Here is a 72,089-nt window from a genome sequence, read left to right on the forward strand (position 1 = left end):
GGTGAGACTTCTGGAAAATGTCACTGTAAATATTTGATGGCAGTAAAAAGTGTTTGTATTTTTAATTTTGTTCAAGATTTTAGAATCGTGGAGAACATCCATTGGAGGATTTACCCAACTGAAGCTGCATTCTAAAAGTACTTTCCTGAGAGTAAGCCTTACTGCAAAAAAAAAAAAAAAAGGAACTTACTTCCAAGTAGATCTGCTTAGGATTGCTCCTGGAGATGCTGCATTTACAGGAAAATCCAGTATGGTGTTTTGGTAATAAAAGGTTTTGGTGTACATATACATATAGATATACTTTCCATACAAGCAGCTGTTTTAATTATTAATGCGTAAAAAATTTCATACTTGGTAGATTTTATATCAAATCATAGTTTATATTCAAGCCTAACAATACAATACAATTTGATATCATGTCAACTGTTATTGAACAAACATTGGATATCCTTCAGAAACAAGCTCTCATGGTATTAAAAAAGTTTAATTTTGCCTTTGAACTTTTAAAAAGTACTGGAGCTGCCTCTTTCTTGTAAGCCATTACTTCTTTTCTACAGAAAAGAAAGCAGAATATTGGGTTACTTTGAAAAAGGAGAATTCTTCATGAGTTTCTCTGAAAGAGATTCTATATACCTGATAATAAATATTCAGGGGCAAGACTAAACGAACAAAAACATGAATCCAAATAAGTAACTCTAAATATTTACCTCACAATCCACAAAAGTTAAATATATTTTTTGATTTTTTGAGAAAGTTAAAATCACATTGAACACACTCTCTCTCTCTCTCTCTCTCTCTCTCTCTGAAATCAAAAGAAAGTCAAAGAGCTTAATTGTAGCTGGATCACTCCCTTAAAGATTAATTTTGTTCTGTATGTAGACAATGGGAAACAGACGACAAAATTAAGATTTATGACATGCTCAGAAATGTTTTATAGCGCAATAAATACTTGCATTGTTTAGCTTAAATTTCATGCTATTTAGTTACATAAAGAAAATCCTGAAAAATTAAGTGAATGATAACAAATTTTCAGTTTTGAACTTTGCTATAAAATTTGTAGTTCTAAAATTTCTGCAATTATTTTGGGGACTGTCTTGGAATAATTTAAATGAATGAATGAATGAATGAATGAATGAATGAAACCTTCCCAATCTGAATGCTTAATTGCATAAAAAAAGGAAAAGGGTCTTTGAATCAGAATTTGCCATTAAATCCATCACAATATTTGTTGACAATTGTTTTTGCTTTACAGTCATGGCAAAATGTCTTCATCAGAACTATTTATTTTTTGTAGTAATCATGGTATTAATCATATGGCTGTAGAATTGTTTCCTAATTCCATTGTTTAACTTAAAAATCTGATGCTACATTGGCCACATATTATGATATTCAGAAGGGACTTGTTATTTTCAGACAGGTAAAATCTGTCATTCTTCTATCTATATTTGGCTTGTAGACTTAGGGAAGTATAATGGCAGTTATTAGCTTAGCAGCTCAAAGAAAATCCAGTAGTAAAATGCATTTATTTCTTAATTAATGGTGGAGATTATTCACATATTAATTTCAGTTTTGTTTAATTTCACAAACTTGATGCTAGTATTTTTGCTCCATCCACCCTTAAAATTACTTTGACGACTCTAATTGTTAAAAAGCTATTATTTGATTCTTATTTATGTATGGAGTGATTATTAGCCAGTAGAACATCTGTCATTTCTTACTACATTTTGGAATATACAGTTGCATCTCAATTTAAAAAAAATATATCTTCAAGTGAAGCACAGCTGAGTGAATTTTGGTAAGGCTTTTGAGCAAAGCAACATTGCCAATTACATAAACTTTTATTAACAAGACGGTCTTGATTGATTGTGATTTGTGATGCATGCCATATAATTTATTGGGTTGCACTTCAAAAGTGCTCTATGAATCAGTGTTTAAGATTCTGATGCCTTGTACAATGCTTTTCCCAGTATGCAACAGTGAGAGATGCATTAGCATTTATTAGTGCTTGCATATTGTCCCCAATATTTTATCTAGGCTCTTTTGGAAAAATTAGAATTACTGTTAATTCCAATTTCTTGGTTTTTTAAAAAGACTGGCATCAAATTCATCTTCGAGAAATTACTGCTCAGTTACTAGGCATGCGTAGGATCTCACACTCTCATGATCAAATGACGAAATGAAAGAATGGAACACCATAGCTATTAATGCCAGGAGCATTGATTTCCAGGGGAAGTATTGTACTTTTGCTACATTGCTACTAAATATTTTAATTATTTATTTTTAAACTTATACCCCTCCTCTAACCTGGGTCATGGGGCTCGGGGAAGCTTACAACATTAATAAAACAATCTATTAATACAGATAACAACAAACTTACAAAGATAATTAAATTACAATCTATAAAACAGAACCCTAGCTTAGGTATCAGAATAAAAACATTTGGTACCTAACAACCACTTAGGTACCCAACAACCAATTAGGTACCCAATTAGATTTCTTAACTGCCCATCCCTACTTGCACGGGGCTCAGGGCAGTTTACAACAATTAATTCAATACATTATAAATTGTGTGAAACAGGATGCTGGACTAGATGGAGCCAAAAATGGCTGCCTAGCTGTCTGAGAGTAATGAGGCCATGAATAAGGGCATCATAACATGAGGAAGTGGCTCTGGTAATAAAAAGAAAATCTCAAGGTTTTCACTCACAAGCTGTTCACTGGGCTCCACAATATCTGAACAGAAACTTAAACAGGTTAGGGGACAATGAATGAAGCCTTTCTTTTCAACTTACATAAGGACTTAAGAACATAAGAGGAGCCAATGTTGGATCAGGCCAATGGCCCATCCAGTCCAATACTGTCACACGGTGGCCAAAAAACCCAGGTGCCATCAGGAGACCCACCAGTGGGACACTAGAAGCCCTCCCACTGTTGCCCCCCCCCAGCACAAAGAATACAGAGCATCACTTGCCCCAGACTAAGAGTTCCTATGTATACCTTGTGGGTAATAGCCACTGATGGACCTCTGCTCCATATTTTTATCCAATTTCCTCTTGAAGCCATCCATGCTTGTAGCCGCCACCACCTCCTGTGGCAGTGAGTTCCATCACTCTTTGGGTGAAGAACTACTTCCTTTTACCTGTTCTAAACCAACTGCTCAGCAATTTTATTGATTGCCCATGACTAGTTAATTGCTATTAATGGAAAGTCCAAGGGTTTTGGTAGACTTCCTGAGACAAAAGCCTAGCAAGCATTTGAGTTTGTTCATCTGATGCTTTGGAATGGGCTAGTTATGTCTACTCTACCACACCCCACTTTTTTCTGGTGCACAAGAAGATGCTTGGAAGACTCCAATAGCCTTCTTAATTTCTGGTATCTTGGTGGACTATTCTTTGCATATCTTGCCCTTTATTTAACTTTGTCAACTACCCTTTCCCCTTTTGCTCCTTATGTAGTAACAGTGTGTTGTCTCTCCTACATTCCCTACCTGAATGCAAGCAAGGGTTTCCCCTCATGGTTTACTGGGACTGGGGAGCTTTGAGTGAACAAGAGAATTCCTCCAATGAAGTGAATACAAATAAGATCTGTGTGCATGTGGAGCTCTGGATGGGTATGGATGTTCTCCAGTCCCAAGTCCAACACAGTAACTGCTGCATCATCCCGCTGGGCTGAGATGCTTGCTTTCCACAGGTAGAGAGTTTTGGGCATGGAGGGGGGGGGAAGTTTGATTATTATGTTATTAGCTTGATCCCATCTATCCAAAACATCTTGTGATTCCCTCACCTGCATTTTAAGTGTTACATTCACAGACCACCTCAGCCACATGCTTTTCCAGAGCGTACAGGTCAGCGCTTATTTCCAAATAACATGTTTAGGATTAGGCTGCCAGTGTAAGGAGAACTGAGCCACTGACCAGGCTTATTTATAGGAGTCATTATGACCTCAGTGCTAGCTATTTATGTCAGACACTTGGCATTTCATCTGTGCAGTGCAAAAGTAGTTGTGCAGGAGGGGGGGGGGATGACCTCCATCCTGTTTATGAGCCAGAAGAAGAGAGACAGACTTTGATCATAACACTTTTGTTTCTTTTAAATTTTCAAGTTTCTATCATGTGTCAGTGTTAGCAAAATAATACAGGCTTTCAGCAGCCTTCATAAGCCAAATACAGCAAGGTTTGGGATCTACCTCTTGCACTGGACATTCTGCTCGTAAAATCTGTTTCTTTATATGGGGTGATTCTGTTAACCATGATGCCACCGGAGTGAAATCTGGTAATCATGTTTAGGGTGCAATTATAAATTGAAAAACTAAATGTCAGTTAAACCTAAATATCAGCTGAACCTGATCTTTTTATGCAGGAGGATGCAAATGCAAAATACAATAAATGTTAGCATATGTCTTGAACTAAAAGGGGGACTTACCGAATGTTTCTTCATGTGGAACCTTTAAAAGGCAATTATTTATTTATCTAATCACCTTTCTTCTGCTGCCACCAACGTGGTTTACGGCTCAAAAGAACTGCCCGTAATATAATTCAATACAAAGGGGGAAAGAATAATTAATACTTATCTTATGGCATTGTGTGTGGAATAGCCAGGAGATCCTAAGATTGTCTGGCAGGCAGCAGTTCTAGCTCTTTAGCATTATGCACCACTAGTTGGCAAGCTAAAGATGAGAGACATTTCAGAGGTGGTTTGCCATTGCCTGCCACTTTGTCACGACCCTGATATTCCTTGGAGGTCACTGTTCCAAATACTAGCCAGGGCTGACCCTGCTTAGCTTCTAAGATAGCCTGGGCTATCCAGGGCAGGGCAGGGGAAAAGAGACAGAAGGGAAAGAGGAAAAGAACTGTTTCATGAAGACCTCATGGAATGGCCATTGCAAAGATAGCTCTGGGTGGGGAGAAGTCAGTGATGGTTGGTACCAGGCAGGCTGATGGAAGGGGAACACATGAACACATGAAGCTGCCTTCAGACCACTGTCTATCAAGGTAAGTGTTGTGTATTCTGATTGGCAGTGGCTCTCCATGGTCTCAGGTAAAGGCCTTTCATGTCACCTACTATCTGATGCTAGTGACTGATACAGGGCCTTCTAAGTACAAAGCAGATACTCTACCAGTAAGCCACATTCCTTCAACATGTCCCCTCACTGTCTGACCTCTCCCTCTGATGTATAAAGTACTGTTATATATACATAAAAGCATGTTATCTGAAGACTCTAAGTGCCCAACAGCATTTCTGAAATGTTTGCAGATTAAAAGTGTGAGGTAAAGTTAGGTAAACCCCAGTGCCATTGAACTCTGTAGCAATTGGGGATATGCACCAAAGTTTCTTCGCTGTGTGGTCCAACGTGTATTTATTGAAAAGAAAGTCCAATGGGACTTACTTCCTAGTAAGTGTGTTTAGGACTGCAGTTTTTAAATATTTGTAGAGGCAGCAATGATGACTCAGTGTGGCAATGTCCGTCTTGTTAATAAAAGTTTATGTAATTGGCAATTCAGTTTAATGTGCTTAGAACTGAAGCTTCAGAGAATACATTAACTACATTGTATGATAGCAAACTTTGTGTTCTTCCACCCCCATCAAAACAGTAGAGATGGAATCAATCTATTTCCATTACAACTATTGGTTTGTTTTTAATAAATGCAAACAATGCAATATATTTTACATTGAAATTGAGATTATAGAAAATGTTGACTGTTATCCATCTACATTATACGAGCATTAATGATGATTTTTTTTGTACTGAACCCAATTTATTCATATGGAATGTAGGCTCTGCAGAATTAGCAATCTAAAGCTTTTTCAAGAGGGTTTTTGTCAGTATTATTATTAAAGATAATGCTCTAAAGTTTGCTAAACAATTCCTGACAGTCACTTAGATAAAATTATATGTGCTAACGTGTGGAAATATAAAGTGTATTTTCTGAATTTCATTTGAAATATGAGAATAATATCTATTAGTGTGACATATAACCTAGATATTCTGACAAGCAACTATAAATTTATCATTTTACTGATTGACAGCACATTCTCAAGGCTGACCCTGAACACCCTATAACTTGAAAGATATTTTCACTAAAATCAATGAGACTCACTTCCAGCTAAGTCCCAACAGTATGCAATTTTCCTTTATAGTATCTACTTCTATCATATATTCACCATCATTCTCTGCATTGATCCCAAGAATGCAGTGTCCAACTGAGCTGACCCAATCTGAGTGCAAGTGGCATCCTTTCAGGTTCTTCCAGATACAGCTGTTTCTCTGTCCTGATGGTTAAAAGTGGAGAAACAAAGGGAAGCAGGGACAGACTGCAGAAGATTCAGAAAAACATTCTGCTGGACAGCTGAAGAAGAGCATAATCCATAAAACCAGTTTATGGTGTCCCACTTTGCTTTTTCAGATATTATCAGAGAAGAAAACTCTCTGCAAGGAAAACCAGAATTCTCCCATCACTGGTAGTCATTTGCAAAATACTGACTTTTTTTTTTTTTTTTGCGCCGGCTCTAAAAAGTAAGAATGTATTTGACAAAGTGAACTGAGTGTTAAACAAGAACAGTTTTCCCATGGTGAAGTCATGCTGAGAACTGGCTTATATTCCTTCTGGTGCCCTCGTTTCTGCAATCTCCAGCATCGTTTGAAGTCCCCATGCACAAAATCATTTACATTTGTTGGGTGGATACACCAGTAATTTCCTTTGCCGTCTTCACATCTCTCCACTTTGATAAAACAATCATTTAGAGAAAGATTATGCCTGATGCTGTTCTTCCAACCTTGATGTTTCCTCTTATAAAAGGAAATGCTTCTTCAATATATTTGTATATATCTGCTAACTTTAGCTTCTTGATCGGGGAAGAAATAATTGCTTTTGTGACCAAAGCTCTCTAAGATAGTGGTGGCTTTTCCAGAGCATCAGACATGCTTTTTGATAGACAGCTGTCAGTGTATCAGAGTTGGTTGGAATGGAGGAAATTCCATCGGACAGTTCTAACTTTTCCTCATTTGCTTCAAAGCTGTTTGAATTTCTTCAGTGTTCTTAGGGATGCCTGTCATTATACCAGAATGAAGCTTCAGGTTTACTGCCAGAACTCCACAGTATTTTATGATAGGCCTCTTGGAGAAAGTATTAGTTCAGTACAGGTTAATACAGGTGAAGTCAATGAAGTGAATGCATCCTGGGTAAGTCTGCTGCTGTAACTGGTTCTGATCTGTGTTTTATTCTCAAAACCAACTGCCTATATTTACAAGAAAGGAAGGTAGAAATCCTTGCTGAATGGGAAAAAATGAAAATCAATAGAGCAAGTAAAGTTTGAAGATAAGCAGACTATGGCATTAGGCTTTCACTTCACTATAATCTTAGGAGACAACCATCAGTGTTCCCCATTGAAAACTAATGACTAATGAACAAAAGATTATAGTAAGATAGCATTGTGAAAAAGACTACACTCTTCACTGATATGAAGAACAAATAGAAATCAAGGCTTTGGTTTCTATGTTCTACTAGTGAAATATGTTTGTTTGATAAAACACGTTTGTTTGATGAAAAGTACAGAACCAAAGGAAATCTGTTGCAGGTTCCAGTGCAATTATCTCTAGCATATTATAATGAAGCAAAACAGATACTTTCATCATGACAGTATTTCTCTAGCAAAGCTGAAGCCATTAGCATCAATCCTTGCTACATGATAGTCATTATCTTGACCTAAGTGAAACTTTTGTAAAAGAACAGCTGCCACAGAATTTCACTTGAAGTGAAATGCCAAATGAATCTGTGGTTTTCTGCTCAGGCAAAACACTCCAGGAATATCCAAGCAAGGTGAAAGTTTTTTTTTATATAAGATGGTCAACTTTTCTCAGATTCTGTGCAGTTGTATAGACAATCAACATGACTTAAGACTGGATGTTAGCCACTTCACAGTAGGGATGTACGTAGGGTAGCTGACTGGCCCGGAGAAAATGTCTTGTCCCTTTTTATAGAGGAATGTTATTTACCAGGTGATGTTATTTACCTCCAGGCCATTAAAAACATCAACTATACATTTGCACAGATTAAGTAAGTAAAGTGTGTTGTCAAGTTCCAACCTACTCATGGCAACCCCATGAAGTTCTACCTTAAGCATTTTTTGAAGGCAAGAGATGAGCAGAGGTGGTTTGTCTCTGCATAGCATCCCCAGTCTTCCTCAATGGTTTCCTATCCAAGCACTTAGTTTCCAAGCCCTGACGAGATCTGGCTAGTCTGGGCTATAAGAGCTACTACTCCATGCATTAAGCCTCCATTAAAAGGACAGGACATGCTTGGATGTGCAGTCAGAAGTGTAATAATCCAGTTCCAAATATGCCATGGGGAGTGTGGCATCCACTTATTTGGGAAGACTGGTTTTCCCTTTAAATGTGCTCTTTCTTTCTTAAACTGGGTAGATTCGGCTGCCACCAGGAATTTAAGGATTTCCAAACCTTCTCTCTGTTTCTCTTTCTGGTAAAGTAACCCAGGTCTAGGCTTTTTAGGGATCTATGTTGTCCTGAGGAAGGATTGAATTCAATTCTGGGATAACTTAAACAAAAGATGATTTATTGAACTAAGAACAAAATATGAGGTTGGTTATTCTGTAACTGTTTAGGATAAAGGGACTTGTAAATATGTTGTTCAAGTGTATTACACACACAGCATTTTTCTCCTTTACTTTTGTTTGTTTGACACTCAGTTCCAACATTAACAGGATTTCCTTTAGAGTCAGCCACTCAGGCTAAGGACATATATACTGCCCTCTTTTAGATCTCACACAGAACTATAATAACCCCACTGACTGAACACACTAACTGAACAATTCCAACTGACTTTCATAACTTACTTTCATAACTGACTAACTGACACTCACACAGATCCACTTTAAAAACTCCTCCCACACTCTCTCATCCTCCAATCACAGCACACTTCTCTCTCTCAATCACTCTACTCTGCATTCACTGCACTGCAACCAAACATTTAAAGAGACACACACAGTCTTAAAACAAGGAATCATTACAGGGAGCCTTTTGAACTGCCAGTAATTCTGGGGTTTGCTTCTGTATTCTCATGTATCATGAGTGGGAGGTGGGCAAAAGATCTAACACACTACACATCTTGTACCTTTGCCCCATGGCATTTTGCTCCCAAAAAACTGGGGAGTGATGAGTATAAAACAATCTGTAGTTGCTTCTGTAGTAACAAAGGAAAGAACAAATGGCTTCCCATGTTTTTGAAACCACATTGTCTTGATTGAAGATGTAGAACTCAAAATGCTTGAAGACAATTCATTGACTTGGTTGTATATGATTGAATCCTGTTTTAAAAGTAGGAACAACATGTGAAGTATTATTTTATTGTACAGCCAAAGGAATAAAGCTGATGTTTATCCTGTATCTTTGTTAGCTTCTCACTGTGCAGAAGATCCCATGTTCAATCCTTGGTATCTCCAGTTAAAAGGCCAGATAGCAGGTGACATGACAGACTTTTAGCCGAGACACTAAAGAGCCACCACCAGGTAGAGTTGGCAACATTAACCTTGATAAACCAATGGTCTGAGTCACTGTAAGGCAGCTTCATCGGTATGAGTGTGGTATATGTTTAAAGCTTCTCTGAGACCGTCTTTTTTTCTTTTAAATGTTCTATGTTCTAAGCCTCTAACAGATGATTTACTTTGATGCTTATTAGGAGATGTCTCTTTGGGGGATTATTGTAATTATATTGAAGGATAAAATTGTATAAGCTTCAGGTAGGTTATGTCTCTTTGGGAAGTTCTTACTAAAATCCCCCCCTCTCATTATTTTCAGATAAGGAATATTATGAAGACTCTTCTTCATAGAAATATAGGAAATATGACTGTGAAAGAAAGCACAAAAAACAACAAATATTTTTCTTAAATAAATGTGATTATTTCTTAATTATTCATCTAATACAAAACCTATTCCAAATAATCACAATAAAGAAGAAAAGTAAGTCATCCAACTGTTTCCAAAAGTAAATCCAATTACTCACAAGTAGACAGCAAGTAAACAATTGACATTTCCTAATTAATAGCCAAGTGTAAGTGACTGATGCATCTTAGTATTTTCCCGTATTTCCATGATGTTTTGTGCTTTCATGCCAATAAAGGTTTTGTGTGTGTGTGTGTGTGTGTGTGTGTGACATTTTCTAATTCTGCAATACTCAAACAGATCTGCTCTCAGACCAGAGTATGAGATCCAAAGTCCAAAGTATGAATTCCAAGACAAGGTTTCCAGATTTAATTTCACTTATTTTGAATAAACAAGTCTCTTTTTCAGAATTTTCAAGAATTTTAAAGCAGTTAGGAGCAATAGGGTATAACCTCAAGGTGGAGTATCTGTAAAATATATTAAAAACTATTACTAGAGTCAGTACCTTATTGTTAAGGAGCTGCGGTGGCTCAAGTGGTTAAGACGCTGAACTGCAGGCTGTGGAAGGTCAGTAGTTCAGCAGTTCAAGACCCGAGTGTGCCGCATGACGGAGTGAGCTCCCATTTCTGGCCCCAGCTCCTGCCAACCTAGCAGTTCGAAAGCAAGAAATTGCAAGTAGATAAATAGGTACCACTTCGGTGGGAAGGTAACAGCGTTCCATGCGCCTCGGCATCTGGTCATGCTGGCCACATGACCACGGAAACGTCTTCGGATGGTGCTGGCTCTTCGGCTTTGAAACGGAGATGAGCACCGCAACCCTAGAGTCGGACTCGACTTGCTTTTGAGCAAGGGAACCTTTACCTTTACTTTACCTTATTGTTAACATTCCAACATACAAAAATAGCTAGAAAAGTATATTCCAGTACAAGCTATAAAACACTCACCAACTCCATTCATGGAAAGACACACAGTAATGCACAATTTTAAAGCACCAATTCAATTTCTTACAGAGACCAATGGTTCAAAAGATTTCTAAGGGTGGTAAAACTGTAACTGAGTCAATGGAATATATTGGTTACATTATACAGGTTAAGTCCTAATTTATTTTGGCTGTTAGGAAAGTAAATGCAGCAGTTTAAAGAGACCCATAGCCAATCATGGTAACATAAGGTTCTGAAATATTATTCCAATAAAATATGCAATAGCATGACACATAATACTTTGCACTGGAATATACCTTTCTAGCTATTTCTATCTAAAGTACCAACTCTAGTAGTAGTTTTTAATAATATTTTACCGATACTCCATCTTGGGGTTATACTTTATTGCTCCTAATTGCTTTAAACTTCTTGAAAACTCTGAAGAAGAGATTTGTTTATTTGAAACGTGTGAAATTAAATCCAGAAACCAACTCTTTTTTTTTTGCACTTTCTTTCACAGTCGTATTTCCTATATTTCCGTGCATGCTTGCTGACTGTGGTTCCTCTAGTTGCTGACTCTTCTTCATAAACATACCCCAAACAGAATTTGAAAGGTTGAAATGTTGAGAAGTTTAGCAGAGAAATTATATTTTTGGTTGTTAAAGTTATATCTAAAAATGGAAGAGGGATACTAGAACTATTATTCTATAAAAATAATTGGCCTGAATGTGGAATAGTGTTGTTAAGGTCTTGACCAGTTTTCATTGAGGGAAAACGTTCAAAAATGATATTTCAATGGCACCAAACCTAATGCTGGGCTCACAGGCTGTTGAGAGGGCAGTCCCTCAAAGCTATGGACAATACATGAGCATTGTGAAGCCATCTCCAGGGCAATCTGTGCATGGAAACGTTTAAGTCTACTGCATACTGAAAGCTATCTGGTCACACTGGCACACATTCCATTTTCTGCCATAGAAACGGGTGGAGAAAGGGTATTGTAGGTGCTCACCTGAACATGACTTGTGCAGTGCTTGGAGCAGCTTGATATCTTGTAGCATACATTTATATAGGATTGATTATAACTAACAGGCTGCAGAACAGGACAGATATGCTGCAGTTGGGGCGTATCTTTGTTTTATCTACTCATGATCCTCTATGAAAATCCTGCATCTCCCCCCCCCCCCCAAAGTCATTCCTCTTGGTCCAAGACATTTTCATCTTTTTTGCACAAGCCATTGGTGTTCAACTGAGAATTGTAAAGTTATATTATTTAATATGGTTAAACCATGGATATTGGCTCTCTGTTCTCAATACAAAGACATATCTTTATCAAGAGTGGGTCAAATTGCCACATGAACTCATGATTCTGCATTGTACTATCAAACCACTAGCCTTTCAATGTCAGGACTGCATACTGTGATTGGCAGAAGCTCATCAGGATCTCAGGTAAAGGTATTTCAAATCACCAGGATTGGAAGTTGAAATTGGGACCATCTGCATGCAAAGATTTTCTACCACTAAGCCATGGTCCCCCCCCCACAGCCTATTTTATGTTTATTGTATTATGACACAGCTACATAGAAATCTCATGCAATATATAAATCACTAACAAGATAGCATCCCTATGTAAGAATCCATGGTTCTACATTTGTAATGTGTTTTCTATTTACCAAATGCAGGCTTGTTATATTATGAATGTTTACAGTTTCTTCCTGTAATGATTACCAAGGTTCAGAGTTTTACATTACTGGAATGCTGAAAGTAGAAATTACCTCCAAACTGGAAGTTTTCACAGTACTGCTATCAGATTGGAGGCCTTTGGAGAACATATTTAACAAGCCATTGCTCCTATTAATAGACCAGAGTCCTTTTTGCCATGTCAACTGTAATATTAATCCTTGTTTCAAGTCACAGGGTCTCAAATATCAGCTGCCACTACTCAGTCGGGTCTCTTTCAGTTTATATCAGAGAACCCAATGGAGTCTTTTGAAGAACTTGGTCATATTAGTAAGGAGAACTTATTAGAAGTTCCAACTTTAAGTGATTCTCTCTCAGAAGATGAAGATGTTAAAAGTACACTTGAGGCTCGTTTCTCACCTAGCCCCCGAAGACGGAATTCAGATTCTTCTGAAGAAATGGAATCAGAAGCTCCATCTACTATTGCAAGAAAAGTTTCATTTGCTGATGCCTTTGGTTTTGACCTTGTATCTGTTAAGGAGTTTGATACCTGGGAAGTCCCAACGACATTACCAAATAATGACTTAGAAGATGAAGTTGTGCCTGTGGAGGAATTCTATTTAACTCCACTGTTTACACTACCCACCACACAAGAAGAGCTTTTGCAAAAAGTGATTGCACAGAAAGTATGGCTAGAGTCCATAGAGTTTCTACCAGGGATAACATGTATGAAGGGCATTATTCGTGTTCTAAATGTCTCCTTTGAAAAGCTGGTCTACGTTAGGATGTCTTTGGACAACTGGCTGACTTATTATGACATATTAGCAGAATATGTGCCTAATTCTTGTGATGGTGAGACTGACCAGTTCTTGTTCAAGATTTCATTGGTTCCTCCATATCAAAGGGATGGCGCTAAAGTTGAATTTTGTATACGTTATGAGACATCTGCAGGAATATTTTGGGCAAACTACAACCACCACAATTACATTTTGATCTGTCATAAAAAGGAAATGGCACTGGCGGAGAATACCAAACTTCAGGAAGATGCAGATAAACAAATCAAAGGATGCTTAAAGTCAACAATGAACAGGTGAGGCTACATCTTTTCTTTGCTTAATTATTTAATTATTTTAAGGTCTTTTCATTCAGTCCTTTAAAAGAGAAGCTTACTACTTTGTCAGGGAAGCAGATATTTTAAAATAACTTTCAATACCTATTGCAGTTCTTTTGTTTCCCCCTACCATGCTCTCACCTGCACTGTTGCCATTAATAGGACTTGCCAGTTTGTACAACTGGTTTAAATAAAATGTACACATTATAATTACAGTGTGTTCTCACAGAAGTTCTCTTGGAAGAAACTTAATTAGTCAGGTGTAGAATATTACCAAGCTGAATGTTGTCAAAATGGCATGACAGCCAATCAGGTGAATCAGATAATTAAGGACTATTTAAAAAGTGGGACGTGTTTGATCTCAGTCAGATGAGATATTGTTCCATTATAGGAGTTTGCTATAATCTTACATTGGTGTTGTTATGGAGTTCAAATAAGATTTATTGATAGATCAAAAACATTATGCAATTTTCAAAATGTCACAGAAGTGTAAAAATATTTGTCACAATAAAGCCCTGTGTAGCAATTCATTTGGCTGAATATTACTCTGAAAGCCAAACTAGATGCAGTGCTGGAAAATCCACAAACAATTCTTCCCAAAATTGCCCTGGGCCTTGAGAAGGCAGGTGTTGCCTATTGACAGTGGTCTGACCTCCCTTAACCATGCTGCTAGTAGCCCTGGATGGCAAACGAGTCAAACAGGGAGAAGGAACTAGTATTCAGTCCTTTAATAATAATGGAATGCGGATAGTTTTGATTGGTGAAAGCATATGGTCAGGAAGAGTTAAGTTCCCTCTAATGGTTCCATTCTGAATCTCTGCACAATGATTTCCATTTTTTTCAAATATTGGGAGAATCTATGAACAGGTCCTCCATGATCTCATCTCATTTGTTCCTGAGCTAGGAGTGAGAAGTATTACTTGTTAGAATGGCCTGCCAGTAAGTTGTATTTCCATAGACACCTGTTTTTGCCACTTGGAAAGCAAGTAATATTTCCTTCTGCCTCTGGAGTTGGCTTTGCGCTTGCTGTTAAGGATCCTTGCAACGGAGAAACTCTGTAAATAAATGCACAAAATCACTGTGTTTCATTATTTTATTCATTATTGTGTTTTATTATTGTAAAATTATTAGTACAGGCCGATGCAACTTTTGGCTGTATTGAGAGGCAAAACTGAAGATATTGTCTATGTATTTTAAGGTTTTGTACTTGGAGATTGTGTTTGTGAGACTGTGTATATGTCACTGGAGACTGTATATGAATGCATTAATGCTATTCTATTGGGGGGAGGCTGCTTCCCCCCCCCTTTTTTGTACTTTTGTCTCTAAAGCTATCCTTTGGATTCAGAGTCACATGGTTATGTTTCACACCCACCAACTGCCAGGTTTAGGATGCCTCTGAATCAGTACCATGTTATGAAAGATAAAGCAGATCCATGGCTAGGCTGCTTAATATGAAGTACCCATTTTTAGAAAAAAATCTTTCTTAAAAATGTAGACTATTTTTCTGGAAAAATATGAAAATATGTTTCCAAAAGTGCCTTTCTGAGTGTGCTGTGGTTTGGCAAGGTTGCTAAAGTTATCCTGATCGAACTGTTTTGCAAGCATACTATCATCAGTTTTACCAGCATAAGCTGTGACCCACCACCCTGACTCCACAAAGTACAATGGCCCATCTGGGCTTGATATGTTTTGACTTCAGAACTATGAGGTTGTCATACAGGTTTTGCAGGTCTAGAATGAGCAAAATGTGAAGTGTGAGGCTGTTGGTTGAACAGTTCTGCTACTGGGGTGGGTGGTGGTGGTTGGCAGATGGAACAAACAACTTTCCCACCTCCCACCCACCCAGGGTATTTTTCTGACCTGCACATTACAAAGTTCTTATGTGCCCTGCATGTCCACCTTGGTCCTGTTCACCAGATGTGCTCTTGGAATCCCCTGGTTGGAACTTAATTCCAAGGCATATACAGGAACAATTCAGATCCATCAGTACACATACATGCAACAACTCCTGGGGCTGTTTCAGGATGGGAAAAGAGCACATTCCATGACCCTGATCTGAATTGTGGTCCCACACATTGGTTACTTAGCAAAAAATAAATTAAAAAAATTAAAAAGCTGGGAACTCCATTCATGATATATTAACAGAGCCTTCATATACAGAGGTAGCAGACCTCTGAATACCAGTGTTGTGAGGCAGCAGCAGGAGAGGGCCTTGGCCTCTATGTCCTGTTTGTTGGCCCTCCAGTGCAACTGTTTGGCCACTGTATGAAACAATATGCTGGTCTAGATGGACCACTGGTCTGACCCAGCAGGCTCTAGTTATGTTTTTATGTTCTTAGTATTTTGCATAAAACCCAGAAGATAAGAAATGTACTATCAAGAACTTAGAGGTGACTTGTAACCTGTTCAGAAGAACAACTCCTCTGGAAACACTGGAAATCCTATAGTAAAAACTACTTTTTGCTTAAAAATGCCTTGGGTCAGCCTAACGTTTTCTGCATGTTGTAATAATGCTGACCTCTCTTCATTCTTTTAATTGAATGTCTTTTAATGTCCTGGGAGCATCTAAAATCTCTGGCTTACTAGAATTATTCATCAAAAGAGTCTGAACCGTGAAGGCTTGCAGCATTCTATACCAGCTGAAGCAGATTACTTTGAAGACATGAAGTTACCTTATACTGAGTCAGACTATTGGTCTAGCAAGGTTGTTGTTGTCTGCTCTGATTGGCAGCGGCTCTCCAAGGTTTTGGGCAGAGGTCTTCCATGTCACCTACAACCTGATTCTTAGTAGAAATGCCAGGGACTGAATCTCGGAACTTCTGCATGCAAAACAGATGGTCTACCACTGAGCCATGTTAGAACCAGAAATGTGTCTTTAACTGCATGTAAAATGGGGATGCTCTCTACATTCAGCTTGAAATTTGTCAGGAAGGATCCCTCAGTGGGAGGAGTACAACATATGAGGATTCAGTCCAAATTTAGGGATTACAGCTTTCCCAGTGAAGCCAATCAAAATAAACAAGCCATGAAATAAAGCATTCGAACAGGTATAATTATAATGAATAAAATGATTATTGAACATAATGCACTAATTGGAATAGTATTTTTGTTGGCAGTCCTAATAAAAGGCTTTGAACTGTCTTGCACCAGCAAAGTATCATTCAGAAACCTTTGATGCTATTAATTCATTAGCAAGAATAGATGTGGCAAAAGGCGATTAACTGACAATGTTGACATTCTGAAGTTTCCAAAATTATGTTCAGCAGTCAGATATTTTGTTCGAGACTGACCAGTCTCTCTGTGACATCACTGTAGTCAAATCAATACTAGGCAGAGGAGCTCTAGTCTATACTACCCAATCCAACCTAATCGCTCCATTCAGGATATTATAATATTAGAGGTTCATTTTCCCTTGTTGCTCCTGTCTATCTCCTCCATTTAAAGACACTTAATCTTCTGTTGCTTCTTGAGAACAAGACTTTGATTGTCAAACCATTGGGTGGGTTCTTTTATTTTTTAAATTGATAAACCAATATTTCCTTGCATAACTGAGAATCACTCAGCTATGCAGATACCACTACCTTGACTATGGATTGCCCCATTTTGCTCCTCAAATGATTAGCTTGGGACCGTCAAGTTCACTTTTGCAAATGCTGATGATGTGACTGTGAGCTCATGATGTGCCATCCCATGTTGAAGCCCCACAATGCCGTGTCTGTGCTGACAGCATCTAGAAATGACATCAGCTGAAGATGCTAGTGAATTGTGGTTATTTGTCAGATTTTGGCCCAAGTATGCATACTGAGTGTGATGGTGTGCCATAGGAGAAAGTATGATTTTTTTAACTGGACAAAAATCAGAAAAAAAGATTCTTTTTTTAGCAGACTTCTCATGGAATAAGAGGCAATTCATGATGCTGATAAAGCACAGAGCTGCCTCTCTGCTCTCTGGGGATGTTTATTGTTTTTACTGATACATTATTGTTTTCCAGCGATTAATGTCTCTAGATAAAAGGCAATCATAGACAAAAAACAGATGTACTTTGCATAGCTCAAGTTTGCTGAGGCAGGCCCTGAATGACAGGAGCACACTTCAGTCAGCCTATGGATTTGGCTAAAGCCTTTCGCTATTCTTAGGAAGTGATGATGTGGATGGTGGTCTTTACCAGGAGAGCAGCTGTTCCTTGCTACTGTGAGTGTGGGCCTTGCGTTTGCATGGTGACAACACTTCTGGTGTAGTCAGATCATCTCTACTATTCTTTGTGCAAGACCAGTGGTGACACCGCTGCTGCTAAAAGTCTGCTGCTTTTGTGATTCCCAGTGTTCCATGGCAGCTGGGAAATCTTGAAGGCTTGCATACTTTTACCAACACAAAAGGTTTTACAAAATATTTTCCTTTCTTTCTATGCAATGATCAAAGCAATATATACGACCCAGTAAGCAAAGGTGGTAGTAAATGGTGACATGACACAAAATATACATATCCAAAAGGGTACGAGGCAGGGTTGCCCTTTGTCACCATTGCTGTTTATATTTATTTTGGAAACATTAGCGGATTTAGTTAGGGAAAACAATCAGATAAAAGGTTTAAAAGTTAAAGACGAAGTCTTTAAATTGTAAGCTTTTGCAGATCTAGTTTTTATAGTAGAAAATCCTCCTGAATCACTTCCCCATTTATTGGAATGTATTGAGAAATATAGAAAAGTATCTGGCCTTAAAATTAATTACAACAAAATAAATATAGTGACAAAGAATTGTACAGTAAAACAAACAGAGCAGATTCAAAATTTATCTCTTATGAATATTGTTAAAGAAGTAAAATACCTTGGAGTGACAATATCTAAAAGAAATAATACATTAATAGAAGATAATTATACTACTTCAAGATATATAAAAAAGATTTATCAAAATGGGGAATGCTGAAGCTATCTTTTATGAGATATTGCTCAAAATATACCAGTCTTTAGGAATGTTAAATTCTTTAAAGATCTAGATGTAATTTGTAGACAATTTGTATGGTCTAACAAAACAGCACAGATTAAGTGGAAAGTGTTGCAGGATAAAAAGGGGGGGGGCTTTGGACTCCCAAATTGGAAATTATACTACTCTACATTAATCTTCACGGTGGGCAGAAGGTGATCACCCAGAGGGAGGGACCTCTCCATATAAGCTCAGGGGAGGGCTTCTAGTGTCCTGGCCCCACTGCTGGACCTCCTGATGGTACCTGGTATTTTTGGCCACCGTGTGACAGAGTGTTGGACTAGATGGGCCATTGGCCTGATCCAACATTGGCTTCTCTTATGTTCTTATGTTCTTTTTATATGTGAAAGTTATATTAATCGTGTTTTTGAATATTTTGCATGAAAAGGAACAAAAACATTACTATATTAACATTGGCAAATAAAATTGAACTTTGGCTTATTTAATCAGGAATACATAGACTGAAGTCCTAAAAACACTTTAATGGGAGTAAGCCATGATGAATAAAATGGAACTTACTTCTGAGTAGACCTGTTCAGGTTTGCTCCTCTTGGTGAATAAATTTAGATCTTACAAATGATAACTGCCACTGTGTGCCACTTATATTCCATAAATATATTCAAAACAAAGAGGCCCACAGACCACTGAAAACCTCTTCAGGCCCTCTATTGACATTGTTTACAATTTAAGCAAACCATGTTATTTAATTTCAAGTCATTTGTGTAAAACTTGAGGGCTAGGGTGCTGTTCTTTCTTTTTTTTTAAATAAAACCAGAGCTTGTGAAGATTATGGTAAAGACACCTATTACCATACTTGAAAGTCAGATCCCACAATTCACAGCATGATTTCTTATTTCTACCACCTCTGTCTGTGACTATAACAGCTAATTGGTGCATACCTAGAGCAGCAGCAAAGAAAATCAAGAAACTAATGATACTCAGTGCTGTGTGAAAGACTATGCCAAACCACTTCTGACATGGGCATAAAAATAGTTAGTGCCCACATTCCCCTTTGAAATGTCAGACACATTGTCTGGATTTGGCCTTTAAGTAATAGCTGTCTTGTGGAGTAGTTCTTGACAATGCAAAATTCATTGTGCCACAGTTTTTTCTTTATTTGTATTAGAGTAGCTCAGAAATCTATCATTACTGTGCACAGCAACAGGCCTAATATTATGTCTAATGGAAAGGCCTCTGCATCTTTTCCATATATACATCTATGAGCATCACTGCTCCACAGCACACACAAGACTACTCATGCTCCAAAGGATAGAGCTGGAAGAAAGAGCTTCTTGAACCATGCAGAGAACTGTTTGGAAAGGGATGTATTGCAGTTTGTCTTTTGATAAGAAATAATCTAACATGCAGTAATTTCTGCATTGGTATCAGAAACTATACGCTAGGAGACCGAACCTCGTTGAACCAGTATGCACTTTTGGAACTTTGAGAAAAGGTAGTGGGATCCACAGTAAATGACTGCCATTAGGTGGGACCAAATGGCTCTTATAAGGGCTGAGGCCAATTGCAAAATTTTGGGTTTTTTTTTTTTTAAAATGTTGGACAGTTGTTCCAAATGGGTGCTTTCTTCTGGGATCTTCTGAAATGCCTCTTACTCCAATGAGGTTTTCACAAAGGGTGTACAAACTGGTATTTCTGGCCACTGTGTGACACAGAGTGTTGGACGGGATGGGCCTTTGGCCTGATCCAACATTGGCGTCTCTTATGTTCTTATGTTCTTAAATGGACTCTATTCCATTTCTTTTTTATTTTGTTTATGCATTTTCTTCCCACCCATTCTCATTGCTTGTGTTTTCAATGCATTTGTGGTTTTTTTACACCCACAATGCCCTTTCATTTCATTTTTACATCACTTTTATGCTACTCATATGCTATATACACACCATTTATGTGTAATTTATGCAAAATAATGTTTAAAAATATTCTTGGCATGAGGGGACAAAACATGGCATGGAAGCAAATGTTCAGTTTGCATGAGGGAGAAGTGAAATTGAAATGGAGATTCTGGAGCTGAAGGAGCAGTGATGAGCAATAACCTAACATCCCTAGTTTTCACAGGATCACACTCTTTTACAGCATCTGGTTACCCAATGGAAGAACAGAATGGTTGGGTAGGATCACCAGATGTTCTCTATATACTGCCTAGCCCTGCTATATTAATCCAGAAGTCCTGTTTTGATGTTGTAACTCCCTTGCATCAGTAGAACCCATGATTCTTTATTTTTGTGACATTTTCTATTCTTTGCTCCAAGTCTTTCCACTAAAATATACACATTTTCTGTGTTATTCTTTCATCAATAAATAACCATGATACCTTAATCACATATGTATAAATGGTCCATTCTATGTATGAATACCATATAAACTGTGTATTAAAAAGTGGAATATTTGTCAATAATATAAAGGAATTCATGAAGCCAACAGTGAAAAGCAGAAAATGGAAACCAATAACAAAAATGTAAATAAATATAAAAAGAAGCTCATCCTAGTACCGATATCGTTATGCTTCATAGCACCCTGGTCCCTTAAACCCCCAAGAAGTTGTATCAGCCTGATTTGTCAATCAAATAATAAACACCTAATAAAGTGGCAATCCTATATACTTTTCATAATTAACATTCAGATATGGTGCAGCCAGCTTCAGAACTAATTTCTTGATTGGTGGGGCCCATGTTAGCAAGTGCTCTTAAGTGAGGACCTCTAAGATTTGATTGGTTAAGACCACCAAATCACACCTCCCAAAGTTTGAACCAATAGATAATTTTTTGGAGGGAGGAGTCCCAAAGAGCATTAGGAGTCACGACCAGGTGAGCTCTGGGTGGTGTGGGTGCTATTTAAATCCACCCGATTTGAAATCCCTGCCTCCTCCCTCCTCCCTTCTCAGGCTGGTCAAATAGGCCTAGTCTCCAGGAAGAGGCGGGCCCAGGATTTGCACTGTTATGGCCACTTGGCTGCCAGCTGATCACGTAGCCAGGCTCATCCTGGCCTGTGGTGTGATTTAACATAAAACAGCTTCATATTTTCATATACACTGTGGGATTTTTAGGACACTTCCCATTGTATTAGTTTCAGGACAGGAAAGAGTTGTGCAGAGCATTTTCAAGGTTTAAGTGGGGCATGTGGATAAACCATAATAGAACATGTAGATGCTGCTAAGGATTCATCCATGGATGTGACTAGTGTGACTGGAATTTACAAATGAGGGTGTACATTAAGACATAGGCATACTTACATATCTACATACATACATGTATGCATGTATGTATAATATGAGAAAGGGATACCATCATAGATCCATTATAACACCAGAACATGCCAGCACAGAAGATAAAGACCTGTGGTACAGGAATGTCCATTAGTATGGAACACATGGGCTTCAGCCCAGAAAATGGGGGTAGACATTCTTATGATCAATTGGCTCTCTCAGTATTATTAATCACCATATTGTATAATTCATTTATGGTCTCCAAACTTATTCATCTCTTTTCCATACAGTCTAGTTTTTCATTGTATGCAAGTTACTTCCTCTCTACAAAAATCCTAGTCTGGGGCGAGCTGCAGTCACACACAATAAATAATCCACTTTCAATCCACTTTCAATGTACTTTCCAACTGGATTTCCTGTTCTGCACTGTCATTTTTGTCACTTGCTTGTCCCTATTGCTTCAGGGTCCCCCACCCCAATGTGTTTTGCTCTCTCTAGTAGTCCCAGGAGGAGCAAAACACTTGTAGGAAAGGGAGGGAACCCAAAGCAATAGGGACAAACAAGTGACAAAAATGACAGTGTGGAAATCCAGTGGGAAAGTGCACTGAAAATGGATTGAAAGATGCGGGGGGAAATTGGGGGGAGATGTGGGTTAAAATGCGGCCGAGCAGCAAATAGTGGGAAATTGAGCAGTACAAGTGGGGGGAAACAGTGCAACAACTGCTTTTGCGGAATCAGTTTTATTGTGCGTGACTGCAGCCCTGGTTATCATATTTTGACTCTCTCTCTCGCTGGCTGTGTGTACTCTTAGTTGAGGAAACCAGCCATTGATCGTATGGGGGTCATACGTGAGGCTAAAAGCATGTTACAATTTGATTTTTATGCAGTGCAGCTTGAGGAACATGCCAATGGATGGATTGATTTGTGTATGTATCTGTAAATGCAATGCTGGGGAAAGAAATGCCTTTGAGAGTTATTCTCTCTTACCAGGGACTCTCAGGGAATGTAGTAAGGCTTTCTAATAGAAAAGTCTTTGCTAAAATGTCATTTTGTTTTAACATCTATTACTGCGTTTTAAATGTTTAACTGTATTTATTGTATTGTTACATGATGTTACCGACCCTGAGCCCACTCATGGGATGGGCAGGCTATAAATACAAATAATAAATAGTGAACAAGCCTCACTTCCCAGGACTCTTTGGGAGAAACCATAACAGTTAACCTGTAGGCTTGTAATGTATATTTCTTTTTATTTTTCTCTGAGGAAGCTCTGCCCACTTCCCTTTAATAAGTCTCAAGGCTCATTCCCAAATTACAGGTTGCAGCCTGCCACTTATTTTGTCATGCAAATGGGTTTTCTAATGTGAACAGCATAACATTCAGATTTTTTTTTTAACCCCTGAAGGGGATTTTTTATTGCATTTTCTAAAGACTACAAACTACAAAGAAAAAATGGGAAGGGGAAACAACTACAACTAAGGATACAGGAAAGAAAACCACTAATAACTAAAACCCCAAGTATAGGAGATCCTTACATTAGCTTGTATAAGCGTTATTCTTAACATGCTTAGATTACACTGAACATGGTCATTTATGCTAATATATTTAGCTTTTAGCCCATCATTTAACTATTTTAAGAAAATTCCAAGAGCAACATTAAAGTAAATGTTTTAAATGTTTTAAATGTTTCAGAGTCCTTCAGCCTTTATTTAGCTTTGTTCTTTCTTTTCCTCAGTTGATAGTCTCGCTTGGGGGCTGCCGCCCCCTTATCTGAAGCAGAGTCCTCATCTGAAACCACAGAGCCCATATCTTCACTGGATTTACTGTGTTCTTCTTCCGCACCGACCTATCCTGGCTCTTCCAATTGCAATCTCAGGGACTCATGTTTTTCTTTTTTGTCCTTAATTTTAAAGGTGAGACATTTGGGAATCAACCATCTGTAGGCAATGCTTTTCGTTTGCAGAAACAATATTAGGTCTTTATACTCCTTCCTCTTCTTCCTGATTTCAAATGGGATATCTTTTAAAATTCTGATGTTATTCCCTCCCATTTTCAGGGGTTCTCCTGTAGTTGTTTTGATTATTAAGTCCCTGACATGTCTCTTCGAGAATCTAACCACAATCTCTCCAGGCAGATTATTTTTCTTGATATAGTTGGAATAGGATCTATAGATCACATCCATTTCGCTTATCAAGTATTCCGCTTTTAAATCTGTAACTGGAGCTAATGCTTAAATCAAAAGTTCTTTTAGATTCTCTCCTTTTGTCTCAGGGACCCCTTGGAATCAGAGGACTAGGTTAGCTCTCTCCATTTGCAGCTGCAAAATTTGAAATTCACCTGAAGTTTGTTTCTTTTCCAGCATTTGCACCTTTTTCTTGATTTTTTGGGTCTTTGCGTCCACTTCCTTCACTTTCTCCACTGTTTGCTCCGTTATTTTTGTGATTTCCACTAGTTGGAGCTGCTGAGCTGAAAGTTAGCTGCTGGTTAACGTTGGTCATTTGGTCCAGCAGAGGGCGCATGGTTTCTGCTAGCAGTTTGGATAGCTCTGAGGAGTCCTCCATCCGGGGACTCGAGCCTCCCATTAGTTTCATTTTTGCTAGCTTGTCTTTCTCCATTTTCTTCCCCGCCATGTTTGAGGGTTATTTACTTTTAGTAAAAGTTGCTAAAGTCTCTGAAATTCGCCCAAGTTGTTATGTACACTCTGGTAAGTCTCTTAAAACATATTTCCATATTTTTACTTCTGCTCCCCCCTTGGCAAATAATTGTTTTGTTTATGCATGTGGGAGGAACCCCTCCCCCACTCGCTCATCTTGCCATTCCCAGGGGGGCCTTTTTTTAGTTTTTCGGCATCTCTTTTTTACTTGACTCACTGTTCATTGTTGGTCCGGGGATCTTGCTCACTCATGGTTAAATCATCCGATCTCCAATGCTTGTCCCGGCCGCCGGCTCTGGATCCGTATGGTCGCAACAGTGGCAGGACCATCGGGGCAGAGGAGTGCCTCAATTCCGCAGCATCTTGCTGCGGAAGAGGCTACCCCTCAAAAGCCCCGTGGCGAGGAGCCTTTCACACTGGCTCCATGGGGAGGCAATGGACAATCGAGCCCCCTCCTCACTGCAGGTGCTCAGATCGTCTCCCCAGAGGTCCGGGAGAGACGTCTGCTAGTGTGTGGCCATTAACTGGATGCAAACATTGAGATTTTTTAAAGTCATGTTTTGGAGTTCCCCGTATAATACAAGCCAGTGGTTTAGTGGTAGAGCTCCCAGGTTCAGTCCCCACTTCTCCAGTTAAATAGTTGAGGTAGCAGATCAACCTCTGCCTGAGATCCTGGTCAGCCACTTCCATTCCAAATAGACTATACCGATACCTTGATATACCAATAGTCTAATTCAGTATAAGGCAATTTCATGTGCTCAAATTGCTACATTCTGTCCTGATGGTATCTGGCTTATACCTGAGATAAGAACATAAGATGAGTCCTTCTACATCAGACCAGTGGTCCATCTAGTCCAGCATCCTATTTCACTTAGGAGTCAACCACTTGCTCTGGGGGGCCCAGCAAACAGGGCACAGAAGCCAAGTCCTCCCTGTGATGTAGCCTTTCAGCACTGTTATTAAGAGGTTTATTGCCTCTGAATGAGGAGGCTCAGCATGCTCACAGGAGTATGCTGCTTATGTGAGTTGAATGCATTGTGAGAATTAATGTTCATTTACTGTTGCTGTCTTTCATATCCCAGGTAGAGGTAAAGGGTTTACAAATCTGTAAGATACACTATGGCCGAGTTCAGACTGGCAATTTTGGCCTGGCAGGCAAATGTTTCAGTAGCTGTTCAGTAGCGGATTAAAGGGGCGGGTTCACACAGGCACATCTGTCAGGCGTCCCCCAGCCATACTCAAGCTGTCTTGTGCCGCTTCCCTCGCGAGTTTAAAAGATACCAGGTGAAAGTGGTAGCAAACCGTGTGCAGAGCAGGTTGATTCCAGTTCCGAGTGTGAACACAAGTGCTGCTAAGGTGGGAACAACCCACAGTAATTGATAATAGGCACTGGCTGTTTCCGTGGGCAGGCACCATCAGGGCCTGTGTGCTCATGCCCTATTTGCTGCTGCGCCCATGTGCCCATGCGCATGGGTGCATGCAGCCCAGCGTGGAAACAGCTGCTAAAAGCCTGCCAGGGCAGCCCAACAGTGTGAACACTCCGTTGCGCTTCCTCCACGGTATCCTCCCGCTTCATTTGCTGCGGTGTGAATGGGAATACCGAAACCAAGCCGTTCCGGGTCTGTTCTGTTTTTTCTTTGCCACGACTCCCTAGCACTTCAAATTGCCAGTCTGAACAAGGCCTATAATAGTGAAGAGGGGAGAATAATGGATGTAGGTTGCCATTTAATCCAATGAATTTTGTCTTAGAGTTTGACTTTGTACAACTGGTTTCAAATTTTAACTCAGGTTACAGACTGTCTCAATGGCAGAATGCCAGTTGAACAATTTGCATGCATGTTCCCCCTAGCATTACCAATAAGACTAAGATTTATATGGCTATGGTAAAATGCCCTACATGACCAATTTCTAACATTACAGGAATGAGAAACTGTGGACTGTTATGGCACAATGCTCAAAAGAATCTATCACATTCTGCCATGCTAAATTATCTATTTGGACTTCATCTCAAATAGAGTAGACTTCATACAATCTAAAGACATAATCCAGTGGGAAGCTTTCTTGCCCCGTTAAAATTAAAAGGAGCTGTGCAAGAGCATAGTAGCAATGCCCTTTCATAGACATGGTTCTTATTCTATTCAGTGGGCAGTATTTAAGCTCACTGTTTTTTGCCCTGTCATTAATTAGTGGACAGGATGAAGGACCAATCTGCCTGATCCTTCAGAAAGCAATTGACAGGATTACTACTGGTACAGCTGAGTGTTATGCTTGGAAGACCTCACTGAGAAACTGGTCAGCATCCTGTGCTGGCACTGCAAACCTGGAAAAGCTGATATCTGCAAACACTGTTGATTGTCCACAATTTTGAGATTCCACCTATATGAAGATAATTGGTGGAGTGGGCATGGACATGTTGAATGAATATATAGCCTGAGTTCTAATAGTCCTTTTTGATATTTCAGCCACGACTATAATGTCAATAAGCATCCAAAGCTATAACTCTCTTTGGCCGAGTTCAGACTGGCAGTTTGCCCCAATATATGCGCATTTCAGAAATGTTCCACAACCGGATTAAAGGGGCCATTCACACAGGCACATCTGTCAGGTGTTCCCCAGCTGTATTCAACCCGTCTTGTAACGCTTCGCTCCCGAGTTTAAAAGGTACCTGGTGAAAGTGGCAGCAAACCCTGGAAAGCACGATTATCCCATGTCCATCCCGCACCAACAAAGTGTGAACGCCAAAAGCCGCATTTTTCTTATGCGCATGAGCGCTCATGTGCATATCTCCAGATTACAAAAAAAGAAAGCCATGCCTTACAGCCGTGCCTCCAGGCCAACAGTGTGAACGCTCCCGCATCAGTCGCTGCAGTGTGAACGGGAAAACCCGGAACAGTTTGTTCCGGCCCTTTTTTGCCAAGACTCCTTCCTGCTTTGAACTGCCCGTCTGAACTCAGTCTTTGCTTACAGCCACATCTAGTTCTACTGACTCATCTCCCAGCTTCTTTGTACAAACATTCAAACATTTCACAGTATTTATAGAAAGTTCCATACTGGAATTCGCAGCTCTGGTTGGTTTTTACATTTTTTTCTATTCTTCCTTAGTGCTTAGGTGTGTCCCTGAGGCTGCAATCTTAAGCACACATACCTGGGAGTAAGCTCCATTGAACATGGTGGGACTTACTTCTGAGCAGACATGCACAGGATTGTGCTGTAAGTCACTATATTCTGTATGTCTTATTGAGTTCTATTTTTTGGCCAAGGTTTAATGATGTAGCTGCTACCACAATTAAAATGGGCTACTATTGTAACAAGGTGTCCATCTCCATTGCATTTCATTTTAGCTTTGTCTCATTACTGACCTCCATGTGTTTCTGCCATATATCAACTTACTCCTGGCATCCAAGTCTGGATTTTTCCTGTTTTTCCCCTTTTCTACTATTGCAGTTTATATTGATTTTGCAGATATCAGTTGTTCAGGGATGGGCCTAGCCCTGGCTTCACTGCCAGCCCATGCCTGGCCTCCGGAGCCCTGCCCAAGGAAAAAGCAACCAAGAGGGGTCATGACAACAGTAGCCCCAGACTAGAGATGCCAGGTTCCCCTGGGCAGCCAGCGGGAGATGGGAGGTGAACTTACCAGGAGCTGGGAGCTTCTTCACATGTTTCAGCAACATGCCCATGTGACCCAGCAACATGTGACTTCTAATGTGACCCAGAAGTGACATAGGCACATTGGGGGTGTTGGGGGTGATGCTCTGGTTTGGGGGCAAAAACTCTATGAGAGAATTAGCTTCTATCATAGTTTTTGCTCAAAAACCAGAACGTTGCCTCAATATCCCTGACATGCCTACATCATGTAGGCATGTTGCTGCAATGTCGGGTGTTCCTCCCTCATTTTTGAAGTAATTCCCCCACACACACTGGCCAGCTGATACATGGCAGAGAGGTTGGGCCTGGCAATGGGTGACACCCGCACCCACCCTACCCCAGAGTCACTGCAGATGGCAGGGGCTTAGGAGGGGCCCTAGAGGACTGGACTAGCAGCAGAGGAGATGGTGGTGGTGTGGCAGTGCATCTCATAAGAAGAAGCAGGCAGACAGTGGAGAAGAGGGAGAACCAGCAGCATGGACAGTCACTGGGAATGGGTGGGCCTGTGCAAAGCAGGCCTGGCCCAACTGCTGGGAACTGTCACTCTGGTAGGCCTCCTAGGTAAGCCTACCAGGGGAAGGGGGGGCAAACTCAAGCCGACTCCACAACAGGCCGGGGAGGAATGAGAGGGTCTTGCTTCAAGCCCTGGGGGAGCACAGGTCCAGGGAACTGTGAGGAATCAGGCGGTGCAACCCCCTCCTCATCCCATTCTGAGGCCTGGGGGAGCCTACTCCATTGTGTGGCAGAATGGCTGAAGCCTAGCAAGTGGGGATGGAGAGAGAGAAGCCTCCCATCAGTGAATATACAGTAAGAACATACTTCCTTGTTGTACTGATTCCATACACCAAACTAAAGCAAAATAGAGAAATCTAGAAGGCTGCAAAAAGAAACAGCTAATTAAAGAAAAAGAGAGAGAAACTGAAGTGGAGCTAACAGAGGGGTGTGGGTGGGAAGGGGGGGAGGACAGATATGGCAACAGTAGAGATACTGATATCACTTCAACCACGAGGCTGCAGATCCTGCTATTGGAATCAATCTCATGTGTTCCACAGTTTAGCATAGTACATTGGGGAGGAAATAATTTTGTATTATTTGCCACTGTTAATATTGATAGGAGAGGGCCACGTATTGTCACCTTTTGAAACAGACATCTCAAACTGCTGGCAAATTTGTGCTGAGGACCGATGAGATGGGGCTAGCCTTCGCCATACAGGTCAGGGCAGGCCTGATCTACAGGATATAATTGACCACGTTCCAAATGGTGACATGATATCTGTTGCCACAAGTATTGATTGTTTTAAAAGCTAATCTATATTGCATGGTGAAAAGGATTTAAGAAAAACCTTTCCCATTGTAATGTGTTTCCTTTCACTCGGGCTCCAGATTTTCCATATCACATAAGTCATTGTAAGCTCCCTAAAGGAATTTGTAGAAGCTAATACTTTGAAAGGAGAACCATAAGCACAGACAGCTATGTAGTCTCCAAAGCAAAGCCTTTGAAACCGATTGAAGCAAGCCACCAATCCAGCACAGCAAATGCATGTGGTAAAGTTTATAAAAGAAGGAATCTGCCTCATGAAGACAAAACATCTCAGGGATGACTGAATTGTCTATAATAGATCTGAGGTGATTGCATTACTGTTCCATCTCTGTCCACTTCCACACCACACACACCAGCTGCATGTGATACTGTGATGTGAAGGTGTAGTACCTACCCATCTTGCTGAGACAGCACGTTCTGAGTAGCTCTGCTGATCTGGTCCAGTAGAAAGCAAGTTTGCCAAGGAATCCAATATTTATAGTTTATTTATTTTAATTTTTATTTATTTTATTACATTTATACCAGGCCCTCCCCGCAAACGGGCTCAGGGCGGCTCACATAAGGCACCATGTGCATTCAGTATACAAACTACAGATACAAATATAAATATAAGATTAAAACAATTTAAAATCAATACTACAGGTGCATAAATAAACTCACAAATAACATCATATGCACAGTGGGAGAGACTGGGGTGGTAAAAGATGTTACCCCTCCCACCCAGTGGTCTCTCTCGATGAAAAAAAGCGGTGGTGGTAGTGGCCGTGGCGGCTCCTACTCATAGGCCTGGCGGAAGAGCTCCGGCTTGCAGGCCCTGCGGAACTGCATAAGGTCTCGCAGGGCCCTGATCTCTTCCGGGAGCTCATTCCACCAGGTAGGAGCCACCACAGAAAAAGACCTGGCCCTTGTTGTCACAAGCTTGGCCTCCCTAGGGCCCGGGGTCGCCAGCTGGTGTTGCGACCCTGACCGAAGTGCTCTTTGGGGAATATATGGGGAAATGCGGTCCCTCGGTAAGTCGGACCCTGGCCATGTAGGGCTTTAAAGGTAAGCACCAGCACTTTGAAGCGAATTCGGTCTGCTATAGGCAGCCAGTGCAGCGCTTTCAGCACAGGTCGGATGTGCTCCCAACTCGGGGCGCCCACCAACAACCTGGCCGCAGCATTCTGCACCAGCTGTAGCTTCCGGATTCGTGCCAGAGGCAGCCCCATGTAGAGAGCGTTACAGTAGTCCAGCCTCGAGGTGACTGTCGCATGGATCACTGTGGCTAGGTCGTTGCGGTCAAGGAAAGGAACCAACTGCTGTACCAGCCGTAGATGATAAAAGGCCGATCTGGCAGTGGCCGCCACCTGGGCCTCCATCGTTAAGGTGGGGTCCAGGAGCACTCCCAAACTCCTAACCTCCGAAGCTGGCACCAGGGGTGCCCCATCGAAGGCCAGGAGCGGAAGCCCTAACCCTGATCCGGTCCGACTCACGCACAGGACCTCCGTCTTTGCCGGGTTTAACTTCAACCTGCTCAGCTTGAGCCATCCGGACACAGCCTGTAAAGCTCGGTGCAGATCTTCTGGGTCGGAGTCCGACCGGCCGCCCAACATCAAATAGAGTTTAAGGTCTGTTCTGATTTAATTATAGTTTAAATAGAGGCCGCTTACTGTGGAAGCAGTGAAACTTATCTGAAATGAATAGTGTGAAATACAACATTTGCTACTAAATACTGAAAACAGCATCCTGACCTTCAGGGGAAGAGGGAACTGGTGACCTGATACTTGCATCCTGTGCTACAGCTACCAGCTCTTGCTCAGTCTTAAACTGCTATGTTTATAGGGTCACTAACAGAGAAGGTATGACACAGTGATTTGGAAAGACTCCTCTGCCCCACCCCCCGTGGTCTTTACAGAACTGCAGGGCCAAACTCAAATGAATGGGCTGGTATAGAGCTGCATTCTGAGATTTTAACAGCATATTTCTGGAGACTAGAAGCACCTTGCAGATATTACAGGGCTCTTTTTGTAGCAGGAACTCCTTTGCATATTAGGTGACACACCCCTAATGTATCCAATCCTCCAAGAACTTACAGTAGCCCCTGTAAGAAGAGCTCTGTAAACTCTTGGAGGATTGGCTACATTAGGGGTGTGTCGCCTAATATGCAAAGGAGTTCCTGCTACAAAAAGAGGCCTGAAGAACATTTAAATTCTTCATCCAATCTGCCCCCCTCCCCATAAGAGCTTTCTTCACTATGTACATCCATAACATTAGAAAGATCAATGAAATTCTTCCAATTCTTAATGGTCATGCCAATTCTATCACTTATTTACTCAGGACTAGGAATATTTGTTGTCATGTTTTCACCAATAAGCATTATGCATTCTTACAATTTCCCGTAACATATCTATTTGTGTATGTCAACCCTTTTGCAGTAAACTTTTTCTTGTAATCAATCCTGCGATATTACATGTCACCTAGAGAAAATATGCAAGTGAGATCCACAGGCAGTTAGTGTATCCTATGAAGCGGTATACTTATGAGGTGTTGAATGAGGCCCCCTGCAAACTGTGGAATGAGTTCAGCAGAAAGTAGTATGTATACAAATTCTAGGTAGATCAGGCTAGGTAAGGGTGAATGAGGCTGGACAAGACCTGGGTCAATGCCCAGTACAGAGTACCAAACCCCACTGTGTACACACACTACGAAGCATCCCTCCTGAGTGCCCAAGTAAAAATAAGCTTTAGCAAGAATATAAAAAGGTAGTTCTCCGGCTTGAAGCTATAGTAGAAAAATATACTTGTTTTTCCACAAGCAGAAATACTGTTAAACAACACAGACACTTTTTAAATAGTAAAGATCTTAGTTGACAGTGACTATTCCACTGCAAATAAGATATTAGTGCACCGAGGAAAGAAGTGGAAGATAGATTATAAATAAAAAGGTGGTGACAGGTCATACGTAGATTGTTGTAGCCAAGTTTAAATTTAGCAACCTGCTGCTGAATATTTTTGGAGAATTATATCAGTGTGCATGTAAGACTTTTGAATAAAATGGAATGGGAAAGATTTATAATTTATTATAACATCAGAACTTTTCACAATGGTGACATATAAATATTTTCCTGAAAGAGGACAAACCGAGACGTCTCCTGCATGTGAACAGTTGAAATCAATGTTGTTCTGGTTCATTGCTGTGAAGGTTTCAGAGGACCCTTTCTGACTTGACTGTACATATAGTTGGGAGAAGAATAGAAATGTAGGGATGGAATGGGAACTGAAGGTCACCTAGTCCATGTTCCTTCACTAAATGTATTTTCAAATCCAAGCACTCTTGAAGGGCTTGACTCTGTCAGGACCCCTCCTGGGCCAGAATTAAACCCAGGAGTGGATTCTTAAGCTGAGGATAACAATGAAAGCCATGAGGTCAAAACATTCCAAATTACAGTGTTCAAAAAGCTGATAGAAGGAACAAACAGTGAACATAACATAAGAACATAAGAGACGCCAATGTTGGATCAGGCCAAAGGCCCATCCAGTCCAACACGCTGTGTCACACAGTGGCCAAAAATACCAGGTGCCATCAGGAGGTCCACCAGTGTGGCCAGGACATTAGAAGCCCTCCCATTGTTAACCCCCCCAAGCACCAAGAAGACAGAGCATCACTTGCCCCAGAGTCCCTATCTATGTTGTTGTTGTTCAGTCACACAGTCGATTCCGACTCCTTGTGACCCCATGGACCAGATCACGCCAGGCCTTCCTGTCTTCCGCCGTCCTCTGAGGTTGGCTCAATTTCATGTTCGTTGCATCTATGACACTGTCTAACCATCTCATCCTTTGCCGTCCCGTCTTCTTTGAATCAGCATCAGGGTCTTCTCCAGTGAGTGCTCCCTTCTCATTTGGTGGCCAAAGTATTTGAGCTTCAGTTTCATTATCTGGCCTTCCAGGGAACAGTCAGGGTTTATTACTTTTAGGATTGACTGATTTGATCTTCTTGCAGTCCAAGGGACTCTCAAGAGTCTTCTCCAGCACCATAGTTCAAAAGAATCTATTCTTCGGCGCTTGGCCTTCCTTATAGTCCAACTCTCGCAGCCATACATGACTACTGGGAATACCATTGCTTTGACCATGCGGACTTTTGTTGGCAGGGTGATGTCTCTACTTTTTATCATGCTGTTTAGGTTCGCCATCGCTTTCCTCCCACGGAGCAGGCATCTTTTAATTTCATGGCTGCTGTCACAGTCTGCGGTGATCTGGGATCCCAAGAACGTGAAATCTGTCACTACTTCCATGACTTCCCCTTCTATTTGCCAAGGAGTGATGGGGCCGGATACCATGATCTTAGTTTTTTTGATGTTGAGCTTCAAGCCCAATTTTGCCCCCTCATAGATCACTGCCTTGTCATGGCGAGGGGGCTTGCGTGGTTCGATGAGGCTGTGGGCTATGCCATGGAGGGCCATCCAATCTACCACCTTCTGTCATGCTAAATTATCTATTTGGACTTCAACTCAAATAGAGTAGACTTCATACTATCTAAAGACATAATCCAGTGGGAAGCTTTCTTGCCCCGTTAAAATTAAAAGGAGCTGTGCAAGAGCATAGTAGCAATGCCCTTTCATAGACATGGTTCTTATTCTATTCAGTGGGCAGTATTTAAGCTCACTGTTTTTTGCCCTGTCATTAATTAGTGGACAGGATGAAGGACCAATCTGCCTGATCCTTCAGAAAGCAATTGACAGGATTACTACTGGTACAGCTGAGTGTTATGCTTGGAAGACCTCACTGAGAAACTGGTCAGCATCTTGTGCTGGCACTGCAAACCTGGAAAAGGTTTTTGATCCATAAAAAGTACACACAGTTTGTCCTTTTATCCCATGATTTTTGAGCTTCCTTAGGTGCCTTTGATGAGGAACTTTATCAAAAGCTTTCTGGAAATCAAGGTAAACAATATCTATTGGATCCCCCTTGTCCACATGTTTGTTCACCCCCTCAAAGAACACTAACAGGTTAGTGAGACAAGATCTTCCCTTACAGAAACCGTGCTGAGTCTGCCTCAATAGGTTTTGTTCATCTATGTGCCTACTAATTCTTTCCTTAATAATGGTTTCCACCAATTTACCCGGAATCGACGTCAGACTGACTGGCCTGTAATTTCCCGGATCTCCCCTGGAACCCTTTTTAAAGATGGGAGTGACATTAGCTACCTTCCAATCCTCAGGAATGGAGGCAGATTTTAAGGAAAGATTACATATCTTTGTCAGGAGATCCACAAGTTCACAATTGAGTTCTTTCAGAACTCTCGGATGTATGCCATCTGGGCCTGGTGATTTATCAGTTTTTAAGTTGTTTATCAGTTTTAGGACCTCCTCTCTCGTCACCTCAATCTGACTCAGGTCTTTGGTTTCTTGCTTCTAATGTATTTGAAGAAAGTTTTATTGTTGGTCTTTACGTTTTTTGCTATATGCGCCTCATATTCCCTTTTTGCCTGCCTGACAACAGACTTGCATTTTATTTGCCATAGCCTGTGTTCCGTTTTATCAGCCTCACTGTGACTAGCTTTCCACTGCTTAAAGGAATCCTTTTTACCTTTTACAACTTCCATTACTTTGTTTGTTAACCATGCAGGCTTTTTCCTATACCTATTTGTGCCTTTCCTAACCTGTGGAATATTTTTTTTGAGTGGGTATGCAATGAGTAACTGCATACAGGCACCTTTGAAAAGGACTGCCATATATGTTGCTGATTCTCATTGCCATGTGATGAGGTTAGTAGTGAATAATCTTACATAAGTAATAAAACAGGAAACCCCCATGTTTAGGTTAGACCCAACAATCTCAAGCAAAGTAAGCACCTGGAACTAAAAAAATGCCAGCCTCCTGTTTATTGATAAGTCATCCCAGGGTGCCCAGAATGAAGAAGGTGGCATTATAGGGCCTAAGACCATTTGAATTCATAATTCATCTTTAAAAGATTTCTTCAAATGGCATAGCTTTTGAGCCCCACCCAGGACTGATGAGAGCCACCATGGCCCCCCAAACAAAGATTTCATCTGCCCCCTCCGCCCATATGTCCATGATCCAAACCAAATTTCATAACAAAAGAAATAATTTGGCTGGCTGTTACCATGCACTGATAATAATAAAAGTATCCACATGTCCATCCGTCTGTCCATTTGAGGCAGGCATAACTCAGAAAATAAAACTAAGACTCTCAAAACTGGCCACCAGTTTCAGGATGATAATGGGTGTTCCAGGGCCAAAAATGGAAAGGAACTGGAATATCTTGGCTCAGGTTATCTCCCGAACGCCCCTCCCCCTCCTTGCTATTTGCAATAGAAACTAAACTTGTGAAGTGGTTAAAGTGTCCAACTAGGATCTGGGAAACCCTTGTTTGAATCTCCACTCTGCCATGGAAGCTTGCTGGGTGGCCTTGGGCCTGTCACTCGCTCTCAACATAAGCTACCTCACAGGGTTGTTGTGAGAATAAAACTGAGGAGAGGAGAATAATGTAAGCCGCTCTGGGGTGGAGAGAAATTAGAACTGGGGATACATGAATTGCAGATTATGAAAGGAAGAGAGCAAAATGAAGGAAAAAAGTGTGGAAAAGAGACAAACGTAGGAAAATACAATGAAAGGGTTTTTTAATTTTTAATTTGCTGCCACACGTTAACAGGGCTGCCCCGTTGCAAGATCTGGCTGAGCAGTAGCTGAATGAAACTAAAGAGAAAAGGAGATCATAGACTGGTGGAGATAATGTCATGGGGTTGTTGCTGACCTCCAGGTGGCACCTGGAGATCTCCCTGTATTATCATTGATCTTCAGACCATCAAGAGCAGTTTCCCTGGATAAAATGGCTGTTTTGGAGGGTAAACTCTACAGCATTATACCCTGCCGAGGTCCCTCCTCTTCCCAAACCCTCCCCTCCCCATGCTCCATCCCCAAAATCTCCAGGCATTCCTCAACCCAGACCTGGTACCCCCACCTTGTTAGAAGGCTGCTGCCTGGCAAGGACTGTAGCTTGTCCTGGCTGGTCTTATTTTGCTCCAATGCCATTTTGGCTGATGGGTTTAATAGGATCTGATCAGCAAACAGTTTCCCTCAGTCTCCTTGTAAACTTTGCTAAAAGGCCCAGCTGGCAGACTTTTTTTTTTTTTACTGTGTTCTGCCTTTCCTGTGCCCCCTGTGGTTGCAGTAGGAACTATATAAGATTTTAAAAAAATGTCTTACATGAATGCCCCATGATGCTGGGTTTAGGCGTCCTCCAGCTGACTTGTGCCCGCTTAATTTTGTCCCCTCAGTCCCTCCTCCTCGACAGTCCCCCTGTTACTTACTGTCTGCAAAAAAAAGTACACACAGTTTGCAAGCTGCAGGCCTCTAGCCTGCAAAGACATCATCTGACTCATTCAGAGACCTATCTTTTGCTTCTTTGGAGCCAACATATCAAACATTCTCTGTCTAGTATAGTATTCTTTTTTTGCATCTTTTAAAAGGAAGGACAAATACAACGTTACTTCAAATGAACGCTCTCAAGATGTAGCACAGCAGGCTACCGCAAGATATGAAAACAAGCATTTGAGACCTGAGTGTCTCGATAATAATAAAAAGAGACAATATATATGGTTCATCTGTTAAGTCCCCACCCTCAGGACATGCATACCAACAATAGGAGAACAGAGGAAATGTGTGAAGGTGCCTTGAAAATGGGACCAAAGTGAATCAAAATCATGTGATGAAGAGCAAATAGTCTGAGGAATATTCTTGTTCCAATAAGCGACACGAGGGATGGGATGATTAATTGATTGCACTGATGTTCTAGTTCTCTGCCTTCAAACCCAATCAAGGTACTTATTGGTTGGATATGGAGAAGGTTAGGTTACTCTTGACAACTTTCAGCATCGTCCTAGGGTGACACTTTGAGACACTCATCCACATGACAAAACTCATATTTAATGTTACATTTATGCAAAATTTCTAATCACTTATTTTGCATCATTAACTTTGATGTTATTAGGCTTAGAGCTAAAAGGATTTCCAAGTATGATTTTGGAAAGTATGACCAAGTTTCCTTTCTCATTTAACAGTAAAGAAGAAATATTGGCAACGGCTGATGAAGACATATGGAATAATTCCAGGGCTTCAGGTATAAAACCCCTCTCAATTAGTTCTTCTTTATTGCACATGTTAATTAAAAAGAGAGAGAGAAACAATGTAACAAAACATCCTGATGGATATTATTCAGGTGCATTTTTTTTGTTAACTCCTTCAGAGTCAAACATCCCCAAAATTCATTGTTTGGATGTGGATGACAATGAAATTAAACAAAGCAAAGAAAACATAAAAGATAAAAATGTGGAACATAATGAGGAAGATAATGAAGAAAATGAAAAAGAATTAGAATTGCTGGTAAGTGTTATTCTCTTGTATGAATTTATTCTTCAAAAGGAGTGAAATCCTCCCCAACTTCTAAAGTCTGTTGTTGAGCTTCAATTGCATCTGTAACTTGAACAACAGCATAAGGTGTATTGATCTGATCTATTTCATTACATATGAGTGGTCTTAAAATAATAACATCTCTCTTCTTTTTTATCACAGGCTATAAGTGACTATTTGAAAACATTAGAAGAATAATATTTCAGAGTCTTCTCTTTCTAGCCTCTATAATCAGTATACACTTAATACACACATTTTCTGTTCGGTAAGACATCTATATCTAGAGGGCTATACACAAACCATGGTGGGATACTGTCTAGCCTGAAGTGGCTGCTTATGAGGCTTACCATGTAGCAGCTACAACCCTGTGAGAAGCCGGTGCTTATAACACCTGGCCACTGGGTGAGGTGAATTTTGTTGTATCTCATTACTCTGCAGTTTGTTTGGTTTTTGGAATTTCCCTTTTCTTCCATGATCAACAAATTCTGGATCAGGAGAAGGGGCACTACCGGTAGGTGGGGTCTTACAAACCCGTTTAAGTCATTTTGTTCCTTCAGGCATCATGGACATGACTAGTAACTGCCAGTTGCAAAACAGAACATTTCCACTGGCAATTTACACTGCACAGCTTTTACAAAATAAGGTTGGCTTCAACTTGCATTTTAGGTCGCCAAGGAAGGAAAGGCAGCCATTGACACACAGCAGTTGGTTTGGAGCAGGATCAGTTATATGCATAGGATAAATAACTATGGAGAATAATGGTGATTCCTTTTAACTACATGAAAACTGAAACACTAGGGAATAAGAGTACCACACAGCCCAGGTGGATAATGTGGTGAATAGATTCTTTATTCATAATTGTGAAGCCTTTCTAACTCTAACTTTAGGAAAGTTCAAAGTTGTCACCCACTATGAGATCCTTCACTGTCAGAAAATCAACATCTCCATATTTTTTTTAAAAAGAGACAGCAATATATATATATATATATATATTGCAGTACACCCAACAGTATACTTATACAATAAATAGCCTCAAATAAAAGTTCGCTTAAAAAAAATCACAATGATAATCCGTAAAATAAATGAGGAGTATATTTGTGTGTCATTCTGATTTTAATTTACCTTATGTGCTGTGTAATGAATTAAACAATGGAGGTCTATAATAAATGGAAATGCAACCAAATCTTTGAAACCCATAGGCAATGGCTCACAAGACAGCTCAGCAGTTGACAAGTAACATGAGCCTTATGTGAGAAGAAGGGGAAATCGTAAGATTTGCATATAATTATTGAGATCATGCAAATGTCAGTTATGAGGAGGGAGAGAGAGGGGAAAAAAACCAGGCATCTCACTATTAAATCCTGACAGTTGGCATCACTGAAGAGCTCAGATACATTTGAGTACCAGATGGCAGAGGGTCATTAAAACAGAATTTGCAGAAACATTAGTTCCTTCCCTTTTCTTTGAGTGACGTTTTACTATTAATAGTTTGCAGAGGCTTTGCAGAAAACATATTAATAAGAGATACTGTAATGGGGGTATCTGCCGCAAGTGTAAATGTAATAAGAGGTGCCCAAGAAACTATCCTCTAATTGATTGGTATGGAACCATCAGTCTGACGACTGGGAAGCAAGGCAAGAATGCCCTGACAAGCAAACGCAGTTGAATAATATAATGTGAGACTTGGAAGAGAGGGAAGAAACTTCTTAGTTTCTGGCCTTTGCTTTGCTAACTTGTTTTGCACTTTTTTTGAGGACTCTAAACCATTCAGGTCTGAAGCCAGTAAAAGGGCCCTGAGAGGAATGAAGCAGAGATAATCCTCATCGTATTTGTCAGTGTGCAAAAGTATCTTTATTTTACTGGACAATGCGTACAGCTTGATATACTGTGTCAATGTACTCACTTTAAAATAAAACATGCCCGTGAATTAGTTGAGCTTCCCTTGTACAGAATGTATTCTCTTTAGGATTCATTTGTATGAAATGGACTTGCAGCTTACTGAGCTCATGAATAAAGAGAAAGAGAGTGGGGGGGGGCTGTGAGAAAGAGGGTTGGGTAGTATTACATGCTATGTTATTTTTTGGCCTTTTCTCAGCCATCTAAAGCCTTTTATTTTTTTTAAAAAAAATACATGCAATGTACATTTTGTAACTGACATACAACATGTTTTCCTGAAATATGTTTTTGTCTGAACACAATTGCTTTGTAATATCTCCACTTGTAGACATATGGATGGATGGATGGATGAACAGATATACAGTCATGTATGAATGCTCCCTAGACACACACACATTTTCTAACCATTCTTTTTGATTCTGTTGTTCCAGCTCAGACATCACTTCACAAGAACCAGAGGTTCTTCCAGAGATGAAAACAATACATACATATCCAAGCCAGTTAAATTTCCAAATGACCAACAAGATTTGGGGGAGAAAGTCAGCTCTGGCTTGGTTAGGCAACCCCTGCCTATCAGTTCTTTGACAGAACATCTTATACAAGAGCAAGAATTGCAGATTACCCAGAAGTATTCCACAGTATATGCTTATGGCCAGTTACCCCCTGAGAAAGGTTCTGCAGTAGAGTCAGTAAACAATAGTGCACAATCTTTGGAATGTTCCAGTACTAGTGAAACCCTTTTATCACAGGAGTGTTGGCCTGGAACAAAGGAAAATGAGGCTGCCTATATTACAGATGTTATGTCAAGCAAACAAGGAATGAGTAATACAGATGTTCCCAAAGATGAAACCGATAGCACTCCAGGAAGTAAAACAATAGAGAGGCTGTTCATCAGTGAGCATGATTATGATCAGCACCAAGAAGTTTGTGAAAGAAGATCAGAAACAGTTCCCTTAAATCATGGTGAACCAATCCAATTAAAAGAAAGTATATTGGGTGGATGGGGTGACAACATGAAGCCAGTTCATGAGCAATATGTGCACAAAACTTTCCCCCAAACCTGTGAGCCATCTTTGGAAAACACTGTCATAAATGAACCTAAAAAGGAGATCTTTGAAAACAAAAACCAGCCATCTTTAAGAGGAACATTACATGACAACACCTTTGCTGATATTGATGTAGCAATAACTTCCTTAGGAAGTCCACATACCAAAGGAGAGGATGTAGAAGAAAAATATAAGGCAGAATATAATACTGATATGGAAAAAGAAATCAAATTGAGCATTTTAGAACACCCTTCAGAAGAAGAACAAGCGCACCCTTTAACAACAAATCCTGCTGATACAAAATACCTTACTGAAATACAAAATCAGTCATGGTTGTCCTCCACAAATAGTTATGAATTTGGCATAGCAGCTGAGGTAAGCCAAGGAGAAGTGGTGAGGCCTTCTAGTGAGCTAGGTGAAATACAAGCTGAGGCAATTCATGAATCAATAGGGCTTCCATTGTTAAATGGTAAAGAAAGCTCCATAAAAAGAAACAAAGAAAAAGAAAGGTCAGTTTTAAGTAAAGATTTTAACATGATGGACAACCATTCAGAAGACACTCATATCATTGAGTTTTGCACAAGTAACCCCAATTCTGTAACAACAAAAGGTGAAGGAATCTCTACACACTTTGCATCAATAAATCAAGAGGATGTGTTTGATGCTGGGGGTAATGTAGAAAAAAGAAAGTACTGTCAGAGCTGCAACCCAGAAAACATAAGTATTTTGGAGGCAGAGCCCTGCCAAAATGAACCTGACAGGGTTATAACTGACAATGAGAGCAATAGGGTTGGGCTGGGAAATCAAAGTTGGAATGCCTTAGAAAGTCAACTGGCAGAAAGAGAAAGTGAAGCCAATAAAAGAGTGCAAATGAAAGAGCGAACAGGTGGTGAAGCCATGTGGGGAATTAGAGATAATACAAGATGTTTGAATGTAACTCCCACAGATGAATTGTTTACCTGCCAAGACCTGGTGAGATATGAAGAGTCTTCTGTAGCTGAGTACGATAGTACAGGGGAAGCCGAGGCAGGTACAGCAGCTTATATAATTAAAATGACATCAGAAAGTACTCCAGAAAAAATGTCTGCTGGTGAAAAAGCAGTAATTGTTAAGCTACCTCAAGAGACTGCACTAAGTGACAGGCCCACAGAGGAAAAGGAAACAGTGTTTGATATACATGAAGGGAGAAATGATGGTTCCCATTATCCTCTTTGTCAATGCAATACAGTGGGTGTATTATATGACACCAAATTTGAAAAGGAATCAGTTTCAGATATTTATAATGCACGCACACATGAAACAGCGCAAGGAGAAATGATGTCAGTACCCAATGCAAGCGAAAAGCTTGCCAGAGCAGAACATAACAGTGGAAATGATTCACCATTAGGTGAAATATTATGGACTTCTGCTGTAGAAGGAAATGTAATCATGGAGCAGGATTTATCTTCTGAAAAAATTCTGAATGCTTCACAGTATTCTCAGCCAGGCCTGCACAATGAACAGGCTGGAGAGGAAAGCATTTGGGGAACATTTCCCCATGTAGATACTGAAACTGAACACAAAATTTCTCCTTCCAATAAAAATGCTGTGTCTAGCTCTTACAAAAGTACATCAACCCCAGCTTCTGAAGAGTCCATGGAAGTTTATATTGCTGAAAGAGGCAATGCATCCCATCCATACACAGAATCTTCAGTCAGTATTTCAGCCAGGTCAGGATGTGTCTTCAGTCCAACAAGTATAATAACTGATTTTATTCCAAATATTTCCTCAGAAGTTGAACTTGGAGATCTTCAGTGTTCAGCACCATTACCTTCTGGTGTGGAGGGAGAAAGAAATGTAGGTGAGTTTGTCCAACAATCAGAGCTCAAAGTAGGAAAGTTTTTAGGGCCAACCATTTTAATCAGTGAGCCCACTGAAGAAAGGGAAGAGACAAGCTCTGAGTCTGAAGGTATAAAAGAAAGGAAAATATTGAACTTGAATACCGAAGGATGTGACAACCAGCCAATGTTCAATCATGCAGAAACTTCCGGCCAGCAAAATGGAGCTTGTACTTTAGGTGCTGAATGCCTAGTTTTAAAGCAAATTGGTTACAAAATACTTTATTTCCTCTTGTTTATTGTGTTTTGTGTAACTCTGTACCACTATGATTTAATTGTTTGCTTTGCAATGTACTTATTTTCATTGTACTGGCTTTATTATGAGGGCAAGAGAAGTAAGGAATCCATCAAAAAGGAGTAAAGACCCTGCTGTCTATGTGAAGTATTTAACATTTAATCTCAGTATGTCCCAAAGGACAGCAATGTCAACTCTTAGAACCAATGCAAGATTCCCCCCCCCAGCATTGCTTAAAAGGAATGCACATGAAGTTTGCTCCTTCATAATAAGTAATTATTCTGCACAGGACCATTATGTTTGGATCATTAAATACTGATATGAATATGAGTTCTGAAGCACATCAAGTTAAAATTAAATACAGCTGCTGTTCCTTATCAAGTTATGGAGATGTGAAGCTTTAGCCTCTTCAGATTTTATTGCATTCATTTGTTTTGTGGTAAAGCTTCATTCCCCTTCCCCCAGTATTTCTGGGGGTAAAGATTATATATAGCAAGTGAATAAAGAGGGAATGGCATTATGACTCAATAATAAGGCATGCCCTCTGCACGGGAGTTTCCTGTTCTGGCATAATCACTAAAATGGAAAGAAGAAAAGCACCCCCCCTCCAATTTATGGTACCATGTTGCCTGGGATATTTGCACACCATTCCTCCACCTGAGCTCATCCCATGATGTTCCTATTTTGTCAGGTGAACAAATAGGAATCAGAACTAGGATTGGTTTGAAGGGCTCTGATGCATTGGGTTAGGGTACCAGAGCCTTCCTTCCTCTCCAAATTATGCCCTCTGGACATGCTTTTACTATAAATATTGACCATGGGCATAGCCTCCTGGGAAGTTCCCTTGTACATGCACCATCAAGATGTATGGGAGCTACACAAGAGCACAAGAACCATGCACCATACATCAAATGATCTATTAGTATTATTAACCAGAACATTTTGCTAGAACTCAGTTCATAGGTTAAATAGGGGGGCTTTTCTGTAATGAGCAATATGAAGACTATTTGTGTCTGCACAGAGTCAGATCTAGACTCCAGAGTTGTTATGATGTATGTGTTAAACAGGCTCTTACTGACACCACTGAGCTGATATGGACTGTTATAAAATGAAGGATACAAGTTAGAGCCTAATTGTCTTCAGGTTCATGTTTATATATATATTTTTGTAAATGAAGGCTGTATAACCTAACGTGAGAATTTCACTTAATGTAGCGTTATTCCAGTTGGACTTTCTGAAATGATGTTGTTTTGACCATATTGCTTAAGAGAGAGAATCCCAATAAGCATTACAAGATAGTAATAAACAAAATTTGAATGGTTTGATTGTGTGTAGAATACTTGGAAACCAAAAAAGAGAAAAAGAATCTTAATCATTTTGTTTTACACTGAGTGAGTGTTTAGCTTCAAATGCATCCACATTGGCAGTTCAGATCAGACTGGTATGGACAGAAGGGAAGTCTAATCAATGTTTGTGTGAGTCTGGTATAGATTTTGGCAGAACTGGACAACTAGTGTAGAATCCTGAAAACACTAGCCCTCTTTTTTTCCAAAGCAAGTTTCTTCCAGTCCTTTCATTGACATGCATCCAACTGCTCTGTTCTGAAGACCTAGCAACACTTAAGGCTTTGGCTGACAATCTGAACCAGATTGATACCAGAAATATAATTTTGTATCAGAAATATAATTCATGGGAGCTCCTGAAACTTGAGAAGCCTGGAAATAGAGCTCCATCTTCTGAGAGCCACTTCGGTGTAGTGGTTAGGAGCATGGACTCTAATCTGGAAGAACTAGGTTTTATTCCCCACTCCTTCACATGCAGTTGTTGGTGTGACCTTGAGTCAGTTACAAGTTCACTCAGAGCTGTTCTCTCAGGAGCAGTTCTTGAAAGAGCCCTCTTAGCCCCACCTGCCACACAGGGTGTCTGTTGTGGGGAGAGGAAGGAGATTGTAAGCTGCTATGAGACTCCTTTGGGTAGTGAAGGGTGGGGGTATAAATCCAATTTCCTCCTGTTTTCCTCTTGCATTGCTGCAAGTGCAATGTTCTAAAAACTGGAATTGGTCAGCAAACAAAAGATATGCCTTATTGCAGTGAGGATAGCTTAATGGTTACACCATGAGTTGATTGGTTTAATGAGAGTAATGCTAAGTCTTGAACAGCTGTTAAGAAGGCATTCTGGGAAGTCTGTAGCTCTGGTTGACTTCAAGAATGATTACCGTAAATTAGACCATCTTGAAAGAATGGTCTTCTTTCTTGTAGGAAGACCTATAGATTTGGGTTTTATTGACATAACAATTCTCAGGATAGTACATCTGCTGTTTCTATAGTTCTTTCCCTAAAAGCTCAAAACCCTTCATGTGTAGGGATGGCCACAAACTAAAGTTTGTGACAAATTTTGCCCAGTTCATGCCTCACAAAGTGAAGTTCATGGCAGGTCAACCAGCACAAACTTTTCAGAAATGTTCAAGCTGTTTGTGGAGGTTCATGTCAGTTCGTGAATGGATACATTTTCAGACAGAATGTCTCTGGTCAAACAAATTTTTTACCAAACTTCAAAGCATGGGGGGGGGAATGCTCCAGCCTAGGAAACATTGTGGTCAGTTTCAAACTAGGCATGTCAGTTTCAAGAGGGTTTCCTCCCCCCTTTTGTCAGTGTCCCTATCTTGCTCAGAGCTTGCAAAATCCCAACCCCCCTTGCTTGGATTTGTGACTCTATGCTTTGAGATCAGTCCTTTTAAGCTTGCAATGTCACTTGCATTGGGTTCTGCTGTGCACTTTGTGATTGCACTGGTACTGCTGGGCACTCTGTTCATTGTACTGGTTCTGATAGGCTTCCAACCCTCTTTGCTTGGAGTGTGACTCTGTGCTAGACATCAGTCCTGTTGAGCCATTGCCCCCAATGGCACTGGATTCTGCTGGGCACTATTACAGTGAGCTGGTTCTGCTGGGCTTGCAAAAATCCCCCTCCCCCTTCAGTTTCTACTACAGAGATTCTTTGGTTTGACCTTAGTCCTGTTGGGTTTGTACTGCCACAGTGACACTGCTTCTGCTGGGCCTGCAAAAATGACCCCCCCTTCAGTTTCTGCTGCAGAGATTCTCTGGGACTTTGATTCTGTTCTTCTGGGCTTCTATTGCCCTTGGTTTTGTGTTGGGGTTTTCCCCTGTTTTTGGAGGATGGAGGCACCTTCTTTGGGGAGCCGTAACTCGAACCCTGTAAATCCAATCCTCACCAAAAATGGAGGGCAGGTAGAGGAGAGTCAGCTGGAGATCCCTTGTGAGTTTGGCATCTCTAGAACACCAGGGGAGTGTTCTACTGCATCATGAACCTCACAAACTGAACCAGTTTGTTTAGCCCTTAGAAGTTCATGATGGTTTGTGGTTCACAAACTGGGCATGCCATGAACCACGAACCGAACCACATTTTCCCAGTTCATGCCCATCCTTATTTATGTACATTTGTCTGTTATCATTATAACATCCTTATAGCTTAGCCAGTACCGTTATTCCCAAGTTAAAAATGGCTGGCTGAGGCTGATTGAAATTCACTTAAAGGCATCCAGGAAGTTCATGGCTTTGGTTTAATTAGGGATTTCTTGGTTCATGGCTTAAGCACCTAACCACTCAGTATATCAATCCCATTAACCTTGGAAAGAAAAGCTGGGTCCAAAATGCAAGTCTAAAATAGGCTGGCATTCTCTGATCCTTGGACATTTATCTGGTTTTGGGACCTTTAAAGTCTGTAAAACACACAGATAAGGAAAGTAAGACATTGAAACATGTATGTTAGAACTATCTTGGGGGAAGCCAAGAGAAGGCAAAAACCCTAACAAAAAAACATGAGTTACATAAATAATCCATTTCCGCTCCCATAAAATAAAAACCAGGTTCTTTATGAAGTACAAATTACCTTTCTATGAAAAGGATATAAATATATTTACATGTCATAGTCTAACAAAGTAAATACAAATTCAACATACTTCAGGAATAGGGCTACTAAGCCCCTGGCCAAGCTCCCATTGCCTGCCACTGCTCCAAGCAGGCGGGGGGGGGGCACCTCTCACCAGTAATGCAAGCATTATGATGTCACTTCTGGGGAAAACTCGGAAACAACAGCAGTAGCTCTAGGAATCCCTGGAAAATCTGTAGTTGTTCCTGGGAGTGACATCATCATGTCCCTGACCTCAACTCTTTTGCTGTTGCAACTTGCCAGATTTGGTTTAGTAATCCAATTGAGATAGCTCAGCAGGGCTCTTTTTGTAGAAAAAGCCCAGCAGGAACTCATTAGCATAATAGGCCACACCCAACAGCAGGAACTCATTAGCCTATTGGGCCACACCCCTGACAGCACAGCTCATTAGCACATTAGGCCGCACCCACATGTTACCAGAAGTGTGGTTATCCAGCCACACACACCTTTTGCTTGTTATTCTGTTTACCTTGTTTGTTGTCAAAACCCAGGGCCTTTTTTTGTAGCAGGAACTCCTTTGCATGTTAGGCCACACACCCCTAATGTAGACAATCCTAATGAGTTTCTGCTGTTGGGTGTGGCCTGTTATGCTAATGAGTTCCTGCTGGGCGTGTCCAACTCGGGAGCCAGCCGGAACTCCGTTCCTGTGCGTTCCTGCCCAAAAATAGCCCTGGATAGCTGTGTCCTCTTTATTCTTTCCAGAAAACATCAGCCTTTCTTGTGGTCAGTGTGAGGTTATTTTAGTAACATCTTTGATTATTATGTAAGCCTATTTTTTTCATTTCAAATTATTGGAGCTCATCCTTGAGCCTAAAGGGATGGGTAAAGATTTGTTTTAATTAAAATAAATAAATACCTATGTATCTTTGCCTCAAAAGCTCCTATTGAGTATTTGCCAGCAAAAATACAGTTAGAGTGTAGAGTAAATAGCTGGGTATATTTGAGAAAGGTTAGGTTTCACTGCAATCGAGTGGAATACTGTTAGCATTTCATAGGTCTGAAATAGCCTTTCCGCATTCTGTTACTTGAGTATTGAAAGAACAAGGTCTGATATCCTCTTGCTTTTAGGCAGAGGATGAAAATGCTGTGTTCGTAAGACTGAAGAAAAAACTATGGTTTCTCCCACATTTCCCCCCCCCAAAGTAAAATGTATTTGCCACAAAGCCCCTGCTTGTAATCTGAACTAAGTTTTTCACATTGGTAACTTCAGGCACATCCCACCCACCAAAACCTGCTTAGAAAGGGGGGGGGGTTGGTGCATTTTTTTTACATTGCATCCCAGTGGAGAAACATTTCAGCACTGGAAGGTGACCATGTTGAAACAAGCAGTCATTCTCATTGGGGGCACCTTCCCCTTTGCTCTGCCTCATGAGCACATGTGTGTGTGTTTGTCTGGTCTGGTCAGTCAGGTCTCCTCTCTCTGCCTCTCTCTCCAGCCTGAGAAAGCCACGATCATGTCCCCCTCTTGCTTTACATGAGAGTAGACATATTATCAAAGCCAGTGGTGCTACTCTCATACAAAATCCACCAGATTGTCTCTTGACCCTTTGTACCTTTTTCCCCAGTTGGGAAAACCCTTCTTCTTTTTGTTACATTCTTTTAACGTTTTCAGTTTGAAAATGTCAGGAGCCAAGTGACTGAGCAAATAAATTATATTTTGTGCTCCAGAGTTGCTGTTTGAGTTGCTGCTTCAGAGTTGCTGTTTGAGAGGCTACTGTGCTTTACACAAGAGTAAATGGGGCTACTCTCATGTAAGAAAGGTGGAGCAAACAAGGCTGTTGAAGTGCTCAAACACTTCAGTGTCTCTGCAAAAAACTCACAACTCTGGAACAGTGGGAACCCAGGAGGGAAAGCCTGCACTGATCCCACCAATAGCACGATCATCAGAAGCAGCACAACACATGTGAAAATGCGAAAGGCAGCTGCAGTCTGAAAATGTGTTATGCTTCTGGCACTGAAGAACAGGATTTGTGTACAGTTACCTTCCTTAAAACAGTGATCCACAATAACGCAAACAGTTGTGCCCACTGTAGGTTTTCAGTTACCTGCTCATGGCTGCTCATCTACACAAAAGCAAATGGAACAGATTGCTAAGCAGCTATTATGTTACTGTCATTGATATCCAGCGCAGCTTTATGGGAAAAGAAAGACAAGTGTGTTTTTCAGTGCCTCAAGCATACGAAGCAGGGAATATCACAACAGGTTCCCTCTGAATGATGATATAAATAATTATCTTACCCCTTCTTTGCATTTCCTAATATCTCAAACATTTCTACTCAGTTGATTTTGGCTTTGACAGAACTTTGAAACAAACAGAAAGGAATTTGGTCAAAGGATATCTGGCTGTCCAGAAACCTCAAGACTCACAGTTGGGATGTCAGAATATGCTCACCATATAGGACCACCTCAGACATAGGACAATCATGCTGTAATGAATCATGTGGCATGTTTGGAATAAAATGAGGTGGCAATCCTCACCCAAACCAAAACTTATTTGTTAGATACTCTCAGAGGCCTGAGCAAACCAGTTTCCTCTTTCGCTGACTTTCTGCCCTTCCTGACATTCTTGGCTTTCTGAAGCATGTTCAGTCCTTATCACTCCATTCTGGATCCCCCCCCCCTTTGGAATTAATTAAAAAAATCTTATTTTCTGAATTTTTGGAAAATCTCCTGAGCAGACAGAAGCAGCTCTTCTCTTGCATGTGAGTCATCTGGTTCTGTTGCTGTTGTGATTGGCATGCATCACCAATTCGACAATCAGATACAGCATAAAATGCTGACAGAGAGGAGGAGTACATGTCTTTTTCCGCAGGGACCAAAGAGCAACTGCACCAAGTGACTACCACATGAGTACGTGTTAAAAGCCAGATTTAGGGAAGGCTGCCATTCCCCATCTCATGTGATAGCTTATAACTGCCTTGCCATTTCTGTCTTGTAGCTCTGACCTTTGCTTAAATCACATGTCGAAACGCACCGTAAACTCCGAGAACAGCAGTACACAGTCACACTAATTTGATAATGTGCAAGTTGTCGTGGAAAAGTAGTGTTTAGACAAAACGGTTCATTAGTTTGAATTGTTGGACATCATGCTTGAAGTGCAAGAAATCCAACACGAGCAAATGTCTCTATGACCTTTAGACTAGCTGATATGGCCAAACATCCACCTGTGGCTGTATGTCAAGGCTTAGTGTTGGCATATAGGTTGCAAAGCCAAAGAAGCAAGAACTGACTGATTTCCTAGAGATAGCTGATAGAGTGATGCAGCACATGCTGGTGGGGTGACTTTGTATGCATTCAGATTTAGACAGCAGAACAGGAATGACTCTGTGATCTTACTGTTTCTTTTGCATTGCATGCTGCCATGGTGGTCAGAGACAGGAAAAATGTTACAATGTAATTTTAGAATTGTAAGATGCATACCCTTCCAAGTAGAACAACTATAGTTGCATCCAGTGTTCCCTCTAAGCTGAGTTAGTGTGAGCCAGCTCACAGTTTTTTAGCCTCCAGCTCACACATTTTTGCCTTGGCTCAGGAAGGAGGGCTCCAGAGCAGACTAATTTATGCAGTAGCCAAATCACTTGCTCACAACTTTAATGCCAGTAGCTCACAAAGTAGAATCTTTTTGCTCACAAGACTCCACAGTTTAGAGGGAACATTGGTTGCATCATGTTTCTCTCACAAATAATTAACAAAGCTATCACACTGTTGCCCTGTTTGGAGAACAATAGAAGAACCAGAGCGGGTGTGTACAGTGAGAAAGGTTTACACACACACACAAATATTCAAAAGCTGAAGCTGTCCTCTCCACATGTTTTCCTTGCCAAGGTTTTGGGGCAATATGTTATCCGACATAACCCATTCATCCATATTTGCCACATGTTTTGTTTACCAGTGAACAGGTTACCAGTTCTATGCTCTATTCTATACATATTTTGCCCATTCCCATTCAAAATGACTCTGAGCAATATTCATGTCTCCCAGATACCATACTGGATATTTATTTTAGAAATGACATGTCCAGATGTCCACTGGTGTTCCTTTTCATATAATCAGTGCCAGCCATTTTGAATGGAACAAGAGATTAATTTTCATCTCTTGACTGCAAAAGAAAAGATCACATGCCAAATATTATACTAAGCCAAGGAATCAATCCCATACTTGTTTGAGATATCTATTAACTACTATTTCAATTTATGATGGCAGAATATCATCAATATCTAAACTAGAGGCATCCCTAAAAAAGATTTATATACAAGCAAGATGCTCAATGCAATGTTATTAGTTTTCTATGCACTTCCTTCACATTCTCATCTACATTAGTTTCAATTCATTTTAACCAGCCAAACTAAAGGTGTGATCTGGATACACAGAGGACAGCAACTCTCCATCATTCACTTCTGTATCCTGTCATGATAATCAATAAATAGTAATTCGGGAGGACCAACACACAACACACAAAAAGACAATTGCAGTGCAGTCCTAAGCAGAGTTATACCCTTCTATGCCCATTCAAGTCAATAGACTTAGAAGGGTCTAAATTTGCTTAGCACTGCACTGTCAAATCAAATCAGTCAATCCTAAAAGAAATCAACCCTGACTGTTCCCTGGAAGGCCAGATACTGAAGCTGAAGCTCAAATACTTTGGCCACCAAATGAGAAGGGAGCACTCCCTGGAGAAGACCCTGATGCTGGGAAAGATTGAAGGTTGAAGAAGAAGGGGACGGCAAAGGATAAGATGGTTAGACAGTGTTATCTAGACAATAAACATGAAATTAAGCAAACTCCGGAGCACGACGACAGACAGGAGGGCCTGGCGTGATGTGGTCCATGGGGTCGCAAAGAGTCAGACTTGACTGCATGACTGAACAACAACAAGCACTGTTATTGTTCTTTCTTGCAATATTTCAGAAATACTGACAGTTTCCAAAACATGAACAAGATGTGAACAGGCATCCAAGGTACTATGATGTAAGGGAAAGCAGTCAAGGATCTCTTCACATGTGGTTCCTCACACATGGATATCATATTAAAGGTAAAGGTTCTCTTGCTCGAAAGCCAGTCGAGTCCGACTCTAGGGTTGCGGTACTCATCTCCGTTTCAAAGCCGAAGAGCCAGCGTTGTCTGAAGACGTTTCCGTGGTCATGTGGCCGGCATGACTAAACACCAAGGTGCACGGAACGCTGTTACCTTCCCACTGAAGTAGTACCTATTTCTTGCTTTCGAACTGCTAGGTTGGCAGGAGGATATCATATTACACACTCATCAAATAATATTAGAGCATAAAAACTGAAGGCATGCAATAGATCTTCCCTTACACTGAAAATATTATACCAGTTTATTCCATCGTTTAACTGTTCTTACGAAGTTTCCCCTAATATTTAACAGTGGCATATTTCCTGTTCTTTAAGCTCAGTGGTTCTTGACTTTTTAGCAGTGGATGGAATGAACAATATTTTAATTATTGTATTGATTTACTGCATTTCTACCCCACTTTTCTCCCAACTGGGGACTCAGAGCATCCCCTGTGAAGTAGGTTAGGCCGAGAGCATGCCCAAGGTCACCTAGCAAGCTTCCATGACAGCATGGGGATTTGAAACTGGGTCTCCCAGATTTTAGTCTGACTCTTACCACCACACTGGTTCTAGGAAAACCTTTGATATGCACCTCTTCAGTTTTATTGTCTGAAGGCTAAATTTACCTGTTTCTCCAGACTTTCCACATTGTTGTTCTCTAGCAGTTCTATTTATCTTTCAGGGCAAATGAGACATGATTATTTTTAAAAGGCTGATAGCAACCTAGGAGGGCTCTGATTTGAACTGGGATCTTTGTGTATGGAGAGAATTTGTTAACCCTTTACTGTCACACACTTTCCCACATAAATCTCCCCTTCCTTTTGTTTGCCATGTGAGTGAAATGTATAAGCACCATATTGGTACCTATGTTTTCTTCCACAATGTGAAAAACAGGTCTGGGACTGAGAATAGAAAAGTGATTCAGGAAGAGACAGTTAAACTCATTCCCAATCCAAATGACGACACCTGCTTCATTCAAGACAGTCAGTCATGGATCTACCACCATTTTGTCCTTGAATCCTTCCAGACCTGCTAGAGATGATTACTGTCTTCCTATGTGGCTGCCCAGATGGCCTGGTAGGGCCCAGGCAGTGTCGGGACTCTCCTGATGGCATGGCTGGAAGGAAACATGGCTGGGCTATGAGGGACACCCTGATGCCAGCAGGAGGGTGGGGCCTGCTTTGGCCAACCACATGAGCAAAAGGCAGCTGGGAGCTGGCAAGAGAGGGGTAGGACCAGGCCCATAGCCAGGATTTTTTAATTCAGGGGCTGTTAAATAAGTCAGGGGAGCACTGAAATAAAAGAACTCACGACTGCCCCAGCTGGTCTACCCATGTGGTGGCTGGATGCAGAAGGTCCCAGGTTCAATCCTGAGCATCCTCACTCAAAAGGATCAGGTCCTGGGGGAAGGGTGAAAGAAAGCCCCCAAAGAGGCCGGTTCAACATCAGGCAATCGGGTGCGTTCAAAAAATGGGCAGACTGTGGCAAGGCTTCCAAGGACACTTGATCCCAAGACGACCCCCAGCACTTCCACATGCCCACATCTGATCATGACCAGGAAAAGCAAACACTGTGGGCCGGCTCCTCCCCCACTCCAATTTGCCCCAGGAAAACACACACCCCCTTGAGGAAAAACTTTGCTGGAAGCCATGCTGGCTGGCTCTTCCTGCCAAGTGGCTTTACAGGTGTGTGTGAAGAGAAGAAGAAGAAGAGATTGGATGTATACCCTGCCCTTCACTACCCAAAGGTGTCTCAGAGCGGCTTACAAACTCCTTTCCCTTCCCCTCCCCTCCCCACAACAGACACCCTGTGAGGTAGGTGGGGCTGAGAGGACTCTTGACAGTAACTGCCCTTTTTCAAGAACAGGTCTTATCAGAGCTATGGCTTGCCCAAGGTCATCCAGCCAGGTGCAAGTGGAGGAGTGGGGAATCAAACCCGGTTGTCCCAGATTAGAGTCCGCGCACTTAACCACTACACCAAACTGGTTCTCTGAAGTGCCCCCCTTAGGAAAAAGAAGGGGGGAGGGAGACTCACACACATTTTGCATGGGAAGATGTGCTTTGCACAGCCAGGCAATGATTGCATGGAAATGCATATGGCACCAGCTTGGGGGGGGGAGAGATCAGCCTGACCCCAGAGCCCCTTCAGATGCCCTGTGGGACCCTGCCCTCTCCCATGAGAACTTGCGGTGCTTCCCAGCCCCTGGCTTCCTTTCTTCTCTGAGCACTGCCAAAAGTGCTGGCCTCATCTGGGAGCCCCACACCGCTGTCAGCTCCAGTGGGGAATCCTCCAGGTGGCCCAGAGAGTCTGAAGGCCTGGGCTCAATAAGAAGGCAAAGTGGTGGTGGCAGGAAGTTGGGGGCCAGGCCCCGGGAGGCTCCACCATAGCTACAGGCTTCATTAGGACATGGGTGCCAAAGGGGCACAAGTGTTGCTCACAGACTGCAGCAGCAGCAGCACTTGGCTGGAAAGAAGGGAGGCTGATGGAGAAATGGATCAGGTCAGTGAGCAAGAAGTCCCAGAGGGAGATTTAAGCTCTAGAGCCCCAGAGGAGGTTTGCCTGCAAAGAGACTGTGGGACATAGACAGTCATGCCCCAGGCACTCCAAGAAGGTACAGTAATAGCCTCTGTGAACCTGGAGGGCATGTCAGCTTAAGGGAGCTGGGATGGGAAGGCAGCAAGTATCAACCTGGTGGTGGCACTGACTCTGGTGTAGGGATGCCAGTCCTCAGGTAAGGGCAGGGGATCCTCTGATTTTTGGGTTCCCCTCAGGAACTGGCCAGCTGGCCGGTGGGGGAAGCTCTGCCCCCAACAGTCATCCACAGCCCCCCTTGGGAAGAGAGGGCACCATGCACACCTTCCCCAGAAGCTGCAAATTTCTGCCTTGCAGGTCAGGCACACAGAGCACCTGCTCTTTTCAAGTGGGGGGCCACCCACTCCTCACCTGCAAGTGGCGAATTCATGGCTGCTTTTTTCCCAGCCATTTAAAGGGAAGGCGTATGTGCGTGATGCTGCATCCCCGATGCGATGACATCACTCTGCATGATGTCATTGTGTCAGGGGTGCCCCGCCTTCTTGACTGTCCCTCAAATCCCCCTGCCAGGGAGAAGATGGGATCTGGCAAACCTAATCTGGTGACTGGTGACGCCAAAGAGAATTCCTCAAGGGACTTGATCACCAACCAGAGATCAGGTGCTCAGTCCAAGGCCATAGATGGTGGTTATATCCAGAAAATGTTTTGTGAATGTTGAATATAACATCATAACATGGTATGCTCCCAGCTTAACCTCCTTGCTAAGGAACAGTATACTAAAGGTAGAGATTTGTGTGGAGGGGCACTTCAATGAGAATCAGGCTCCTAAATCTTCACTTCTTGCCTACATAGCCTGTTATATCCTGTCAATATTGTGCAAGGTTTAATTTTATATAATTAAAGCTCAATAAATAAACAAAGGTTTACAAATTAAATAGTAATATACATGAAAGGAGTAGACATAAAACTTTTCACTGAATTTCATGAACCCAGTTGAAAGGAAAACCTTTATTTAATGAATTACGGGGGTTTCCACATGAATGCTATAATCGTTTACAGGCTCCTCTCATTGCATACCCTATTTATTCCTAGTGCACCTTTTCAAGAGCTGCTATTAATGAAGTAGGAAAAGCTGGCAAATCTGAAAGGAAATAATATCCCCAAATCCCTTGGTTCAATTATAATTTGAGCTCCCTTCATCAAACTGAAAGTTTACAAATGTCCTTCAAAATAAAGCCAAAGGTACTGACTGTTTTGGATGGATGTGTTTGAGAGCATTGGAAAGCAACCACTTTGGGGCAGTTTTTAAAGTAAATGATTCAAATGTGTTCACCTATTCAAGGAAAATACTGCTCTTTCTCTAAATAGACTTCATTTCCCTTAGTGAAGTTCTGATGTGTCCAAATCTGTCTGTTATGAAGTTGGCTGTGCACCAGAAAACTCTCTGCTGCATTGTGGCTCAAAATCAAACAATTAAAATTTGGATGTGTAGCTCCTTAGAAAGAGGGTCTTCGTCACAGTGAACCCTTGATAATGCATCAGCAATCACATTTTGAGACCCCTTAATATGCGAGATACTGAAATAATAATCTTGCAACGCCAAACTCCATCTCAACAATTTCTGATTGGAGTTCTTAACTCGATCTAGCCAGCACAGAGGAGAGTGGTCTGTTTGTAGGTGGAACATGACTCCCCACAGATATGGTCTCAGCTTAGTCAAAGCCCACACAATTGCAAAACACTCCTTTTCTTTGGCAGACCAGCGTCTCTCTCTGGGTACAAACTTTTTGCTCAAGAAGACAATGGGGTGCAGCTCATTATCAGCACCACGTTGACAGAGAACAGCTCCCACACCGCTGTGGCTGGCATCTGTTTGGACAGTGAATTCCTGCTCAAGGTCAGGTGCCATCAGGACTGGAGACTGCACAAGACCCCTTTTCAAAGCATCAAAGGCCTTTTGACACTTCTTGGTCCACACTACTTTAACAGGTTGTTTTTTCTTGCACAGGTCAGTTAGGGGACTGGATAGAGCGCTGAAGTGGGCGCAGAATCTTCTGTAATATCCAACCAACCCTAGGAAGGATTGGACTTTCTTTTTTATAGTGGGTACAGGCCATTCCAGAATGCTCTGCACCTTAGCTTCCAGAGACTTAATGCCTCCACGCCCCACTCTGTGTCCCAAGTATTCAACTTCAGCAAGGCCAAACTGGCACTTCTGCACCTTGATGGTAAGGCCAGCAAACTTAATTCTAGACAACACCTGGCGTAAATGGGACATGTGATCAGACAAGGACTCGCTAAAAATCGCCAGGTCATCTAAATAGGCCATGGCATAGTCGGACAAGTCTGACAGCAAGATATTAACGAGTCCCATAGAAACCAACAGAATTATACCCCACTTCCCGGTCATAATTAGCTGTGGCCATCAGCCAATCACAAGCGGACAGGGGTGTGCCCAATTGTTGGTTGCCATAGCTGCAAGTCAGGTGAGTGTGAAGATTGGCTAGAAGTTTGGGGCCCCGCCTGCAGTCAGGTGACCCAACCTCCAGCTTTCTTCATTGTGTACGTGACATGGCCCATGTAGGCCAGGAGCCCCCAAGTCTGGCTCTTAGCAGATAGGTGTTAAGGAATGTGGGTATATGGCATGGCTATTAAGTTGCTCAGGCCATTTGGTCTCCCTTAGACCATTTGGGCCTGCAACAGGAAATAAAGACACAGCATGTCATACAGAATGTCATCACAGGAGAAGGCATGAGAATTTAGAAAGCAATATTTCTATACAGTCATGTTTTTAGGTTCCAGATTTTCAGGACCATTCTGTTCAATGTTAAGCCAATGTGAGGGTCTGGGACAGCAGTGATTAAAGATAATGACACTAAAATTGCACAGAACAGAGCCTTTCAAAACCTTTTAAATTTCAAACACATTCAACAGCGGGGCTCTGTTTTACCAGACCCTGAAGTGGGAAAGTTGCTGTGCATGCACAGTATAGACACCATTCTTTTTGATGGACTCTGGGGCAGCATTCATTAAAGATCACAGCACCAAAATAACAAGGAATACAGCCCTTCTTCTCTCTCAATAACCACCAAACATGATGAGTATGTGCACATGCTACTGTTGGTTTGGTAAGCATGTGAACTCGAAAAAAACCCACGATTTTTTCAGGGCAGGTAATTTTATTTCACTAAAAATCCCAGATTCCTAATACTGTTTTGGGAAACAATTGCAATGACACAAAACATCAATTTTTGTGAATATTTTTGGTTCAGGAATTCCATTTTGCATACCTGTAGTTCTGCATCTGCAGCATGGCTGTCAATAAGAAATCAGGATATTAGTCTAGATTGTTTGCCTTCATTGAATTTGCATTGCAAAACCATCCAAAGAGTACAATGCCCCATGCTTTGCTTGCTGGGGGAGTTTAGTGTTCTCATAATATATGGCCTTCAGTATCTGTAACATTTGAACTGGAAATACAAATAATGGGAAATGAAACAATTAATAAGTATACCAGTTTTAAAAAATTAACTTTGCTTCTGCACTTAAGTTGTTGAAACAACAGTCTGATGTGTGGAGACTGACAGTGCAATCTTAAGCAGAGTAGCACCCGCCTAAATTCATTGAAGTCAATCAACTTACACTCTGCTTAGCATTGTCCAGAATGGAATCTGTTTTTGAATGCACGTAACTGAGTGCCAACAAGCAGACAAGTCCAGTTTGATTGCTCAGCTCACCAATAGCTTTTGTTACCTGCTACTCCTACTTTAACCAGTTCCTCTCCTGTGTATTGGACTATTGTCTGCAGGACCCGAGGTGGTTTTGGTGGCTTTCAGCTATGCTGCTAGACACAAAGCATTGCTAAGAATATGTCCTAAGTGAATGGGGGCATAAAGCTACCATGCCATCAGCTAAACCCTCCCCTTTATATTAGGAGCCACCAGGGGTCATTTCCTGCAGGAGCACACAGGAGCGGAGCTCCGGCAGTAAAGAGCCCAGGGGGCGGGCACATGCAACAAGCCCCACCCCCTACTCCCAGCAGCCCACAGTCAGAGCAAGAAGCAGCCAGGTAAGTTGCAGAGCTCCCCCCGCCCCCCTGGTCCAAAACAGTCCAGTGGCACCTTTAAGACCAAGTTTTATTCAGGTACAAGCTCTCCCTCCTCTGCGAGGACAGATCTGCATGTCCCCCCCCCCCAATAGCTAGCAATCGAAAACAGTCCAGTGGAGCCTGAGCGGTGGGTGTTGCCTTCTGACACACTTCCAGTGATGTCAGGGGGTGTGGCATATGCAAATAAGTTATGCTAATGAGTTATGCTAATGAGCTCCTGTACCTCTTTTTCTATGAAATGACCCCTGGGATCCACAATGATGCAGACAAGCTACTTTGTTAATACCACCAAATTGGGAATTTGATTTTTAAGAAAAGTAGCTGTGCACAGAACTGTTTTTTTCCAAAGACTCGACATCTTGCCTGTCTGTCTTAAAAACAAAAGCAATGAAGATGTGACTTGCCAACTATGCTCATTAGGCCAGACCCCCTCCATAACACACACTGTAGGTTTCATTTTCAGACTTTCCCCAATTCTGACACTAACTAACATTCACAACAGTATTATGCTGTTCATGTCGGAAATGCCCCTAAACCAGAGGACATGAAGAGAGAACAGGGTAATGTGATTAAGCACCTGCCATCTCTCTGAATGGACAGGTTGGAGAAAATCCCTCTTGGTCAGTGAAGCAGATGGCTCAGTTACCCATGTCATAAAATTGGACATCTTCTTTTAAATTGCCGAATTCTGTTTCCAGGAGCAGAGACGAAATCTTAATGAAGAAATGACTTTTTTATTTAAAAAATGATCTCCTAATGTTATTGAGTGCCATGGCATAAGAATGGATAAGCACAATTTAAAAATCAATCTGAAATAATTGTTTGAAGGACAATACCGTTAAGGAAACGTTTTATATTTATTGTGGCAAGTAAGAGCCCCAGAAGGTTCAAGCAAGAATACAGTGCGATAGCTACTGCATTATGTGTTCTGGAAATTCTAATTTTATGTAAATTTCGAGAAAATGCATGCACAGACTGGAGTTAGTCTTTGTTCTTGCACTGTTTTAGCATGACTAAGTAGGTGAGACTGCCACAAAAACACTGTTTTCAAAAACAGCAGATGGGGGTGATTTGTTCCCCAAGGAACCTTAATTTCCCTAGGAAAAAATACGTACATTTGTTATTTTTTCTTTGTTGAGATTTTGGTGGATGGGAGTGGGATTTGCCCTTCTTATACTGAGACTTGAGTCATTTTTACATTATGAAATTAAACCGTACTTCCTGCATTTATAGATAAATACAGCATTCTACATTTCAAGCTGATTATTTTTTTTTAAAAAAAAGGAAGAGGAAAACAACAACTTTGAAGTCAGGGAGTTCAGTACTGCCTCCCTGCAATAGTCATTTTATGCAGATTTAGAAAGTAAATACAGTTCAATGGGTTTGTCTTTGTTCAGCCCCTGTTTGGGCATGTCAGCTTAGTAGCGGATGCCACACAGCAGGGATTGCAAAACACTGACTGGGAAAAAAGCAGAGGAGGTTTAGACTCATTTTAGTCCCTGTCAAGCCCAGAGTTTCTATGCAAAAGGACACAGATTTAATACGGTTGTAATCAGGGCACTTGAAACCTTTAAAAGGCCCCATGTTTGTGTTGTCAAATGATTTGCTGCGGTTGCATAACCAAGGAAGCCAAAAAAAAAAAAAGGCTTATATTTACTATGCTCTTTTCTATAGCCTCAGCCTCAAGAAGATTTATGGCTAACAGAACTTTGATGTGGGATGTGGAATCTTTATCCTTTCAATCCTCATTTTGTGGATCTCCGTTCCTGATAGAATATGCAAAGATGGCTCAAAGTCTTGTTGTCAGGCTAATGGAGTCTATAAATATTAAACAGTAACCATGTTGTTTTTGGGGAGGGGGGATGGCCACGGGGAAGGAATGTGAGCGCTGCAAATGGTTCCTGTATAAATATATATTTTCTAGCCAATTATATATACTTCTGAAGTGGTGCTTGGTGCCCAAACGTTGCACTTAGCTTAAGTTTAGGGTCTGATGAGGGGTTGTCAAATGAGATGGTTACACTAAAAAGAATATGTCATCTATACAAAATCCATTTTAAGGTACTGGACCCCTTACACAGGTGGAAGGCACTTCCACTCATGCACAGGAGAATTCTGCAGTTTCTGGATCCCACAGTGTCCTCTTATCCATTTTATGGGTGGCTGCAGAAGACAAGCAAGCAAGATCCATTTTGGGAATAGTCTGAAGTGTGTGGTTCTTTGGATTTAACCCAATAGCTTGGATTCATCAATTCACAAGTGGAAACATAAATTGACTTAGTGCAGTTCCACTTGGGCAACTTCTTGGGCAACACTTAGCACTATCCTCCTTATATATTATAGTGCCCAGAAATCGGTTGCACAAAATCCTGTAGAGGTAGAAATGCAAGTAGGGGGTACAATAAGTTTTACTTAGTCCAAGCAGCTACCATGGTTTTTTCTTTGTGTTTCTGCTTGTGCAGGAGTTCTAGTGCAAGTGGAATTCTGCACTCCCATGTGTTTACTGTGCATTTCTATGCAGAGTGCACCATTTTAAGCCTATGGGCTCTATGGCCATTTTTTCTTACAACAACACATTTTCAGTAGTATTTATTTATTTGATAAAGCCATTACCCTTCTTTTGAGGAGGAGGAGGAGGAGGAGGAGGAGGAGATTGGATTTATACCCCGCCCTTCACTTGGAGTCTCAGAGCGGCTTACAAACTCCTTTCCCTTCCCCTCCCCATAACAGACACCCTGTGAGGTAGGTGGGGCTGAGAGAACTCTGACACAAACTGCTCTTTTTCAAGGACAGCTGTGCCAGAGCTTGCGACTGACCCAAGGTCACATCAGCAGGTGCAAGTGGAGGAGTGGGGAATCAAACCCGGTTCTCCCAGATTAGAGTCCATACACTTAACCACTACACCAAACTGGAACAGTTCTGAAGTCTCAGACCCACCTACCAATCACAAGCCCCACTGGGTCCCACTGGGCAGACCTTGACCTCTTTACTGAAACTTGAAGCAGGTGACATATTGGGGAACAGTGCTTAGAAGAGCCATAGGTGGCATGCCAAAGAGCCACATGTGGCTCCTGAACTACTGAGTGTCACTGGTTTAGATCATTTGTGAGCTATGCAGAACCATGACCAAGAGGGCACACCTATGCCACAGTTCAAAGAACATGTACTCTGATGCACTGTGAGACTCTTGAAGATCCTATGTTTATTTCAATGAAGATAAGAAATTCAGGCATGCTACATAAGCGGAGAAGTACGAGTGGATGTGAAAATGAGTGTGAATGCTTTCCGTGGGTATTCAGTCTCCATTCTCCCCCCAAAACTGGGGTTTGGGTGGCAAGGCTTCATACAGAATCTTGACCATCTACAAAATGTATTTCTACAAAATACACAAGATGGGAATACTATGCATACTCTGCCTAGCTCCTGATAATGACTAAGCTGTAGCATTCTGTACCAGCTGGAGTCTCCAAGTTGATTTTGAGGGGAGACTTATGTAGAGTGCATTGCAATAGTCTAGTCTCAATGGTAGCCAGATTGGCTGTGTCAAGGTAGGGGGGGCATCTTGCAGACTAAGCTGAAAGAAAGTTTTTTTTGTGTGTGGTTGCATTAACTTGTTTCTCCAGCAGCAGTACTGGGTCCAGTATAGCCCCTAGACTCCCACCCCAGTCAGCAAGGGTCAGCTGAATCCCTTTAGATGGTAATGAAGCAGATGAATTTGGGTGGGGGGAAAGATAGTAAGGGAAGGATATATGCAGGAAGGGTCTATAAAGAAGATAAAAAGTCCTGTGTTTTCACAGGATGTGACTAGGAAAGGGCTTTACCTCTGGGCAATAAGCATTCCATAGACTTCAGTGGGAGATATATATGGATGAAAAGATTTCCCGTTTCATGCAGGGATTATTTCAGAGATTGCTTTGCACTGCATTTCACTCCTCCTTTGTTTCTGGGGGTTTTCCTTTCTATTTTTTATGTGTGTGTGTGTGTGTGTGTGTGTGTACCTGGAAGTCGTGGTGACCTCTGGTGACTGACTGCTACTTGGAGCCTAGAGAATATTCAGAGAGGTGGCTGAATAAAGCCTGCCCCCACCTCCTACTTCTGGTATTTCAAAGAGGTCTCCCATCCTGGTACTTGTCAGAGTTGACCTTGCTTAACTTCCAAGATCTGATGAGATCGGGCTTTCTTGGAATATCCAGGTTGGGGTTCTCTTTTGATTCTGTTTTAAGTGGGAGAATTTTTGAAACTGATTTGCAGAATTGGAGCCTGTGCTACTGAGTTCAGTTCATTTGGTTTATTTTGTCTTTCCCCCTCCATTGCCAATGTGTACACAGTCTTGCAAAATAGAAGTCTTGCTGGGATCCTTTTTTTTCTTTGGATGCATAGTAAATATGGTAGGATGCACAGTCATCTGTGAGTATATATGTACTGTATCAAGGGTATAATGCCTAATAAATATCAAGAGGAGCCCTTGAACATTTTGGAACAACAAAGGACATTAAAAACCACCCACCAAGGATGCTCGTGCAGACATGCCGTAAGAAACAACATTTGTAATATATCCAATGGAACCTGATCAATTACTTTCTTTATGATGTAGTAACATTTATTTATTTATTTAGAAATGAGGACACTAACATCAACTTACGCAAATGTTGAAAGCAATGTAAAATCCCATCAGTAATAACAAGCTAAAAATACAACACAGTCCAGATTAGAGAAGGCTCTAGTGTTTTGCTGGCCTTCTAAAGCACCAGTCATGAAGGAGCCGTCTGGATTTCCTCCAGCTTCACATTCCATAGAATTCTGTAGAATTCAGGCTATTGTTGAAAATGCTTGAATTCTTTAGAGAGCATTTTCTCACCTGGGGGAAAGAAGCCTGTTGTGCGGTTGGTATGCTGGCTCATAAAAGGAGGGGTGTTCCTTCAGCTATGTGTGTCTTGCATCATGAACAACTTTACAGGTAAGAGCCTGGAAGTAAACTGGAAGCCAGTGAAGCTGTTTCAAGACAGATTTCATCTATATACACCTAACAAAAAGTGAGAGGCTGCCTTTGGTACCAACTGAAGTTTCCACGAGTTCTGCATCACCAAAGAGTAATTATTCTCTTCCTAGGTCTCATCTGTTACAGCAGAATTTGCTTGTTTTATTAAGGATTTCATGTCATTGTCTTTCTAACAGACAATATGCAGTGTTATATGAATTGATAAGGCATTATATCCAACCACAGCTGTCTCACAGTGGCTCCATGCTTCCAGCTAATTCTTCCAGCTGAAGCCAGGGCAGCTGCAATCTATATTGCCACTCTGTTGCTGGCCTAGATTTAAAGGCAAGGCTCTTCCCAGCCACTCTTCCCTGTAAATGGCATCATGAATTTGAAATTGGAGATGCTCTGTTGTTGCTATTTGTGCCCAATGTCAAACTGCTTGGAAACTCTGCAGGCGATCTATAGCAAATGCCCTTGACATACTACTTTTAACTAGCACTGACCTTTTTATTTATATTTCCACTGTTATTGAAAGCAGAACAGATATAAGCTCACAGCTGTTGAACAGAAGTCTAATGATCAGGACTCATATAAGAAGATATTCTCTAAAAGAAATAAAATATCACAATCACTGCAGAAACTAAAAAGCTCAAGCTGGGAAGTAAGTCTAAGAACCAAGCTGCACATTAGTTTTTTGACAGTATTTGACAGAGACCCAGATCCAGCTTGTCAAATAACATAATGTATAGTTTCATCTTTAGGTAGAAAGACAATGCGTTATGGGAGAAATGAAAAGGGGAGCAGTGAATTGCTTCTGAGAGAGGAACAGGAGGGAACCCTGATAAATTGAGTGTCATGTCATGTTCCTGTGGAGGGGTGGATATTAAGAAGAGCAAAGGGTTCTATCTACCAGGTTTGCTCCTTGAGATCCCTCCTCCAACGAGAGGGGTTTGAATGAAATCATGAAGCAAACACCGTTGTTTCTTTCTTACATGAATGTTAGTATATATGATTGAGAAAAGGACTGCCTAACCCCTTATGAACCTGCCCACCCATTGTGGTCATCTTTGGAGGCCCTGTTTTGGGTGCCCCCACTTTCTGAGATTAGGATGGCAACCCAGGAGAGGGCCTTCTTGGTCATGGCACCATAGCTCTGGAACTCTCTCCCCAAGGAGACTCATATTTCCCCTTCTGTTGCCATCTTCTGCCAGCGAGTGAAGACTTTTTTGTTCTGTTTTGGCATTCCTTTAATGATCCCTCCTTCCTTACCGATGTCTTTATGTTTTGTATGTATTTTAACTGTTCTCTGTGTATTTTAACTCTGTTTTTAAACTCTTCTTGAAATGGTGTATTGATGTATGTTTGGGAGGGGGACTGATTTTAATGGTTTTATAAACTCTAAACAGATGTTTCTTTAAACTTGGGGGACACCTCAGGTTTGCAGAAAAGTCTGATATCTTAAAAAAACACACTAGGGAGTTTAAATCCCCCCCCCCCGGCATGTGCAGACAATGCCCTTTTTTCTTCCGAGGTGGTGGTGGTGGATGCCGGGAGCCTCTCTAGGCCTGGACACATCATTGTCTGGGAGCCTCTCTGGGCCTGAAGCAACTCCCAAACAATGACACTGCTGCAGCCCGGCTCAGCAACAGGAAAGCAGCTTTGGATCCAGAGCAGCTTCCTGACACTGCAGCTACCATGGCTGGTAAGGTGTGTGTGTGTGGGGGGAGAAAAATAGATGGGGGGGATATTGACAAGAAGGGAGGTGAGAGGGGATAAGTTGACAGCAACAGGGAGGGGGAGATTGATGGAGAAGGGAGGGCAAAAGGGAGGGGGATAGGTTGAGAGATGAGGGGGAGAAAGGGGGGAAATAGAGAGGGGTTGTTGGCAGAGAAGAGGAGAAGGACACTGACAGAGTAGTGGTGGGGAAGGGAGAGGGGGTAGGTAGCCAGGAAATGTTTGGTGGGGGGCAAAGAGGGGGCAAAGCATTTAGTATGGTGGTAAGTTAATTAGCTCCATTAATTAAATCAGCACCACAACAAATTAAGTTAACTGATTTTATTAAGTTGGCATTGTGGAAAGCCCCCCCCCCCGCTTGGCCACAGCTCCTTTCCACCTTACCTTAGCAGGCAGTCCTTCCCTGATGAGGCCAAGCAGAAGGGGAGGGCATCAGGTGAGTGGCCCACCCTGGCACCTCACTGGTTTCCTCCCCCTCTGCTGTCTCCTCCTCCTGTGGGCTGGCAAGTGAGGAGAAGAAGGGGAGCCATGGCAAAGGAGAGGCCTGGTCTCCTCTGGCGTGGAATGGGCAGTTGGGCAGTGGCTCCCAATATTAAGAGAGAGAGATTGGTAGCAAGATTCGGAGCTGGCACGACCTACCTACCCTCTCTATGCTCACACTGGGGGGGGATCTGGCATCCTTTATGGGGGGCATTTCCTCCAAATGCCCCTGTGGCTGTCTGCCTGGGTGAGTTAGAGAAGAGGAGGGGAGAAAGAGTGGGGAGAAACAGCAGGTAGGTTGATAGGGAAAGGGAGGGGAGATTGACAGAGAAGGGGTGGGAAGCAAAAGAGGTGTGGGTAGGTTGACAGATAAGAGCAGAGGGAGAAAGAGAGGAGATTGGCAGAGAAGGGAAGGGGGGGAGAAAGATTTTAGGGATAATACTGACAAAGAAGGGGGGGAGAAAGAGAGATGGGGAAGAAAGGGAGTGAGTGAGAAAGGGGGGAAGATTGTGAGAGAAGGAGGGAGAGGGAAGGAAGCAAAGAGGGGAAGGGATGCACCCTCCCTTCCAGTTTCTTGCAGGTCCCCACTTTTATATTCTAATAGCCAAGTCATCCATATCTGAAGATTAGTAAATCCAGAGAATGGACCCATGAATGAATAAAACAGATCTCTCTACAAACTAGAAAATCACCCCAGTTTTACAGAAAAATCTGTCGGAAAACTTCAGTGGAACCAAACCATTACCTCCCCCAGAAACTCCGAAGATACATATCAGGGGGACTTACTCTGTATGTTGGTCTTAAGACCGTAATAATAATAATAAACTAAACATATCAGGGGGATTATCTGGTGAATGCCTGCTCAAATGCAGAATGAGGAACTGGAGTGTGGCTTAGAAAACAAGACACCTCCCTAGGAGTTACATGTGTTCTCTATATCCTTAACCAATTCCCCAGGAGCACCTGTTCACTTTTGCTTAGTGCCCATTACGCGTAAATATTCCTTTGTTCTTCTTCACTCTCAGACTACTAGGCAGCCATTGGACATTCGTCGAGGCAAGATGGCCTGCCCTGATGACCATGCACAAAAATGGCATACAGCAGCAGTAGTGATTGGTGACAAGCCCACTCTTCCTATATGGAGCTTCATCCAGGAGCTCCTTTAAAAAACGGATCACACATGAGAAAGTCACCAGAGTGACTTTACCTAGAATGGAGACTCAATGATGGGGAAAGCTGCACTTCTTATTTTGTCTTTCTGTTGTGTAATTTTCAAATGGCCAGGGGTCCTGGAGCTGAATTATTGTGAGCTAGCTCACAGTTTTATAGCCTCCAGCTCACACATTATCTTCTTAGCTCAGGAAGGATGGCTCCAGAGCAGAGTAATTTATGCAGTAGCCAAATCGCTCGCTCATAACTTTAATGCCAGTAGCTCACAAAGCAGAATTTTTGCTCACAAGAATCCACAGCTTAGAGGGAGCATTGCTGGCAACCCCAGTTTTATACAATGCTTTCAGACCACATTCCCCAAGCTATACTGTACAATAAAAGCTGTGGATATTTCAGTCTTATGAGGGATTCTCCATTGTTGGGGGACCCCCCCTTCCCTGCTTGTATCTCATCCTAGCTGCTTTTATGATGAGACACATAATAGGAGGAGGACAGTGGGTCCTCCACCATCACAAACCACCACATCTGTCTTGCCCATGCCCTTGCTATTAGAGAATCAGTAAGAGGCTGTTCACAGCTGATCTCATCAAGAAAGTGGAGTTCTTCCCTTTGTGAGAGATATGGGAAATTCATGATCACCATGGCTATTGTAAATGCTTGAGTTTAAAATAATAATTATTTTTAAAATGCTGCCTGGGCGATTGAATGCACCTTTTTAATGCATCAAAAGGATTTTAACTGATTCACCCGATGACTCAATTACAAAAATATCCACAGAAACACTACTTCGTACCTTCAAAACTCTTAAAGAAGTTATTTGGATCACAGAAGAAATAAACAGGTACCTGATAGAAAAGATTCTTGATGCTTGGAGTATTGGGGGGGGGGAAGAAACACATTACAGGAGGTATTTTCGGGGGGGGGATCTCAAGATGATGGGCTTAACTCCAGAAGCTCTGATCTGTGCCAGGCTTGGCCAACTAATTAACAAAATTATGTGTCTGTTGACAATTATGTGGCTTCTGTGTTGTTTTTAGTTACCAGGAAAAACTCTTGATAGCTGCATTTTGAGCTGATTTGATATCTCCTCAATTATTAGTTTACATTCTGTTCTATCTCTCTGAGCAGGTGTTTGCCTCCACTTCTAAGAGGTAATCTAGCTCATAGGCTCAGTTTGTTATTGGATATTTGTTTTTCTGGGAATCTCTGAACCGAATGTTTCTGATGAGACTTTTCCACCAGGCTACTAAGAGTGTCTTTTTACACCAAATTAATTTCACAGTAGAGTCGCATATATAAATGAAACCAGTTCTAGATATTCCCTTCATTAAAATTATTGTTGCAGAGTAAAAGGAGCCTGGAGACCAAATCTCTCCATGGTATGATTTCATTAATGGAGCATTTTAAGATTACACTTAATTGTGAATTCATCTGCTTTACATATCTGTCTATCAAGATGGAAAGTTACACAGATTCATGACTGTTCTGAGAATATGTTATGTTTTGTATTAATAAACTAAAAAAATCATACCTAATAGCAAACATGCATGTACTGTGTAATAAATTCTCTAACCCTCCTGGCTGCAAAACCTATGCACAAAGGTTGTGCTCCAAAACTGTCTTAGCTTTTGTGTCTGAATGTATACTGAAACAATTCTCACCTGTTTTCTCCCCTTTGAGTACCATCTGTGCTTTCCTATTGGATATTTCTGGTAAAAAGTTTCTTAAATTGTTATTTCCCTTTCCTGGGACAATGTCAGTGATTAAGTTGTATGTCCATTGTTAGACGTTCATAAGATCTGGAAATAATTTTGTTCCATGTGATGTATTCCACCATCCAAATGAATTCTTCACTTGAGAATACAGAAGGCGTTATGGGTCTTCACTGAGCAGGTCCACTGGACACATCCTGCATTTAAATTGTAACGGTTATCATGCTGTGATATGGGCCACTTTCATTCAATATCATGTTGTTGAGCATGCTGAATTACAACTCCCTGGCTGCCTCATCTCTGTTTCAAAACTGCCAATTGTAAGAACATCAGAAGAGCCCTGTTGGATCAGACTAAAGCAAATCTTTGGATCCCAGCCACCAGTGCTTTCAGTCTGTTCCCCTCTTGTGTTTTGGAGGATAAAAGATGACTTTTAAATGAAACCATGTTAAGTGCATGACAATCAGCATGCTCTTCTCCACAGTCTTTCCCATATGCTCTGTGATGGTTGAGGAACATCAAGGTTGTATCTGGTAGTTAATCATTTAAGAGCTACTAGCACTAGTGTAACACTCCTGTCCCTAGGCTTGGCAAGGATGGTCAGGGTACAATGGGGCTTGCAAGCTCAGTAAGCATTAGTTGTATTTGCATATGTCAGAACAGTCTGTGAATACTAACAGCACTAGCACTTCACATCTGCTTCTGTTTACTCCCATGCTAACAGTCAAATGTACAAAAGCTCTGTGTTAATTGCTCTGCTACACACTGACTGTTGACACATTCTCCACAGAGCTTTTCATAAATACAGTGTTGCAAATAAACGACTAATGACTTTGCTTATTTCCACCCCTGTCCCTCAAGGAGATCCACAACATAGACCCATATTAATGATCTTCCCCTTTTGGTGCTCCTTGTTGCTAGCTGTCATAAAGGTTTATATAAAGGCAGTATCAATTAAGAACCAATTATCCCCAGAGTGGGGTGAAAAGTGAAGACATAAATAAGTCATGTGCAAGAAGTGAGAACCTCCAACAACAACTTGAGTTGAAGTCTGAGGCAAGGGCACCGACTAGTGAACAAATCCTCTTCATTTCCTCTTCTAAATGAAAGCCATTTTAACTTAAACTTGCTTATATAATGAATGAACATAGTTCTGGGTGCTCTGATGTAGTAGGTATTGGAGACATTTCAGAGGATCTAGAGACAGTTCTACTGAAAGCCATCTCAAGCCCTGGACCCCACAAAGGTTTCTTTCTGATCCTCCTCATTCCACCTAAATCCAGCCCAAATTCTATGGAAGCAAATCACACAATTTGCCCAGTTCCATGGGACCCCAGGGGTGATCAAGGCCTCTACAATTTTGCCCATTCTCTCTGTGTCGACGATTTTACCAGGGGAAGTTCAAGGAGGATCGTCCGGGCTTAACTTCCAAAAGAAGTCCACACTGTTATTTATTGCAAGCTTGTGCCTCTCACTCACTCAGAATATTCTGTCTGAGGGAGAAAAGAAGAAGTTGCCCCACTTTCTGTGTTGAAAGGAATATTTCTGGGTAGTGACTAGGGGCCCGGTGCTAGTCAGGAGGCAGTTTGCAACCTTTTCCAACCAAGATTCTGAACACTGGGAAGAGCATCACTTTATAACGTCTTAAATTACACTTTTATCTCATCTTTCCTATTGCAGAAGAATAGATTGTATAACACAGAGAGCAATGGTGGTGGCCAAATGCCTTTGCATGCCAATGCACCCTACAACAAGTAACAAAGCTGATTCTGTTCTAGTACTTCCCTCCAGGGGGGAAAAATCTTTAAATGATGCATATGGCATACAGGGGTCTTGTTGTAGAAAAAGAGCTGCCGGAGCTCATTTGCATAACTCATTAGCATAACTTATTTGCATATGCCACGCCCCCTGACATCACCGGAAGTGACAGAAGGCCACACCCCCTGACATCACCGGAAGTGTGTCAGAAGGCCCGGCTACTTACCCTCCTGCTTCATCCTCATTCCCAAACGGAATGAGGATCGAAGCAGAGGGCGGGGTAAAGAAGGGGGCAGGGCTTCACCACGTGACCGCCCCGCCCCCTAGAGGTTCTCTTCCGGAGCTCCGTACCTGAGAGCTCCCCCCCGACTAGAGCCCTGATGGCATATATTATTGTGAAGTTGGTCATCCACATGGGTTTTCAAAAAAGATCCTCTAACGGGACTCTAGATTTCGAGTGGCTCTGAAATCCACTTGGATCCTGACATCAAGTTTTCCATATGCATGCTTCCATAGGGACCATCCCAGAAGTTTTTTCATGGCTGAAAATGGCAAGAATCCTTCAGAGAGAACTTTTGCTATATTGTAATAGCTGCAACTTATTCCCTTTTCAACATTAGGAAGTTGATTTTTTTTGTAGTTTGACTATATGGACTACTCCCCCCCCCTTGATGCACAGAGAAGAAAGCAGAAAGACAAATTGGACACAAAAGAGAAGGAAGAAGGACAAGGAACTGGAAAGAAGCTAGGAAATTAAACGAGTTTGTGCCACAATCCACCTTGCATTGAGTCCTTTTGGATTCAAACAAGCCTCACCCAATCAATGAAACAATTTGTTTTGTTTTTTTTTAAACCTGGTGCTATAATTGTATTAAACCTGGTTTTATTAGAAGAAGAAGAAGAGTTTGGATTTATACCCCGCCCTTCACTTGGAGTCTCAGAGCAGCTTACAAACTCCTTTCCCTTCCCCTCCCCACAACAGACACCCTGTGAGGTGGGTGGGGCTGAGAGAACTCTGCCACAAACTGCTCTTTCAGGAACAGCTGTGCCAGGGCTTGTGACTGACCCAAGGTCACATCAGCAGGTGCAAGTGGAGGAGTGGGGAATCAAACCCGGTTCTCCCAGATTAGAGTCCGCGCACTTAACCACTACACCAAACTGGTGTAGCTGATTAATACTGCTGTTTTAATCCCCCCCCCCCTTTCTGCTGTTTACCATTATATTACTTTGGTTACTTTCTTTAATTTTGTATTTTTTCTATGCATTGTGAAAACCCTGTGCACTTTGAGCTTTTTAAGGAAAACTGCTATACAGATACATATTAAATAAATAACAATATTTCACATCCACAAGAAGCATCATTACTGAAAATTCTACTGTCCCTTGGTTTCACCACTTTCCTGTGCTATGTAATAGGGCAAATTCCACAAATGCACTTTGTTGTTACAATACACATACACAGATAGTTTTGTGTAGCAGAGATTGGTTCTTATTATGAGGTCTTTGCAAAAGACTAAAGGATCTTACAAGTGTTTGACTTTTGGCTGGAACTTAACACAAGCTTAATGTCATGTCCCTTTTGTTTAACATGTAAATGAATTGTATGTAATTGTTCAACATAATAAGAATTTAGCCATCTTGAAAACTCAAAGACTGAAGGATGTCAAAATTATGCTAATCTATAAAAAATTC

At 41.4% G+C, this 72,089-nt stretch overlaps 1 protein-coding gene across 1 annotated transcript; it reads left to right on the forward strand.

Moving 5' to 3' along the window:
- Positions 1–12,741: 12,741 nt before the first annotated feature.
- On the forward strand, positions 12,742–44,183 carry PPP1R3A (protein phosphatase 1 regulatory subunit 3A). Its single transcript, XM_015427359.1, has 4 exons — positions 12,742–13,581; positions 37,482–37,540; positions 37,667–37,803; positions 40,158–44,183. The coding sequence occupies exons 1-4, from the start codon at positions 12,791–12,793 to the stop codon at positions 43,008–43,010; spliced, it is 3,840 nt and encodes a 1,279-aa protein (XP_015282845.1). The 5' UTR covers positions 12,742–12,790; the 3' UTR covers positions 43,011–44,183.
- The last annotated feature ends 27,906 nt before the right edge of the window (positions 44,184–72,089 follow it).

This window comes from Gekko japonicus, unplaced genomic scaffold (assembly GCF_001447785.1).
Source record: "Gekko japonicus isolate JY-2015 unplaced genomic scaffold, Gekko_japonicus_V1.1 scaffold1999, whole genome shotgun sequence".
NCBI classification, from domain to species: domain Eukaryota; kingdom Metazoa; phylum Chordata; class Lepidosauria; order Squamata; family Gekkonidae; genus Gekko; species Gekko japonicus.

Coding starts and splice junctions, on each gene's coding strand:
- PPP1R3A (XM_015427359.1), top strand. CDS start 12,791: ATGGAGTCTTTTGAAGAACTTGGTCATATTAGTAAGGAGAACTTATTA. Junction 13,582..37,481: donor TTAAAGTCAACAATGAACAG/GTGAGGCTACAT, acceptor CTCATTTAACAG/TAAAGAAGAAATATTGGCAA. Junction 37,541..37,666: donor GAATAATTCCAGGGCTTCAG/GTATAAAACCCC, acceptor TAACTCCTTCAG/AGTCAAACATCCCCAAAATT.